Consider the following 60,948-nt stretch of genomic DNA (forward strand, 5'->3'; position numbering starts at 1 on the left):
TTGGAAAATAGGTTTTGATAGCGTGCTCTCATACAGTATTCATCACCGTTTGGCATGCTGTGATGCCCACAGAGATACAGCGGCCTGTTGCCATTTAAATTTGATTTGGGGAACATCAGGTGATTTTTGCGATGGAGATGGGGTGTTGTCACTTTGTTTGCACCAGAAGTCGTTTCCTAGCAACCCAGAATGTGACATTTCCAGTTTATAAAGTGTCATAAAAGTTGAATGAGACTGAGCCAAGCCTTTTCTGTCAACTCTGTTGTGAGATTTTTCTGATAGGAATCCACTCACTAAATCTCACAAAGCGAAAGCTTGTCACAGTTTTCAATCTGACAATTTTGTTTCGTCTCGCTCGTCTTTTTTCTAAAGGTTTTTCCTGATGTACCTTATCAACAAAGATGAGACAGAGCACACCGGCCAGGTGCAGTATCCATAACTCTTCACTAGTATTCTTCCTCTTAGGAATCAAAAACAACCAAAACGATTACAATCACATCCTTGTATGTCTCTGCTGGGACAGAATGATTAAAAGGGAAGTATGTAATTTTACTGAGAATAAGAGTTTGACTCTCCCAGCATTACGACCCGTCTGTAGAGCAACTGACTGATTTGACTTGTATCTATCTCCAGGAGTCATATGTGTGGAAGATGTACCAGGAGCGCTGCTGGGATTTCTTCCCAGCTGGTGACTGCTTCCGCAAACAATATGAAGACCAGCTTGGATAGAGCAGATGCTTCACCTTGATCCATATTAAGGAGAAGGTTTAAAAATAACATTTAGTCCTACAGAAAGCTGCTGGACTACAACACTAACAGAGTCATCTGTTCAAATGGTTTGGACTGGCCTGAGGAAGGACAAAACTACTTTTTTATTAAAGAGAAAGTTCTTTTTCATGTGGATACAGTGCCAGTCTATGAAAAAAAAAAAAAAAACGACCAATACCTGGACATTTTGTTTCTTTTAGTTTTGGGAGTCGTTTTTGACAGCGCGTTGCCTTTTACTCCACATAACCCCAAATCATTGCACAACTTTTTTTTTTTTTTGGTCTTTTTTGAAACACTGGGTTGTGTGGGGTTATGGGACAATGTGTCCGTCTTATTATGCACAAGAACCCGACTTCAATATTTTGAGAATGTTTCACTTGAGACTTAATGCCAAAAGAACGAGGAGTGCAGCAGATTTACATAGTGCGCAAAAATATGATGAGATGTTGGGTTTTTCTTTTCAGATGTTGTAACCTCAAAATACTAAGATGATTTAGAGTGAAGTGACAGAAAGATTTATTATGTAGGATTTTAAAAAAATGCCTAAATTGGTCCATGAAGTGCCTTAAAGAACTGTATCTACATTACAATGGAGCTATGCAAAACTTTTGTTTTTTCTTTATTGTAAGTAAGTACAGTCAATTTCCTGGAGCAGTAACAAGTAGCTGTCCAGATATGTAGTTTGTGGCAGAACTTTTTCATTTGAATATGGAAGAACAGCATCGGTTTGATTTGATTGATATTTCAGCTGAATGCAGCATAATTGCAACTGTTCAAGGTACCAAGTGTAAAAATGATACCACAGAATTTACTGAAAATCTTCAAACAAAAAGACAAAATTAAATTGCTATTGTATGGCCATTTGTATGTAGTAGCTTTGCTGATCTGTGCATTTCTTTTGATGGGAAAAAATAAAGAAAACAATGCAAGAATAATTGGATTTGTGATGTCCCATTTTCTACAGAAGCTCCAAAAAAGTGTAATTTTACTTTAAACTTTTCCTCCAAAAGCTCAGAGACTTTGCATCATTTCTGTCCAAAATCAGCAACACCTGTCTTGTTGGCTACTCTTAATCTTTTCAAATTAAGATACCTACTGTGTGCAAACAGCCCTTGGCTTTAGCTCTAAGTTAATTTGACTCAACTAAACCTCAGAGCAGTATCATAACTGTGACCATCCAGCAGCTTTTGATTACAGATAGGAAAGAGGTGGCGGCTGAAAAGAGGAGCACTTGTTTTTGGTCAGAGAGGTAAGACCGGACCTCAGCAGGCTGCCTGATGGGGAGTTTTAGCCCTGTTACCCATGGTGCCACCTGTCAGCTCACATCATGTCCCCACACATCAGGCGCCACACTGTGCTGCAGCACCAGCACGATGCCAGTATTTCATACTACGACCACAAAAAAGAAAATTTTAGTTTTTAAATTAAAAAGTGTTGACATATAATAGCGATTGACTGCACAATGAAGATGTGGCATACTCCCCTAGTTGCTTTATAAAGCTGCGGCTGTCACAGTTTAGTACACTAAATATTTAGTAGATCTTTTTTTGAGTGCACTGAAGCAAAAGGAACATCAGAAGAAACTCACCTCAAGTTTCACACATTATATTCAAAGCTCTCATAAGCAGGTCCTGCATGTTTTATACAGTTTATGTGGCTATTATTGCAATAAGAGAACAGGTGTGAAATTACTGATACAATTATTCTCAATAATCTGATATAATGAAAGCTGTGGGAAGCCGTTCTCGACATAAAATATCAACAACTAAGCAATTAAATAACTGGAGACAAATGATACCTATTAAATTCCAGTTTTCATATTCCATTGTTACGCCTGGCGGAGGCATAATTAGGTTGAGTCTTTTATTTTCTTCTTAAATGACCTGTTGAGGGCATTTAAGCACATCCTTTATAAAAAATATAAAAGCTGGCCTTTCCTTGATTTCATTTGTAATTTTTAAATTTAACTGGATTTTTAAAAACACAAACTTGCCTAAAATGCGTAATTTGAAAGCACAAAAAACTGTTACATGATCTTGTTTTGAGTTGTGAATTCATAGAGAACTGTCTAATAATTTGTTTTGGCTTCCTCGTCATACAATTTACATAAAGCTTGTATAACAAAATTAAAATCTTTATCTATCTACTTTTATTGAAGCAGTTTATAATGCTATGGAAAAGGCCTATTATCTTTCTATTGTCTCTAATTGAATGAAATAAATCATACCACTTTCATATCTGCTCACTAAATCTGATGCTAGGATGTAGTAGGATCCTTTATCAGGGTTATTCGACTCCAAAAATTCCCTTTTAATTGCGAACAATTGATATCAACTGTTGAAGCTCTCTTTATGTTTCCTTTTGTATTTGTATATGTATGTGTACATGTATATGTGTGTGTGTGTGTGTGTGTGTGTGTGTGTACTGTATATATACCGTATGTATACACACACATGGTCGGGATTAAAAAGTGCATCCTCTAAAGGTTGTGGTCTCACATGAACCTCCACTTCTTCTTAATAGCCAGCCAACTCATGTTCAGTCTCCACCCAGCTGTTCTCTTGTCTTTCCTGGTGCCTGTGAGATAACGTCATACTGAAAAAATGCAAGGCCAGACTCTTTACATTTTTGGCTGGCTCATCCTCCAGGCCTCTGACTAAAGTTTAGCTGCACTGAACGTTAACTGAATGGACTCACTCACTAAATGAACAAATTAACAAACAAATCTGCAAACTTGAAGTGATAATTGTTTGCTGACTGCTCGGCCGCCGTCCGCTTAAACAGTAAAGTAAGAAGCATCTTAAGATGATGAGCATAAAGGTGTGAGCAGGACATCAGGTCATGATTGATTCAGGTGGAGCCTGGCAGCAGAGCTGAGGGAATGTCCGTCAGGTGCTCAATGGTGCTGATGTAATGGCCAACTCAGACATTTGGATTCGATTGGTTGCTCTAAACCACAAACAACGTTTTGTTGAAAAATTCTGCGGACATGCGTTCAGCTTTCACTGCAATTATTGAACGCAGAGAACGCAAAATTATAGTTATCGTACACTTGGCAGCACTGATAGTTTCAAACCAACTCACACAATCTTTCCTCAAAAATGTCATCAATTTTCCAAAATAAGCTTCTTCGCTGTGTTTGGCTGTAATGGCTTGAACTACCAGTTACACTGTTTGAGATTGACCCTGCAATTTCCAGTATTGCATTGCGTTACTTGTTCAATATCTGTAAGCTTCCAGAACATCTAAGCTCTTTACCATATCCGTATGTGTAACAGATGCAACAGGTAGGTTGAGGGGGCATTTACTTGGCAGCTTTATTCTCACTTTGTCTCCAAAAGGCTTGATCTCCAAAACACAGGAATGATAAGAGTACGCAAACAGTAGCCAGAGGGTTAAGGTGAAATGACACAAAGGGGAAGTCAGGTGGATGAGAGTTTGTAATTGAGTATATCAATCTAAAACCTCAACATTAGAGTGTTTAGTTTACTTTCAGTAAACAGCTGTGCTTTGAAATGATTATTACGTTGAACTTGAGTTGCTGATTTGGAGATATTAGCCCCTATCTGTGCTGCATTTAGGTGCAAATGAAGGCTAATCTTGCTAATGCTAAAAGATTAGGCTTGGTTAATTGCCGAACACCTGTTCTCCTCTTTCTTTGATTCACACAAATAGACTGTTGCTGATGTAATGTAGTTGGAGTATCTGGCCTGTCAACCTGGACCCCATATGGCGCACGGTGCTGTGGAGTGACAGATATGGTGAAAGGGGGAGAAAAAAAAGAGAGCAGCTTGAGTCACAATTTCTGCTGTCACCTGCTGCTGGCAACCTGCAGAGAAACCTCCAACTGCTGACAAGACTCTGCATATGGTTGTTTTGATGTATTCTGCCAGTGTTTGAGCCTATTATGCAACATCACACAACAAACAAAACCTCTGCTGTTAAATCACATAAAAAACTTTAAATTGATAACTTGTCTCTGTGTGGTGTAAAATAACAACAGTGTCATCTACATAAAAGATAATGTTCAAATGAATAACTGACTCATAATAAAAGGTCATTTAAACACGTTAAGTTAAGCAAATATTGCAAGAAACTTGACAAAACAAGTTAATCTTTCCGGAGTTTTGGACCATACAACTTAGTGGAGCAGTTAAGGGACATAATGGTTTATTTAGTGAAACAAGTATGAAAATTGGCATGTGCAGTCTCTGTGTGTCACTTGGCAAGAAACTGGCCCAATTAAATTTTAAGATGGCGGCCATTTTTTCAGATTGCCACCACCTAAATGAAGCAGTTAAGCATAGTTGGTGACAAGCATGCAAATTGGTATGAGCAGTCTCAGAGGCTTTGTTCAGACTGACCCCCAAATCCGATTTTTTTCCACAAATCTGATCACAATCGGATCTTACTTGACTGACTGTCCACATTAGAAATTGCAAGTGACCCGATCAGATCTGCCTGTCCATATTGACGTGGTCTGATCCACATTGGTTTTATGGTAACAGGTAACGCCCAGCAAAAACAACAGCAAAATGGATGACAGAGAAGTGTGTTTATTTCTGATGCAAACAATTTTTACGGAGCAGTCTGTCCGCGGGCTTGTTTAACGTTTGTTTTGATTCTTGCTGTTTTCTTTCAATGACCGAAGTTAACTTCCAGCCCGCTGTTGTTATTGTCAATGGTGTCGCAGAAGACACATTGAAGCGACCGAGGCGTTCAGATTGAGTCGGATCTGTAGGAATACATACATGATGTCTGTCTGCCATACATACAGGCAGACAGACATCATGTTCGATGTTTTCTGGAAGTCCAGTCTGAAGTCTGAGGTAATGTCAAAATGGGGGAAAAGCAATCAAAAGGAGAGTAACATACGGTGAAACACAGGCAAAACTTGATGTGATTAAAACAACAAGAAGGAATTGTTCCAGTTCATTGCTGATAAAGTTGCGGAAATGATAAAGGCCAATATAGTCATTGTGACGAAGGGGGAAGAAGCTGTTAGCAACCAAGCTGCTAAATTGGATGCACTTTATAGGATCTAGAAGGCGACCATTTTGAAAATATACATTTCAAGTGACTGGGTTTTCTTGTCAAGCAACTCTTAGAGGCTGCTCATACCAATTTGCATGCTTGTGTCAACAACTAAACAATTGTATCACTTAACTGTTCCAGTTAGGTGGTGTCAATCTTGAAAAATGGCTTCCATCTTGAAATTTCAAATGTCTCAGACAATTCTCTTGTCAAGTGACCCATGGAGACTAATCCAATGTTCACACTTGAATCACAAGCTGAAAGATTGTAGCACTCATCTGCTCAACTAGTAGGAGGAGCTCCTAACCTTTCGACTTTACTTTGAGTAGGCTGTATTTAAGTTCATCTTTGCATCTATTGGTAGAACGCAGGCTACATTTTACAAGACATTTTTGCTGCTAACCATTTCAAGCTGTAATTGCACTGAGGAACTGTAAGTAGTGTTGACTATTTTGATTCATTTCACTTTTATTGAGCATACACATTGAGCGGAGTTGTTGAAAAAGTTATTCATGTTGAGCTAATCTAACAAACACATGGCATGTAAATGCTATCTTATTTGCTTAATTCTGATTATATTCATTAGTTGAGTGATTATAGCCTCCAAACCTACTGTCAGTAGTTTCATGGTACTTTTTTTTTTTTTTACAGATTCAGCTATGTTTCTGTCCTTCAGCAAAAGAGGCTTAATCTGTGCTGGAAAAAAACATGAGCAGATGGAAACACAGAGGTGAGATTAACTCAAAAAATGGAAGAGTACTTTTACTTAAAAGTGTGCAAAACTAGTAGCTTTATGCTTGTGGTGGTGAGTGCGTGTTTTGTGTCTGTTAGAACTACGGTAAAATACAACCCTCTGTCCTCAGTTCACACGCCGCACTGCTGGCATCGAATTCTCCAACAGATGTGTTCCTCCCTGAAGCCCATTCTACAGTACATCAATGGGGTTTATGTGCAGTTTAAAAAGTGTGTGTGTCTGTGTAAGTGTGTGTGTGTGTGTGTGTGTGTGTGTGTGTGTGTGTGTGTGTGTCTGTGTAAGTGTGTGTGTGTGTGTGTGTGTGTGTGTGTGTGTGTGAGAGAGAGAGAGAGAGAGAGTTAAAGCAAGACAGTATAAACTGAAAATTATGGCAAAAAGCAAACTATTAGTGTGATTTTAGAAAGCCTGCAGCTGCTGTCAAAGAGATAAAAGATTAAAACCTTTAAGCTAGTGTTCCCTGACCCCCCCCCCCTTTTTTTTTTAAACCTGTAAATTGTGTCATCTGTTTTTAAACCCATAACAGTTGACTGAACTAGATCGCTGCCTAAAGGGAAATTGGAGAAGATATCAGTTAAACTGAGAGTAAATCGTTGTATCTTGTCACTTACCTTTATTACAGCTAGATCTTATTTCCTTCATTATGTGTACGCCACAGTCCCCTTTAAGGCCCGTTTAAATGACATGTCAACCATAATATTTTGTGTCTTCAGTGTCTTAGATTTCCTCCAGCAATGAGATGACTGAATTGATAGATTTAGGTTTTGTGATTTGACAAAGTCTTCAGGCGTAAAGAAAAAAAAACAAAAACCTACAGTTGGTGAAGTTTCTTTTGTTGTTTTTCTAGGACACAATGCTGGATTGGGGCGCTTTTATTGTGCTGTCGAACGGATGAGTGGGAAACTCTTCACTCATTTTTGTCTCAAAGAGGAAAGTCTGTCAAAACCTTTTTAATTCATCTTCAAAAAATAGATGCAGATGACCCTAAAAGATCAAACTCTTTTTGACATGCTTGAACATTCCTTTGAATGTTGTTACTGCCAAAACAATGTTCTACAAGGAAATGAAACCACACACTTTCTTGTCATACAGAAAACGTAATCCATACAATCCAATCCGTATCTATTAACAGCATTTGTGAACATCATCTTTTGTTTAATGGGCTGTCTTTTTCTTAGATTTCTTCATTGAACTAGGTCTTAAGTTCATGTGCAGGGGATCTATTACATGTCCAAGGTCACACGAAGCCACCTTAGCCCGAGGTTGTTGAGTAACTGAATGCTGCAGGGCCAGAAGTGCAGACAGACGGTGATGTGAGGTGAGCGGTGCTGAGCGAGGGCTAAAGAGACAGGCTGCTTCCTACTCTGTGGGTGTTCTATTGCGCTGATACGGCAAGGGACAAGTCAAGTGCATTTCCCACTCTGACACCGGGCCAAACATACCTGGAAGAAAGAGGGGGGAAAAAAGAAGTGTGCTGGTCTGACTTTTGTGGCAGACTGTGAATCCTGTATCCATGGGCCTTTCATTTAAAGGTTTTTATTTTTAGTAAATAGCTTTTTTTGACTGTTAAATTTCTTTAAGGGTGAAATGAGGTCTAGTGAGAAACTTGTCAGTGGCAAGAGCATTACCCACAGAATATGTCTGACAGCTCAGCTCAGTCAATTAAATCAGACAGAGGTTCAGCACACGGGAAGGCCCACAGGCAACAAATCCAGAGGAGCAGGTAAAAGGCAGAGTCAAGCAGAAGTCATTCACAGGTCTGAAGCTGGGAAACATGAGGAAGGACACACTGGGATTAAATACACAGACAATCAGGGAGCAACAAGACACACAACATAATCAAGAATTAATAAATCAATAAAACACACAATATAACCTTATTTAAGTTGACCCTTTTCATGCGCACAGCAAAACCATTTTTTTAACAAATGAATGGAAAGTCAAATGTAAGTTGTCTTCAAAGATAGTTTTTTATCTGGCACTGTTTTTTATGGCAACATGATACAACCTATGTTGCTGGATGTGTTCACCTCTCCAACATACACTAAGGCCTTGTTTACATTGCAAATCCGAATCTGATTTTTAGCACATCCAGATTGTACTGTATAACTCTGTTTCCACCGAGCGGTGTAGTTCGGTTCGTCTCGGTACGGCACACATTTTGTGGCATTTCCATAGACTAATCCCAGAATAGATTCCCAAATAACCCATACCGTCCCACTTGTTGGAAGGTGGAGCTAAACACCGCAGTCCATTGATTGGTCAAAAGAATTGTCACTTCCCGTTTGACAACGGTGAACACAACCCCAACGTGTTTAGATACCCAGCCGATTGTTTACGTCTGTTTGTTTCTCCTCGCGGCACACAGCCTTCACTGACATTTTTCTCCTTCATTAGTTAGCGGTTAGCTGTTAGCTGCTATCATGTGACGCTATTACATAGCTGATGCGACTCGGTATCTGGCTTAATTGCCGCCTACCAAATAGGGCACTGGTGGAAACACAAAGGGGATCAGGCTTTACCGAACCAAATCGTACCAAACTGTACCGATCCATACCGGACTGCTGTGTGGAAATGGGGCTTATGTAATAACGTAAATCTGACAAGCTGGAAGTTCCAATTATGTTTTATGTAATTATTATTTTTAAAATTTAAAAAAAGGGAAATGAAAACTGCTCAAAACAATCTTTGTTTTTTTTTTTTTACGAATGTACGGGCCATCAGTTTCAGGGCACTCATCCTTTCTGCTCAGTGAGCGTGGTGAGAGAATCAACTTATCACAGTCAGGTGTGTGTTGTACTGATTGGCTTTGATTAAGCCCAGGTGTGGGGAGCTTTTATACACCCTGCTTTCCAGAGCTCTGTGCTGACACACTGGGTCTTTTTCAAACCAGCCACTACACTCTCTCCCTACCCACTACCCCTCTGTTCGCACTTCCACGTGGAGGGTCCAACACATTAAGTCCGTCGCAAACCAATTACTGGGGAGTGGTAGTGTTTTAAAAAAAAACCTCCACAAGCAAATGCCAACTTCCAGATCACATGTAACGCCTATTGAGTCTGGTCGTCAGATGTATCATTCTGTCTTCCTTCAGTTGAAGAGTTTATTTATGAAGTGTTTTATATTTAGGCCCACAAAGATTGTTGCAGAAACTGAAGAATATTAAATCATGTTGCAGACAACTGCTCACTGTTGATATTTAGTTTGAAAAAAGGCCCCATTATCTCACCTTCAGAGGTTTTCTGTGCGTTTTTGGAAGTTCTCTGTGTATTTAAACACCAAGAACTGTGTGTGTCTTAGATTTCCATTGCCTGTCTCAGAGAGTATAGCTTGGGGTGCTCAATAGTTTTGTTGCAACTCCAGCCTTTCATGTTAACAAAGGTCTCCCTTCCAGCCTTTGCTTTTTGTTCAGTGTTTTCTGGGTCTCCCAGACAATTTTGGTTTTGAGTCAGCTGCTTGGCAGCAGTGGATTAGATAATTGTTTCCTGCCATTTCTATGTCTAAATGAACAACACACAAACATACTATATGTTTCTTTTCATTGCCTCTTGATTCTTGACTCCAAAAACCATCTGTGAGATTTAAACCTGCATGGCCATCCTGGACTGTAACCAAGTTGGACAGGCATACTGTATGCATGCTTTCTCAACATTTTTAATGCACATATGGTGGCAGAATCATTTTCACTCAGAGAGAAAGTAAATCAGTGTTTCCAAAATGTCAACCTAAAATATGCATCCTCTCTATAAACCTGATACTTAACACAAATTCAGATAAGATCCAGGCAGCTTAAACCTTCGAACGCTTCTGTCTGGCATACAAATACATGGGTGGCTTTAACCAAGTCAAGATTTTCACTGACAAATTCATGTCTGTGAGTATAGTAATTAGCCTTTCGCTGATCACCATGTTGTCATTCAAAGTGCTGTAAGATTTCTGGATAATTCCTCAAAGCAGGACACAAACACAGAGGATCACACTTAGATCTAGTGGACTTAAAAAGACAAAAAAACAAAAACAAACTGTGCTTTGCATAAACAAAGGAATACAAAGACAATCTGGCTTGCTCTTCCCATCTTTGAATAATAAATGCTGTGATCACTGAAGAGTAAAAATGATGTTGACACTGATGCTGACTAATGCAAGTCACAAAAGGACAGGTAAGACTTTCAACAGCTTTTCTAGCAACTCCCTTCATTCTTCTGAGTAGTTTTGAATTTCCTCTTCATGGCCCATTTACTCCTCCTTGGATGTTAGCCAGAGTCAGCCTGTGTCATTTGAAGCATCTTAACAGTGAGTGTCTTGAATGACTGAAATAGTCCCTGTGGACCTTCTGTCACACGCTGTAACACTGTGCATTGCAGAAGATTAAAAAAAATGTCTGCCCTCTGGCTACTACTTCTTATTTTTGTGGAACAGGTTATGGAAAGAGCAGAACAAGTTGTTTTAGAGTATGCCCTTTTTCTTTTCCGAGTGCACATTTTAAAGAAGTCCTAGAATACCAGGAAAGCAGTTCTTTAACATCTCACGTTTACAGGCACAATTACAGCACTAAAATGCTATCTTAGTTTTAACTGCATCTTCCTAAACAAAGTCGTTTCAGCAGCCTGACAAGGATAAGTTGAAAGAAAGATCATGGTGTTGGGCTGAATAATAAGTCCACATTGTATTTTGGTTTAACAGGCGACAAAGCAGCCTGCTGAAGAAAAGAGAAACATCTTTGATGCAACATTTTCCGAGCTTGCTGAAAGGGTGCAGGTGTGAGAAACTGTGTTAGCTATATTTAAGTCTAGCGTTTCAGCGTCCTAACGTTTGCCTTTGAGCGTAAAGATGATAAGTTCAGATAAGATAAAAGCTTTGTTTATCCCACAATGGAGACATTTACAGTGTTACAGCAGCACAGAGCAAGGAAAGCCAAAAAGGGCACAGAGTTCACACAGTGCACTATGAAATACTAATTGAGGAGCCAAAATCAGAGCTGCAGTTGTTACATATGTAGTCTGAACATTTACGATTTTATGGAAAAACACAATCATGTATACAGTGAACATAAAAGTTAAACATGTAATTGCACCAAGTATGTTTGTGTAAGCATCAGAGGATATAATGTATATATAATACAGATATTATGATGTAAAAATGTTGCAGGAGTGGGTGGAGTAAACTGTGCCTAGCTTGTATGTTTTGTGATCTAACAGTATGTCAGCAGCAGGAAGGAAGGAACTGTGGTATCTCTCCTTCACACACAGCCTGTGGCTGAAGGATCTGCCCAGTGCTTACAGAACCATGGGGTACACTCTCTGTCAGAGACAATAGCTTCGCCATCATCCTCCTGTCACCGGTTAGCTGCAGATGTGTCTATAAAGTGCTCGTGCTTAATGTGGGGTAAGGGGCTCACTAAAGTCTCACATCATCTTTTGGCTTAATGGAGGAATAGTAAAGTCTTTCTCAGTCAAATTAATGATTGCTGAGAAAGTTTATCCTGGCACTAAAGTTATGAACTCACCGCCCTGCAACTCTTTTTCTGGCTGACAGCGCAAACAATGATAATTAGTGAAACTGTCACTATTAACTACAGTGTTTATGAAAGTCAGCAAAACTTGCTAAATGTATCTGGTCTGATATGGAGCTCAGTGTACGTTCAGAGTTCATTCATTCACCTCCTCATTCATTCTCAAACAACTCCTTCTCCTACTTCTTCTATCTCTCGTTCGTGGTGATCAGCTGACCTTGGGCGTGCATCACCTCGGGGTTAACCTACCTGACTTTACCACGACCTTTCTCAATCAATCATCCTGATGCCGTCAATTGCTAAAAACAGTCTCTCTCTCTCTCTCTCTCTCAGCCTTTCTGTCGTTTCAGTGCAAACGCTGCAACCCTCCTTTCGCCCCAGTCACCTCCATCCAGCTCAGCAGCTTTCAGATTTTGGCTGTAACCCACTGGTCATCACAGCCTCCATTCCGTATCACCACCACGAATGCCTAGACTCCAAGGGGTATCCTATCCTTTGTCTGCTTCATTACTCCTCCAAGTACATGAAGTTGTCTCGATGGAGCCTAGCCCCACAAATTACTTTGCACATTTCATTCTAAAATTATCGCACATTTCATTGTGACTAAATAATTGTTCATTCTCAATTAAGTCTCTCCTGATGGAAATGCAATTAAAAGCCAAAACCTGCTCTTTCAACGCTGCATCATAAGGCATTACTAGGTGTATGGTCCTTTGCAAGGGGCTCTTATTTAAACGGGTAGTATCTACAGCAGCCAGGAGCTGGGAGTGGGGGAGTTGTGCCCTGCTGCAAAAAAATTCTAAATGCACAAATTTTGCCAGATGGTTGCTGCTGCTTACTGTCTGAAAGCATGTTTCCTAACCAACAGGAAATAGGTAAAAATGATTTCAGAGAGTTGTTGTAGCTCTCGAAATCCTGAGGCACTTTCATTGAGTGATTGCTGAATAGAGACGGCTGTATATGGCACCATGAACATGGAGTTGAACAGCTACAGCACTTGACACAAGTAGCCCTGTATATCTTTGTGGCCCTGAGGTTAATAGAGATGTGTGTGATTGTATAATGTGGCTCTAGACAGCACTGAAAAAGGAAAACAGATACAATGATTTCATTTGATCCTGAGTGGACGCCTCTAGTGTGTTCCATGGGTAATTTCGATGTGACACCAGCTTATAAAAGCAATTTACTGTTGTTTTTCACTCCGCTTTATTAAATTCTGTGCCGCAGGACTTGACTGTAAGCTTCGACAGCTTTAGGTTATTGTGCAATAAAAACAAAGCAGGCAGTTGTCAGCCCAGTCCAAAGCCATATTTTAGTGTTTGTTTTGGCCAGAAATGGGTTTTAAGTTGCAACGATTAACTCTAGAAAGAGATACTGTAGGTGGAACTGAACGTTTTTTGATTAAAGATACCCTCACAATTGTTACCTACATTGTAAAAGGTTTCATGTGGGTTTCTGATCTGCATCGTTATAAAAAGACAAACAGGAATCATTATTTGAGATAGAACCATTGCTGCAGCTGATAAAAAGCTACAGTGTTGCGAAGAAGGAGTGCTTTTTTTGGTCTTCTGCAGCTCCTGATTTTGACATCCTGTCTCCTCGACTTGTCCATGGAGTGAGACGAGGGGGCTCAGGAGTGCCCGTTCATCCAGATTCCTGAATACAATCAGCTGGCCATTTGTGACCCCATCAAATATTCATTTGTCCAACTGTTAGTATAGAAAACTAAACATAACTTTGACGCACTGTTTGAGCGTCCTATTCTGCTGATTCCCCCCATGAACCAGATTATACATGTGCAGACACAGACAGAAATATCAACTAAACGAGACTTTCACGTCAGGAACACACTCATTAGGTTCACAGAGTTCACAACTCATTCCTCAGCCAAGTTTTCTCAGGCTCAGTGTTCCCAACAGCTCCACAAGAGATGTATTAAGCTTACTAAAATAAGTAAAATTGCTTACTATAAGATGTTCTTTTAACTTACATTTAATAAATATACACAATTTTAGTATTTAAATTGAATGTATTAGACTTCATTGAGATTATAGGAACCATACCCTAACCCTCCACTCAGACCTCCCTTTTAGCCCAAAAGCCTCTCATCTTCATGAGGTACTGGAAGGGACCAACACAGGTGGTTCTACCTTGGGTTTTTATCCTGAGAGTTTCACTTGTTAACTTTTCATCTCCATACAGTAGCTCATCAAACAATCTGATTGTATTTAACAGATATCAAGGCCTCTGAGTGAAATTGTCCATTTGTGTCTTAGCAGGCTTTGGTGTATGCAGGAAAAGATTCAGATTTCATGTAGAAAGTAAAAGCATGTGGAACTCAATCTGCAGTGATGACATCTATAATAACCTGAGGACATTGTGTTAATGTCTATAAACAGAGAACTTTATGCAATTTCAGGTAACACTCCATTGATTTGACTGATTTGATCGTTGCTGTATTGCAAAAGCCAATCAACATTTTACATTCCCAGTTAAACTGAGACCTATATACCACATACAGATGAAGGGGGCTCCTTTGGAATTAATGAACGACAGAAATTACAGGGTTTATTTTGCAGATATATCTGGAGAGCTGAATTTTACTTAGCTTTTTTTTTCTATAAGAAAAGAAAAGCAAGTCTTTGATCACAAAATGTTGACTACACAGAAATGCCAGAAAATGTCACTGTCACTCCCAGAGGCTTTATCAATGTCAGACGATGGGTTCTGAGATTGTGCATATCGTGTTCATCAATTGTATTTTAAGCAATCTATTGACCATGTTAAAATTGAATTGAGCTCAAAGAAACAATGTTCATTTAAAACTCTTGGAACATTAATTGGACAAGGAAGGGAGGCTCTTTGAGAATAAGCCAACAGATTGGAGCTGTAAACGAGTCAAAATAAACACTGGTCGAGTGGACGGGAATAAGCAACATCAGGAATAGGACAGAAGCCAACATCAGGCTGACTTCAGCAGGTGAGGGTTTTCTCAGCTTTGTGGCATCAAGCCAAAGTCTTCTTACCAGATGAGTCATAAGTCACCTGCAAACAACGAAATACTGCAAGGTCAAATGAAAGTAACTGTACCTGAGAAGTTAATTTCTATCAAGCTCTGCAAATAGATACAGACTTTGAAATTCTCAGACGTCAACAGCAGGACTCAAGTGTCGTGAAATAAGATATTAAACTCAGCTAGACCATTTCATTGGAAATTTTCATTTCCTTCTTGCTTTTGTTGGGGCTTTTTTTCCAACATGTAATTCTGGTCTTCTGGTGCAATACAAGTCTACCAAGAGTCGTTTTGCTTCTAATGCCCAAGATGTGTTAAATGCAGTGATTGAATGTTAGGAAGATTTGGTGTGTAAAACTGCGCATGCCAAGCAGACAATGTAACATAGCTCAATGAAAAATGCTGGAAGTCCTTGTTGTGCATTCTGTAGGACAGAGAGCCAGTTATAAAGTAGCCATTTGTAACTGTAGTTGTGAAACGATAACTACTTCTGACAAGTCTGACCAAGCTTGTTAGACTTATAAGTAACCACGCAACACCATGCAAGAGCTTCACAAGCTCAAGACTGTGAAGGTGATCTAAAGTAGCTACCTTGTCTTTAATTTCTCGTCCCTCTCCTTATGAGCTCAGTGCAACTTGGACCAATTAGCATGCAGCTCCACGGGAAAGTGAAGCTCATCAATAAACCATGGCACATTATTTAGGATGCGAATGAAAGATTGATGCGTGAGTCTCCTAAAAAGACAAGTGCAGCACTTCGAAACCATCAAAGTGCACTTCATGAATTAGCCTTGAATCCTCCTCAAACTCTGAAAGAGTTGTCACTTTTAATATTTCCTCAATGGTCCCTCATGAGGCCGCACTTGAGACAGCAGATACATCAGGAGATTGCAGCAGTCGGGGAGGCCATCTGTGTTTATTTTCCATTAAGACTGATTCTCTCATCTCTCTTCAAGGATACACTTTATCTTATATGTGTCAATTAATTATTCAAGGACCCCTCTCACTGATGAGCAACAAGTAACCTTTCATACTGTACTTAACAGTTTATATATGCTAGGATTAATGACAAAGTGAAGCAACAGCGCTCCTGACTCTGTGCCGAACTCATTAGCATGTGATACAAAATGTTTGAGCTAAATCACTATGAAAAGACATCCTTCAAGCCAAACACAGCGTGTTTTACTCAAATGAGGAATTCACCAGAGCTTTTAATGCCAAAGTTATGCGGCTGTGTGTGTATGTTCAAGTAAATTGCCTGCCTGATAAATTCCCTGCATGGAAGATGAGGGACCTCATGATGGGCTGTGGCTGCTCGCCCTAAACAAACACCTTCTCAGATAGTTGGGGGTGTTTCTGGGTAATCAGCCCATAGCTATAAGAACTCCTGACAGACATCTCGCCAAATTAGCATTCGGCACCTTGCCTACAGCTCTGGGCAACAAATGCTATTTTTCATCAACAACAAGCAGGGTGAGGCTAAGTATAGATCAAAAGTCCCAAGTCCAGACGTGGCCTCAAAAAAAATAAATAAAACCAGTCAAACAGACACAATCAACACAGAGCACAATCAAATACATTTTTGGTGGCATTTTAATAGATATCAAGAAGCTATCTTAAAAAAGATTGTTTGTGTCAAAGGACTTTCCTTAACTTTTCCTTATGTCAAGGACATGCATCAGAGCATAGTCTTTAGGCACAACAACATGAAATGTGGTGGCAAAATATTTTTGGATATAATTCATGAACAAATCAGTACTTTTATTTAACATTATTATTTTTTTAATATTGCTATCACTAATGTTTGTGCTGTTATTTACTGGTACAGCTGTTAGGCAAGAGTTTTAGTTGTGAGATGATTATCAACAACTGGCCAGACAGCGAGTATAGTGTCTGACAATAATTTTTATTGGGACGATGAGTTCACTGTCTAGTCCAGAACTGCCAATTCATTGTAAGGGAGAAGGGAATAAGTATGTGATTTCATACACAACCATTGTCTTCCATTGTTTCTTCCTCAGTCCATTTTTTAAACCCCGTTGCTTGTGTTTTGTTTCCTTGTAGCTCTATTTGTTTTTACTGGACATTTTTCCTTTGAATATTTTTTACCACGCCACCCATGGACTTGGTAAGCATTTTGTTTTTGCCTTTTTGTTGAATCAAATTCTGCATCTGGGTCCTCTCTCTTTGTGAAATTACTCACTTTGATTTTTCTACCGTTGACCCTCAGCTGATCTGCAACCGGATGACAGATAGTCTGTAAAAGCATTTGTTCGCAAGTTAGTTCCTGGCTGCATTACCATAAGATGAAAACAGAACTCGGTGTATGACTCTCTGTGAAAAACGAACAGTCAAAACATTTAAGTCAATATATAGTAACTTGTGTTTTCGAAAATGCTCCGCTGTAAGGTACTAAATGCAATTTGTTATAAATGGATGAAGCAGGCCACTCATATGATCTGAGTGGACGATCGCAGGAGAAGAGTAAGTTTCCCCACTGTGCAAACTCACATGTGCCTCAATATAACCTCTATCCAGCCTTGTGTTTATTAGTCTTTTCCTTGACTTGACATCCCCACACATTATCATTTCTTCCTTTTCTGCACTCATTAGGCTTCTCCTTTTATTAAATAAAGAAACAGGCAGGGAGAAGAAAAAAAGACCACAAAAGAGGCAAACAGGATTGCACAAACAGGCATAATTCTTTGATAATAAGCTTTTGTATGAAACATAATTTTGAGCTGAATAATTTGTTGCTAATTAAATAATTGGGCTGTTAATTAGGGTGTCTGAATAAAGAGCTTGGGAGAACAAATCTGTCAAAAAACACGCTGATATTTACATTTCACAATTTATTCACAATTAAAACAGCCAATTCAAGGAAACATGCAGAACAGGGGATTAAATACTGTGACTCTAATTAAACTATATAATAAGCCTATGAAGTGTACGAATTTGACTCTGCTGATGATATTTCCTTCCCTTCTGTGCTGTTTTTAAACTGTCCCCAGGTGAATTTCAAGTGAGGCCACATTCTTGGCATGACACCTTTCTTTCCAGCTTACAGTGCAGGCGAAATATTGCCAAACACAATAAGTTTTAAGTCACAACAGTGGCTGTGCTGAAAGTCAAAAAACAGCCGCCTTTTGTTCCACAATTTACCAAATATTTCCACTCAGTCAATGAGGACAACAAACCAAATTCTCAGCTCTCATCTTAAACTTTCAGTCTTAATGGAACGAAAAAGAATCGCCTACAACGCTGGTTTTGGCCAAACGTATGTGTGCGTACAATTGTGTCCCTCGGGTGCCATTAGAGAGGGCGACTAGGTTGGCCTCCTGTCCCAGTGAGGGGCTAATCTGCTGTAATTTGTGGCTTCAGAAGAGTGAGTAGAGTTAGTCCCACCATGTGGCTGTGTCAGGGCCTCGCACAGCTCTGATAATGAGGCAGGTTTGCCTCATTAAAAGCCATGAGGCTGGCTCACAAAAGAACCCAACATCAAAAGCCTCCACACGGTCTATAGTTCGCCTCTGCACACATACTTTGGAACACAGCAGTAATGCCACAATATTAAAGTCATACAAAAGAGCCTTCTTCCTCTGCTGCTGCACAAGCTCCTTCTTGCTGTCATTTGGTTCCTCAAGGGAGCTGAATGTCCGCTTCTGGAAATAATCCATCATCCTTTCATATATATTTATATTTTTAAAGGAAAAATAAAAGAACAGACATGAGTTTTTAGTTCTATGTGTTGAGGTGGCAGAGACCACTGAAAGGACTGCCTCTGCAGTTTATAAGAAAGGTGTGTAGATTCAGAGAAAGAAATGCTGGTCTGCCAATTTGGTCTAGACTGAAATATTTCAGCAACTATTGGTGGAATTGCCACACAGTTTTTCACCCATATTTACACAATATTTTAAAACTGAGGACAGTTTTGTGAACTCACGAATTTTCATCCATTTCCTTAAGACTTTAGTATGACAACAATACAGTTAAGGAAAACAATTATTCTTGATGTCGCAAAAAAGTAATGATTTAAGGTCGAGGTGATCTACAAAATGTATCACCTCAAGACTAAAGATCAAGACTAAACTATTAATTATTCCTAGTGGTTCGGATGTTTTCTCCTGTGTGTGGGTGTGTGTGTGTGTGTGTGTGTGTTTGTTTGTTTTGGGTGTGGCACTTAATTCAACTTCTGCTGCCAACCTGATTGCACACCTGGGACAATCCACTTACAACCACAGTGTTACGGTTTAAACCAATCAGTCCACATTGTTCTGTGCTGCAGCCACATTTTCTCATGCTGTGGGTTTCATTTCATGTTTCTGTCCACGACAAATTCTCGACGTTCCTTTGTCTCGGATTCATTATTCATTCAAGCCAGCCTGCCTCACTCAGCCGAGCTCTCGGCTCCTGCTGCTGCACAACTCCACCATATATGAGGCAAAAACTCCAACAGCAATGGTTTAAAACTTGCCACTCGTCATTATCCACAATCAACTGTTAACACTTCCTTTCAATTGGAGGTCTAGATACAAGATATCTGGTCTCTCCCCCTGCTCTTTTATTGCCAGCTCTGACCTGCACCTTTACAGCCCCACCTTCACACTTTTTTTTAAAGGAAAGGAGGAGGATCAGCCTGCTGCAGGGGCAATAAGTGAAGCGCCAGGAAAACTCTGCTGCGGCTGCTGTTTCGTCGTAGTCTGTATAATTTAAAAGTGTTTGATACTAAAAGAACAGAGCGATGAAACACCAGTGTCTGAAAGATAGACCAAAGATTACCTCCGCGTCATATATCAAAGAAGTAGGTAATTGAAGCAAACAAAAACACTGTGCTGCGAATCAAACAATTATTTCCCTTAATACGCGTGGCAACGGGAGACTGTTACTGTATGTCCAAAAAGGCATAAGATTGTTAGAACTGGGTCAGACTGAGGTCCATTTGCTTTCACACCTCAAACCGTACCAGTGTCGTTTGGAATCTAGCCTAATAGTCTGCACCAGAGTTTCAAGTTTGTTTCAATTGAATTAAATAAGTTAGGTTTGAATACACCCTGACTAAATTGCAGCTTAAATCTTCCTTCAATGTCAGCATCTTAGCTGTTACCTTCTTTTGTTCTGCTTTTGGGTCCTAGAACTACACAATCTGCACATCATGAACAACAAACATTAACCAAACACAAAGGCTATGTTGTTTCCTACTGTTTCAAATGTGGACACAAGTTTTGTGTCCTTCTCTTCTGTTGCTTAGTAGGCTACTGTGCTCATGATAGATTAAAGGGATACTTCACCCATTTGCATGAAGCTTCATGTAAATGGGTGAAGTATCCCTTTAACGTTGGGTCTTTGCAGAAACTTTAGCGATGAGTAAGGTCTTTAACTTGTTAGCATGCTAGCATTGACATGTAGCTCAAAAAACAGCCATCCCTGTTCAGCATGGTGGTGTACCATTAAAGTAATGAATTAATATTTCTGATTTCCATATCTAGTCATTAACATAAATTATGAAGTGCTCAACCAATATCAAACAGCACAGTGCAATAACATCATCAAGTAAACATGAACCATTATCAGTATTTTTAATGAATGTCTTGTGAGAGATTGGGCAGATTTTACAAAGTGATTCTTCTTTCTACTCTTTTTCATTTTAAGTTTGTATTATATTGTATTGTTTAGGCAATTAATTAGATAAACATGAATAACAAAATAAGCAAACTAAAATGATTACACCAGAGGTGACAAACACAAGTATTTGTTTACTGGGCGACATAAACTCGAGATGCAAAAACACAGATTCAAACAAAACAGCCTCATCCTCCATGATTATAGAGTCTTGTTTACTGTCCTTCTGCTGTGTGTCACGGCATCTAAAAAAATCCTGCTTCTCTCACACGGATAAATGATCAACTAATTATTAATACAACAAGAGCCATGCCTTCAGGGTCTACTGAGGGCTCAAAATGTAGACCAAAGATTGAACCACAAACCTTCTGATTGTAGTGTAAAGCATATTAGAGTCACAGTATATGTGTTTATAATCCATCCTAAAAAAAAACCTGCTATAGAAAATAAATAATCTAATAAGTCATTAGCAACAATCAAGAAACACAGTCGAAAAATGTATTACAATGCCAGATGGCATAACTTAAACCCCCCATTTAAAAATCATCTTTGTTAACTAGACCTACATACAAATGCAGTTACATTTCTAAATATCATAGTTATGCTCTGTGAATACCTTGGACAAAGTCATGTTTAAGAGGTATTATTACATCCATGGACATGGATATGCAAGAACGCAAATAATACATAATGACAAATGTAACATTAATTAAAAGAACTAACAACATAATTTGGTTTCTTAAAAATAACCTTTATCAGATAATATGTTGGTTTATTTTTAAACAAATTGACTTGAAGCAAAGATTTATGTCGGCTTTAAGCCATTAAATATTTAATCTTCTTGTCCCTCCTCCACAGGCATTTTGTCATTGAGCTGTATGGAGTCACAGGGGATTGATGGTGCGTGAGTGCGGCAGTAGCTTGATGAGATGTGCTCTGACAGCTCTGCTCTAACACTGCTGGACAACAAATATGTGCAGCCAGAGAGCATATGTACAGAAAAGAGGAAGAGACAGACATTTGGGCTGTGTTTTATGGGCTCGAGTGTGTGTCTGTCATCTTTCATATTTGTGTATGGCTGTGACAGATTTCTACGTTTAAGGTGAATATGTTGGACCATCTAGCAGCTTCATCAAGGCTTGGGGGGAGTTGGGCATGTTAGAAATGTGACTGTATTCTTCAGCACTGTCTGCACTCTTAAACATGTAGCAATCAACACATTGCTCCCTACATGCTCCAGCATGGACAGAGGTTAAGCCTTAGTGGGTCCATCACCGGAAAATTCAAAGCTTATGGACCTCAGGCCATCAGGGGGGAAATGGGCTCTTGGTGCAGATAAGCAGATGCACTTTGCTCAGGCATGAAATGCTTTCCAGGGAAGGTGGACAGAGATATGAAGAGAGGCAGAGAGATGCAGAACTAAAGCGACAGAACCAAGGAAAGGAGGCGGGAAAAGTGAATGAGTCACCATGCAGGGCACAAACATATTCTTTTGTTCTCGTGGCCATGAGTCACAGGCATTAATGCACAATGTAATTTCACAATGAGTTTTTCTATTTTCATTCTGTGTGATGTGATTTTTCCCCTCAAACTGATCACCTTTTTGTCCATTGAAGCTGTTTTTTGAGAGATGTCACTGAATTTATCCAGATTAATCTTGATTTAAAAAATGTCAAAGAGCCAAAGAGCATGACGAGACCAGTTAGCACAGCCGTGCTACGATAAGCCTTCTGTGAATTGTGCATTCAGCACAGGCATTGCACAGTTTTCCCATGACTGCTGCTGTGACTTAATATCCACCTAAAAATCAGAGCTTGGCATCGGCATCGGGTTTTCTATATCCACGGTTATGTGTACCGCAGAAAAATTATAATTCTAATTGGTTAACTTAAATTGAGGTTTGCAACAGCTGATATGGAATAATACGAATCATGTCACAGGGAGAAAGTCATGAGAGCACAAAGGAACAAGGTGGATAACAAGAACAATTAGAGCCGACAAGACCCTATTCTAAAGTAACTGTATGGATGAAGCATAAAACATCAAACAAGCCATGTTTAAAGTAAGTTCACAAAAAGGTGTGCGGCAACGACACAGTAAATAAAGTAAATTGACAGTCTTCTCTGTTTAATACACAGAGTGATGAATATTTTACAGTGAAAGAGCCTCTTATTACAATGATCTGACTGTCAATTTGAACAAATTAAAAGTGCCGCAAAAAGCAATCCTAGAATAAATTCCACTGCAGCAATTTTAAATAGAAATTGGAATAAGGTCGCATTTTTTTCATTTTAACTGTCTTTGAACATCTGAAGCTATTGACTGTCTTGTGTGGTTGTTGGTATGGGATGTTTGCTAATAGCTGAAACACTAATGGATGGGAAATAAATTTGTCAGTAAGCAAAACTCCATTAAAGAGTGATGTCCAGGGATAAAGGTAAGGAGAAATGAGTTGATCTCTTGGCACCCTGAGGCAGCATATATATTCATTCCCATTGATTACAAATGACAATGACAAATGGAGAATTCCCATTAGTTCTTGCAGTGCAGTTAAGTATTAGCTGACTCTGTGATTACCCATCACATTGAACACTTGTGAATCACATTAAATCATGATAATGAGATAGTTCTTTGCAATCTGAGGAGCTTTCTCAGTCACTCTGGTCATTTTATTTCTCTGTTTGTTGCTTTATGTGTTATACTCTGGTGGGACTGGTGTTTCTACTCCATTTTATTACCATACCTTGTCAGGACATTTATCATTTCATTTGTATGTATTAGCTGTAGCTCTATTATATATGTCCTTTGGGTTTTGTTCTTCATATTACCTTTATAGGGTTTTGACAATGCAATTTATTATGCCTGCTTAGTATATAATAGAAGAAACAATAGTCATCAACGAAATGGGTCTCACCATCATTTTGTTCTCACTATTTCATTTTAATCAGAGAATATTCAAAAAAATATAAATATATCTTACATTTAACTGTGTTCTGCTTTTTTACTGAATAATTTATCCCCTTTTTAAAGACATTTGTGTACACTTGTTTTTATTTTAGTTTTAGTGTCTGAGCCAGATGCAACTGAATATTGCTGTACTACCTACAGTACAGAGCTTAAATGACAATAACAAGTTATGGATGTTTTTTTTTTGTGTGCTTTTTGACAGATATAAAGGTATCCATTGGCATCTATCTATTGACAACAAATTCAAATCCAATGAGCATTATTTCGAAAGTGCCAAAATGTTCTTATTAACAGTTAAGTCAGTCTTTGGTTAGCTAAAGTCAGTAACAATCAGATTTTGATAAAATTATCTATTCAGTGGACTGAAAACATCTTTAAATAAAGATGAACTGTCAACATGACTTCACAACAGTTAAGTGCAAGGTAAAGATACCTCTTAAAGCAGTAAATGTTGCCTGTTTCAAAATCTAAACCCCCTCTTCCTAAATGAAGTTATGAAGCGGACCCCAAGAGAGCTAATGTTAGTGAGGAGGCTAGTACTAATACGACTGATCGAATGTGCTTAAGTTGATTTAAGTCATATCCTGGCAGGGCCCAAGACAGTTATAGTATCTGACTAAACTACTGGGCCAATCAAACATTCAAATATTCGTAGTGTTTGACTTTTTTTTTGCAGTCTGTGGTTTACATTAGACCCTGACCAAATAATCTGCTAGCCGAGAATGAGCCTATAAAGTGAGTATGAGTTTGTGCTAATTTTATTGCAGATATGCACCAATACCTACCAATACTTGTAGATTTTACCACTAAAGAGCATTTCTTTTGAATATCGTTGTACTACACTACAAGTTCGTTTTCTGACAGTCAACAGAAAAGTGCGCTGTGAGCATTATCACTCTCCAGATTGTCAAGCGGTGGTACGTGCTCAATTACTTTCCAATTGTGTTTGTGCATTTGAGAGATTAATGCTATAAATGTGTACATGTATCTCTATGGATCGAAGTTACATTTATAAAAGAGATCGGTCAATATATCGTATCGGATGTTTTCCTCCCTAATATAGATATTGTCCCCAAAAATCCCATTCACTTTTAGATCTGTCATCATGCCTTTACTCTGTTGTGCTCTGGCAACACATGTCAAATTAATTTTCCTCTGGATTAATTATATATATATATATATATATATATATATATATATATATATATATATATAAATATTATGACAATAAAGACATTTAAAATGAATCAAATTGAGTGATGTGCAGCACTGTCTCTGAGGGTTTACTTTTGCATGAAAGACAAAGGCTGGTGGGTGTTTTCACGAGTGGGAACTCAATATACCGAACAAACGAGCCTTCATTCAAACATGACAGTGTGAGGCTTCAGCGATGGTTCAAAAATACTGAAAAAGTGTTGGTAGTTTATCTGACAAAAAAGGCCTCTAAAAATGTAACATTAATCTTTGTAGACAAAACCTAAAGCACAAACATATAACCTCTGCTGAATAAACAGTCATGGCATTTCACAATTCCTATATAGTCTTTAAAGTATATAGTTTATGGGACCTCCTGCTCAGGTATCTTTTGGTGACTTTTAAAGGTCTTTCTCCAAGGTCAGTGAGACATCAGTTTGTTATTGCACGGGTGTCAGATCGTGTGAACATCTGATAAACAAACATCTGATAAACATCTATAAACTATCACTCTGATCCTCCAAGTGTGGTGTCAAAGCTAGAATGATTACAGGTAACTGAAGCAACACCTCTGTTTTGTTTCTCTTCACTCTCATACAAATGAAACACAAGTTAAACAAAGTAAAAGAGTTATTATACTTACAGATTTTTTCTTATGAATGATTGGTGAAGCAAAGAGTGATCTTCTAGTACAAAATAGGCCCATGGGTCAACATCCTAGTTAGTGGCATACAACTCTAAAAGTTGTTCAATCCCACATTTCTTAACTGGGTCATGCTGTTTTGGTTGAGGTGCTAATAATGTCTTTTGAACCCTGAACACATTTTGGAGTGTGAATGTTCAAATGAAAGCATTTTATCTCTGAGAAAGCAGAGACTGCTGCGTGCAAACTTCTCTCTGTTCAACATTAGCTGAACAAAAGTCTTTGATTTCAACAAGTTTCAAAAGTAGTGCTTTGATGGAAAGTGTATGCTGCACTTCAGAGCCAGGATGGGCTCAATCTTTGAAACAATAATTTATATAACCAGGGACATTTGTTGGACAATTTGTCATTGCTTTGAGTGCAACTACTTTGAAGTCCACATATGGCTTTTGATTCAGTATAAAGACTGGAGCACAGATACAAGCAAAACTCTCCAGAATAATAGGAACAGAGTTGCTAATTTATTAACCTGGTAAAATAAAATAAAAAAGGATTGCTTAATTGGCAGATATTGTATGAAAATTTCTGACCAGCACATCAAAGCCTATGAAACAATTAGCTGAAATAAGACTGGTACCACTCATATGTGCCTTTCAAAATAAGGCTGAAGCCAGAGAACTGTTAGCTTAGCGTAAGGACTACCATCAGGCAAACAACAAATTTTGTTTAAATTCCTGAAAGAACACTGATAACATTCTTGTGTGTCCATTCAGGATGAAATTGGAGCAAGAAGACAAAGGTTTAAGTAAGAAATAACTGTAAAGAGATTGATCTGCTGATTTAATTCTACCGTCAGGGTGAAACAAGAGCCAGAAAACAATTCATCTTAGCAAGTGGCAAACTCTGGTGTTTGACAAATTAAGCCAATGGACAAATCTGCAGTTCCCAGGTTGTCCAATTAAGTAAAAAAATAATCACATTTACAGCCTGGTACAAAATAGTTTGGCTCTGCATAGCTTATTTTTTTTGCATCAGCTGCTGCAACCTTGTGTAAGTATTTTATGTTGTTAACATGATAATTCTCAGTGATTTAGTTTCCCTTTAGTAAATCACAAAACACATTTTTTCCTTTGTTTCCATATCTCACACTTTATTCCATTCATGATAGTTTCTACGTTGCTCTTTGCGCAACAGTGCAGAAGATTTTTATATTGTTTTTAATTGAAGATGATAGTTTACATGATGGTGCTATTTCATTGCTGTTTGGAAGGTCGGACATTACAACACTGACTTCTCTTTCTCTCTGTGGCCTTTTCAATCTCTCACCTCAGAGAGCGGCAGATGGAGGCATCCAGCAGGTGGGCCTGAATTACAGTAATTAAAAAGACACAGACAGGCCCGCAGTGCTGCCCGAAATAAAAGCAGGCTGGTGTCTGAACAGAATATCAGGCAGAGAGAGCACGGGATCAGATTTTGAAAGCAATTCATCATTTATCTTTTTGTCTGGGGTCCTACTGGGGCAAGCTTTGTGAAAAATTGGTTTAATTTGTGTCCCTCTTCAAGACTTTCAGTGACAATGGCTGATCTCATTGAGGCCTTGATGCTCTTTTTGTCAACCAATGACTCAGAAAGACTGTAACTTGGGGGGTGAATGCATTCCCATATCACACACCTGCATAAGCAAAGGAAAAAAGAGACACAGTGACGCCGAGACATCCTCTTACTTATTATTTTCTCTTTGGATAAAAACAGAGTTTGTAGGTGCAGCATGTTCATTTTCATAGTTCCTTCTCTTTGCTCTTCTATTTACTTGTATGCTTTGTATCAGTCGTCACAATGCCACCAATACCTCTACTCTACTTATATATGGTTTTTGGTCAGGGATTCTCCTATGGATGCATTCTGGATGTGAGTGTGTAATTGATCCAGCAGTTTCAGGACTAATACAGTATGAACAGTATAAGCTATGTTTACATATAGTTGAAATTGGACTAAATAAATGCATGTAAACATGTTGTTCCTACTGAAAGCCCAAATTAAAGAATCAGACGAACAGACCTTGATAGTGCAGTTGGGGATTGTTTTCCTCTTACTGAGAGCTGTTAAGTTTTTGAGCAATACAGCAGCTCTTTATTATTATTTTTGTTGAAGTTGTCTGTCGGCCCTGACACAAATTAATAATTCATTTGCTCTGAAAAACAAATGAAGAGAATCTGTCATCCGTAGCAGTTGTAAACTCGTAAAAACCAAACCAGACCAATGTGTGTGCTCGGTACGAGTTTTATGAACCGATCATGACTCCCTGTCTCCCTGCTCATTCTCTACCCCATGTATGCACGAGCCTACTCTTAAGAGTATGAGCTGAAATCCGCTTCTGGACCAATGGCTCGAGTGCATGTAAGTGAGGGGTGTGGTTTTTTGAGGGAGCACAGAGGGTAGAGGGTGAGTGAAGACAGCACAGAGGAAATGCTCCTTTCAAAATCATGCAAGTTTTAGAAAATTACCAACCCTTCCTTTAACAACTCGTGCTCGTAAACAAACTGAGCATGCATTGTGCTCACTTCTTTTTCTTTTCAGTGTTGTCAGACATTGTTATTGTATTGAGTTTTTTAATGCTTTGTTCAAAGATTCCGAATCAGCATATCAAAAATAGAATACTATAGTATTCATGAAGACAACACAGATCCACAGCTTCACAATGGTGGGTCGCTTCCATCAGTGTATAGTTTTGTTTGGATTTACACAGCAGTTTGTTTCCATAAGCTTTTAACGGTTTTTGCTATGAAAACAAACAGACGGTTTCATAATGCTACAGGTTAACACGGTTAAAAAACAGCATTTTTGTGGTTGTTTTGTTCATGGCGTAAAAGCTACACTACGTACCTCACTGGAGCCCTTTAGAAAGCAGGCATTTTAACAGCTCTGAAATGCATAGCAGTGTCATTATGAACCTCAGAGGGCCATAAAAGCAGAGTTTTTGATAAATACAGGAGCATGAGAGTAGCTCATGGATTTAAATCCTGTGAAAATAGAGGCAAATCCCGGTACAGTTGGCCACCCAGAACTGGTCATGTAAGTGTTCAGTCATTGTCAAAGCTGGCATTTGTCCCCTGCAGTGATGTAATCATTACATTTATGAGCTACTATCTGCAGTTGCACCAATATAGCACAAACCTGTTTATACACAAGCTTACACAGGTGACTATGCAGGTCATCCCAGCTCACGTTCAGACAAGGTCACGGTTGTTGACGCAGGCGTGTGTGACGAGTCGGTGTTGGATGTCCTGAAAGGAGTGCAAACCACAGGTCCACAATAACAGCTCAATCAGAGCACCCTGGCACCTAATCTCCTCTGTCAGGATGACATTAAAGTTGCATTTACAGAGGGAGAGCTCATGTGCCATTCTGCCTCAGCTCATTGGTATATAACAAAGCTGGGAGTTCGCTCATTTACTCTCCGTCATTAACCGGAATGCTGCACCTGGATTCTTATTTCAGTAAGCACTTATGTATTAATCACTCTAAAAATAGCTCCCATTCAGATGTTTTCACCAAATATTCGATACCTTTCTTAAACACCAAAGAATCACCAAAAGGTTTTTAATAAGATATCCACGCAACAATGTGCTTATCAATGAAGATGCTGTGTTTCTCTTTATCGAGAGCTCAGAAGAAAAACAAACAAAAAGCCTTCTGTTTTTACACGGGGATAAAAGCGAGCTCCACAGCAGGGGGGGGCTTGTAAATTGTAGCAGTTCAAGGTATTGGAAAATCATTATGTCAAAAAGGAGTTGTTGTTCAGGTCTGAAAGGAGAGCGATAGAAAAAAAATAGCAGACGAACATTTGTTGCACATCAAAGAACATAAGAGGAGTCGATTCTTTCAGCCAGCGTGGAGAGACACGCACACCAGGGATCAACAAGATTAAAGGGGCTCTAAAGTGAGCCATTGATCGTGTCAGCCAGGATATACTGCATGACTTTTATCGTTAATAATGATCAGGGCTTATCTATAATTTGGCGACTTAGAAATCAAGAATCAGTCGTCTAAATAAAGTTAACTTAACAGACACAGCCCAAGCAAAAACACTTTCATATTAAAATAAATAAAGAATGATCAAGAAAGAAACCCTATCAGAACTGTGACATTTTATCCCGAGCATATGGTGCACAATTGGGTCAGAAGATAAGCAAGCTCCCTGGTAACTGTGGACAGATGCAATCCATATCTGGCTGTGTCGATGTCCTACCCCATCTTGTCTCTCACACAGGCGTGCAGTGATCAGACAGTGACCTGTGGAAAAAACTGTCACGCCTTTAGGATGCAGATGAGTAGAGACGAGGATGCCTTGTTGCTCTCCTGACATCTGCTCTCATTTGCTTTTATTAGAAGCATTGTAGGTTGTTATTTTTTCCGAAGAGGATGAGTTAAAATTAAAGAGATGTGAAGGTTCTAGGTCCAGTAGGTTCGTTTAAGTTTATTGGTTAAGCGTTAGCTTTTGGCTTCAGAGTAAAAGGTCATATGCTTATTTCTGCAACTGATTATCTGTTTCCAACTGCACATCTAATTACTAAGGTTAATAATGCATACACTTGTTACTAAGACTTTTGTAATTTAATCAATAAGACACATCTTGCAAATAGAATCAATAGGAACAAGTGTGTAAAGCAGACACTGGTGCTGCACAACTGCTCCATGTGCATGTTAGTGTGCAGTATTGCATAAAAAAATATGGCCATGCTCTAAACTTTGTGTCGGTCAGCGAATCAGAGGTAATGATGAGCCAGGTGTCTGTCCTCTGGCCCTCTGCCTGGAAATGAGCATTAGATTAGACTGTCAGGCTGTGAGGGGATATACAGTGCTCTGTGGAACAGACGTAGCAGGATTTTCATGAAACACATCAATCATGTCATTGGCATATACAGGTCTGACCTAGTAGCAAAATCATTTCAGCGTGAGAGCTGCATCATGACAAATGTCAGAGAGTATTATTGGTAGTGGAGGGTGTGTCACTAAGAAGCTTCAACTGCTGCACAGAGTGGTAGTAGTCTGTCTTATTTTTGCAATATTTGTATTGCAAATCCAGATTATTATATTATCTGTGGGGTTCTTTTATCTAGAGGACTAACTTCAGCTCACCCAAAATGCTCCTGTAAATTCACATAAAGGAAAAAGAAAAGATAATTCTGTAATAGAATTTTTTTTTACTGAAAATCTGGTCGCATCACATATTGGAGAAAAAAAAACCATCCCATAACTGTTGTTGTAAAGTCCACACAAACGTTTTGACAAATCAGAATTTTTCAGATCACTAATCTCAAGTTAACTGGAAAAATTAAAAAAAAGACACATAACAAAAGTAGTATTGTAGATAAATTGAAATACTGTATGAAACAAACTATTTTGGGGTGTCTTATTTTCCCTGGAAATTACTGATATCAAAAGTGGCTTACAGTTACTTTAGAGTAGTGTTACTCAACTGGTGGGTTGGGACCCAAAAGTTGGTCGCGGAGCCACTTTCAGCGGGTCACTTATGAGTGCCTTGAAAAAATGTTGAGTCAAAAAGTCTATGAAGTGCTTTTTCAGTTGTTGTTTTTTTTTTTTTTGTTCTGTCACGTTTTGTTCTGTCTGAGGTCCAAACTGCACAATTTCTCAGACAAATGTGATTGGTTTAAAAACATGCAAAATGATTTCTTATTAAGGAGTTGGCGAGGCACAAAGCCCCTAAAGTTTCGAGCTTTTGACCTTGAGGTTTAAAACCACTTGATAAGACAGACGAATACAATACAACAGAACATAACAGGAAAACACTTGACTGACAACGTTTTGCATCCAAAGAGCAGACATGTCTTTGACTTGCGTTTATTAAAATATGTGTGTCATTGAAAACACAAGGTGACTTATTTAACTTAATTTACTTCAAAAGACATCAAACTTGCTTAAAATGGAATGGAAAAGTGTTATACTACGTGTACCATACATGTCTCATATAATATGTCATATAAATGTGTTAAAAATGTCTGATCTACTTCTGAAAAGGATGTTTTGTCTTCTTTTCTTTCTCATGGATTCCACAGATGTGAGTGGGCATGTGAGTTGTTAGTTCCCATGAACCAAGGGACAGATATTACCCTGCCAAGTAAACAGTTATCCTCTTGTGCATGACTTTATAGGGAAGTGATCTTAAGATTCATATTTGCCTTTTCTCTGGGCCTTTTTCTCTCCACACCCTATGACAGAAGGGTCTTTAAACGCTGATTCTACCTTTGAATAAATACTCATTGAGACCAGATCCATCTTGGAGGTTTTCATTGAAAATTCCACAACATGCACAACAATAATAAAAACAAAGAAGTAGATTAAAGGAGGGCATCTGGTTCTATGGTGAATATGGGAGATGTGTTCAATAGGTATACATACAAAGTTTCCGTATTGATTTTACACCTACTGGGACAAACGATTTGCACAAATGTTTTTCTTTACACAAGAGATTCTGGACATTCTGCTTTGAATATTCCCACTAAAACGTTTCCATGATGTTCGGACATAACCCCTGCAATGAATGAGTACCACGTCAGCAGAGGTTTTTCTAGTGACCTTGTGAATATGAGCCAGTTGAATACATTAAATGAGGAAAAATAGCCACATCATATTCTACAGTATGAGTAATATGTTTGGACAGCGACTGTATTTGTTCGTAGTTCTCTGTGGTGATTTGTCGGGAACTCATGGGACAGATCAGAAACCCATCATCTGGATTAAAACATATAAGGTCTTTACGGGCATCCAGGACGGTCACATAATGCCAAGGGAATAATTCCCCAATCAGCACAATGACGCACACACACACACACACACACACACACACACACACACACACACACACACACACACACACACAAAGGTCTGAATGAAAAACATCTGTCACTTCAGTAGTCTGCTTATCTTCTCCAGCCATGTCAGTGCTCTGCCATGTGAGCACAAAGGCAGCTGTGGTGTTTTATGTTTCTTCAGATGAGTTTCCTGATAACCACACAGTTTCAGCCTCAATGCTGATCAAACACGGAGAAAGCCTGGACAGCAGATAACCCTGCTGTCAATGTCTCTTCTTGCTTTCTGAGGGACAAAAGATTACAATTAATTGTTTATCGGAATCATAAAAAAAAAGCAGGATGTGTTGTAAATACTGCCTCCAGCCTCCCCACCTTCCAAAAATGAAACCCCTGAAGCCACCCAGGACACCTCCTCTCCTCACGCCCCTCCCTCCTCCTTGCTCCTACCTCCCTCACACACTCTGAGGTCTGAACTGCATGCTCACTGTCCCGAAACATGATGAACCATTCAGCCCTATGGGAATTTCTCCTCCCAGCAAGCTCGCGTCAGCTACATCTGTGTCTGCCAGCCAGAGTGGATGCAGCAGCAGCAGTGTGGAGGTGGCAGTGACTTCACTTTGGCTCATTCCGCTTCAACTTGACTGAGAGGCAGCAGTTCATTCAGCCCTCGCTCAGACCGGGAGGAAAAGTTCTCTCTTCTCCTCTCCCTTTTCCCTTTGGTTCTACTTATTTATGAATGACTGAGGAAAGGATGCTCTTGGAACTTAAGGATACTTTTTTTTCATCTGGAGACACGAAGGCTACGTTGAATGGATGAGGGGTACATGATGTTGCCTTTGGGGATGATCGCAGCCTTTTTCTTCTTTTTCTTCTTCCCTTCCTCTTGTTTTTACTCTGGCATGCGCGGGTCAAGTCAACAATATTTCTCATCCACCTCAATCTTCCCTCTGACTGGGCTGCAATCCTGTTACCCAGCATCGCACTTGACCTGAAGGCAAAACAAAGGGATTAACAATGAACTTCGTTCCCACCAGGAGACGCAGTTTATCTTTACACAGAAGAAAATGAGATCTGATAAAAGTCGAGCGTGAGTAATTTGTAATTATTATATCAATAAATTGTTCTACATTCCTCAAAAATGACAAGAGATTAAGTGTGCACTTTTTATTGATGCTAAAAGGCGTGACCTGGATTGAAGGGGAAATAGCATCATGTGTGCACAAGTGCATGTCTGAGAGGTCCCTGCATGTATTTTTAATGTAGCCTTTTACCTTAATGAATGCAACGGAGGAGGTTCACCTTCTAAGATTTATGTGCATCTGTTCTGGAAGACTAGGTGTATGGCAAAGTGCCCTATTACTCTGGATAAGCATTTATTTAATCACACGTGTTGTAGAATATATATATTATTTTAATATATCAATTAATATAATTTGTTATTGTGGAATGAATCGGGAGAAGCTGTTATGTGCCTTTTAACTTATTACTATCTATTCTGTCTCTGATTCTTCTTTTCAAGATTAATGTCTGCTGCTAAACTTTCATCCATATTACACACATCTCTATGACCACTCTTAGCTCTTTCAGAAGCAGACCTTATTCTATACCGCGGTCCAATTTTCCATTCCATTCTTTGAGTCTTGTCCATGAATTATCTGATAACACTAATCAAAAAGCAAAGGTCTATCCTGATGTCAATTACATCTTACTAAATGAATTTATTCCCCCACACCATAAATTTCTTCCAAAAGTAACAATCAATACATATTTTTTTTGCAGAAGCTGAGGCACCAGGGCTCTTATTCTCCTTTTTTCCTGTCCTCTCAGTGATTAAGTAGAAATGACAAAACATGGAAGGATCAAGCAGTGAACCGTGATTTTAACGAGTCCACCAAGTCCTCACAGATCCTGTGAGGTGTTGCAAGAATTGTGAGAAGGTGCTGGCGCTCATAAACCCCAGAATCAGAGTTCCCATAAGACATTAACGGTTGGCTTTGGAAAAAATCCTGACCACATTGTAGAGGAGTCTTGACTGTTTTAATGCTGCAACTTTTACATTAAGCAACATTTTTGTGACTTTGTTATAATGCAGGTTCGAGAGTTGTCCAGCAGTAATGTACTCTGCTCTCATTTTGCTCTCCAACAAGGCTTATACATATTATACATATACAAACTAAAATCAAGACTTCATGTGTTTTGTGAAAACTTGGCCATGTTCATTTAGTTTTTCCCATTATCGGACAAGAGAAAAAGAAAAAAAAGCATGGAGTAAAATTGGGAAGTATGACAACAAACATCAGTCAAGCTATAAGCAAAAACTATGAAAAGTCTTCGTGCAAGAACACACATGAGTTTGAAGCAGTATCATTATACAAATGATAATGTTTTAATGAAATGTTTACTGGAGACCGCATGCTTTATCGTTTTGTTCTTTCGAGCGGCTGCCAAAACCACGGGGGTGTTAGATCATAAGCAGATCATAATATTAATGTAATGATCATATTCACCAATTTAAAAAGAGATTTTAGTCAATTCATGGAGAAAGAACAAAAATAGAAGAAACAAAGAATTGGAGATAACCTCATATACATTCTAATTTGTCTAACTTGATGGATTTGGTTATTCCAATTTTGGCCACCAACAGATGACACTTAACTATTTCAGATGCATGTTTTTGATTCACGTAAAATAATGTATGTTATACACAGAATGATTCAAGTGTCTTTTAAGACTTCCTTAAAATCCTCACATAAATGCAGGAATCTGGTCCCCATGGGTCAGTGGTCTGATAGGACTCTCGAACCATTGTGCCAAAAGCTCAGGGCTGATTTGCATATCATACATACTCACCAAGCACCCACCCACACACTCCCTAACACACACACACACACACACACACGCACACATACACACACATACACACACACAGTGTCCTTTGCATCCTTTGATTTGATCGCTTCTCTTATGCTCTCTCTGCTTCTTCTTCTTCTTCTTCTTCTTCTTCTTCTTCTTCTTCTTCTTCTTCTTCTTCTTCTTCTTCTTCTTCTTCTTCTTCTTCTTCTTCTTCTTCTTCTTCTTCTTCTTCTTCTTCTTCTTCTTCTTCTTCTTCTTCTTCTTCTTCTTCTTCTTCTTCTTCTTCTTCTTCTTCTTCTTCTTCTTCTTCTTCTTCTTCTTCTTCTTCTTCTTCTTCTTCTTCTTCTTCTTCTTCTTCTTCTTCTTCTTCTTCTTCTTCTTCTTCTTCTTCTTCTTCTTCTTCTTCTTCTTCTTCTTCTCCTCCTCCTCCTCCTCCTCCTCCTCCTCCTCCTGTTGGTCTCTCTCATCTTCTATCTGTTTTTCACCCACAAATGCCACACTCACACACACATTTGTGCTATTGGCTTTCACGTTTCTGCTGTGCAAAGCAGATGCTCAGCAACCAAAGGAGAGTGCAGAAAAAGGTTACATATGACTGGGAGGCCTTGTGGGGGCCAGTGTATCAGTGTATGGAGAAGCTGCACAGAAGCTCTGATGGCAAGAGGACCTGCAGGAAGCCGCTCTACAACATGTCCGCCTCTACACTCAGTGTGGACAGATTTGAGCTCCCTTGTCTTTCCTCCCACAGTCAGGGTGCTGTTAATCCCTGAATCAATGGACATTACTTACACATGCACAACTAACCCAATAATTCAGGGGGCAGTTGGATGCTTATGTAGTGGTTGATTTTAGTTGTTTTGTGGTAGGAGTGAAAGCAAGATCTCTTAGCCCCAACACTGAAAGTACTGCTTGGTGTTATATTTAAATTTTTGCACACTGTTTAACAGGTTATAAATACAGACCAAAAATCCTGCAGCCTCCTATTTTTGTCTTGTCTTTCTTACCAGACAACACCATGTAGCTCTTTTTTCCACCATGCGTCATATTTTATACCAACCTGCAAGTCCAGAAACAGGCCACAGCGGACCATATTCACTATTTATAGAGATGCAGGCTCGTGTTTACCCCACTCTCTAAGTTCTGAGTGTACCAGTAAAACACTTCCTGCTTCGATTTAGAAGCTATTAGCAGGCTTGACGTGCTCCACCGGTTGAGGTCAGAGGTAGAACGAGTCCATACTGTGTGTGTATTTGTGTGTGTCCAGCAGCACAACAGTCAGTGGTGAGTCAGGAATAATTCTTTTCTCAAACATCGTTTTTGTCATCATTATTTAATGTCGGGGGTTGGAGTGTCATCTAAGATTATCATTGATAGTTCAGCAATCTACTTTTTATTCTGAAAAAACCAAACCAAAAATGAAAAATGAAAATTGTATTGAGCCTGGGGCAGAGGGGTTCTTTTTTAAGCTATTTTTCTCCTTATTAGATCGGACAGATAAAAAAGAGACAAGAAAATGTTGGTAGGAGAGAGGGGAGATGGTATACAGAAAAGAGCCAAGGCTAGATTCAAACCTTTGGTCACTGGAATGAGCGCTATACTGGGCGGCAGTAGCTCAGTCAGTAGGGACTTGGATTGGTTTGAGTCCCAAACAAATCTTGAAATTGGTCTGGTAGCTGTAGAGATATCAGACACCTTCCTGGGCACTGCTGAGGTTCCCTTGAGCAAGGTGCCAAAACACCGCCTGTTACTGCTAAACTGACAGTATTTGCACTGTGTGTTTGGTTAATTTCAATTTCGCTGGCTCTAAAGAGAGTCTACAGTTACTTTCAACGAACATGACAAAATAGTAATTCTGAAATATTACACTGCTTTAAGCTACATCTACTTTGACATACAGTTATACTGTGAAATGTTTGCCATGTTGTTAGCCTAAAGCCTTTGCTGACACTTACTAATAATAAACAGAAATGTTTCTGGTTAAATTAGGTTTACTTGGTTGTTTTAAGGCACATTCAACATGCAGACATGCTCGCAATCACAGCTAATATGTTGCATCAATGTGGAAATGAAGCCAATGCAGAAGTATAAAAAAATGACCGCAGCTCCTCTAATGTTCACCTGAGGTGAACATCAACAACTTTTAAAATGGAGAACATTATAAGGGTGTACAATACATGTCATACCAGCCTCTGTTTCAACATAGACTCTGGGGAGGAAGCAACCCATCTGCTACCTTCTAAATAATCTCCTATCTTCCTTTGTCTGAAAAATAAACACGTACAGCTCCAGTAAGCAACGACCACTAACAGAATATCAATATCAATATCTGCTGATTTGTATTATTCAACAGCTAATGAATTATTAAGACGCAGGCTGTTTACCATTTACTGTGAGCTTTACTAAATATTTTTACCTCTGGCCAAAACCAAGGCCGATTTCCAAATCTTATACAGTCTGTGATTTAAAAAATGCAAGTTAACCTTGTAAGCAAGCTAAGAGCCACTAAGGCCCTACCAGTAGCTACAATACATAACATTTTCTAGAGCTAATGGGAATACTAAAAATGAATACACATGATTGCTTATAAAGCAATGTTCTCAGTGATGATGGTGTTATAAAATGAGTCAGGGGACACATAAAGATCTTTACCACTTTTGGTGACAATCTATCCATGAGTAGCTGAAATTATATACACACCAGTACCATCATTTCTAAGAAATGTTGCACAAGGAGAAACACATACACATAACAAGCAACGTGATATTTTTTTACTTATTATGAGGGTTCATTGCAGGTTAAGAATAATATAAAAGAGACAAACTGACAGGTTTATTTGCACCTGAAACGTGTGCAATAATCTGTGGACAGATTAGCTTCTCTTAAACTCAATGGTGGAGTGATGTGAGGATTTGAGTGAAGTGATATGAAATATCACTATATAACAAGGTAAGGGGCAATCCAAGTCCTGCAGGGGGACCCCCTCAGTGACAAGAATGTTATTTGTGTGGGCCTCAGGCTGCCGCTGGCACTCCTGCTTACCTTCCTCTCTGAAAGGAATGCCAATGAGAGGGGAAGTCATTTCTCAAGTAAGAGTAGACACCGACCAAAGTATTTAATTGCTGGCAGAAGTTACATTGATACAGATTAGGAGGAGAAGTAGAAATAGAGAAGGGGGCAGATTTCAATACATCACACTTCAGTAGGTAAGGCAGTTTCGGATTGTATGCATGTATCAATTAATACAGCACTTTAAGAAATTCTGCTTTAGCTTTTTAAGCAAACTTTATTCACGTCTACTTATAGAATAAGCAGAAAGAATGTGTCATTAGGATTTAACCGAGCCAGATTGCGTTTTGTAACCTGCAGTTTTCTTTTTGATATTCCGCTATCTAAAACTGTTTCCCTGCCCATTTGAGTGCCAGCCTCTCGACACCCATTTTCCAGCAGTGGCTTAGAGCCTGAAGGTTCAAAAGCTTTGAGTCTACATGGGGCATTTTCTCTGTGGAGGTGATTTGCCTAAAAGATAATAGTTTAACAGTTTCCCCTTGATCATGGATTTTTATGCCAGTTCTGAACAAGTTGTTTATCACGGTTAAGAATTATTCTGAAAAATGTTAGCATTTGGAGCTCGGGGAGTTCATACAGATCAGTTGTGACTTGGCACTGAAAGTCTCTTATGTTAAACTGAGAGTGTGGCTCAGCTGAAAATACCAATGGCGTTATGCCTAGTTGGCTTGGTTGATTCCTGAGAGAAAATTGTTGTCTCTGAAAAGAGATACAGTTATTTCAACTGTCAGGATAGTAATAGACTGTGAGGGTCAGATAGTTACATACATAGATACCGAATAGTACTTCGTTTCCCTGTGTAAATATTCATCCATCCAGCTACTTTGCAATACCTTGGGGGAAATTGAAGGATGCTTCAATCAATTTCAATAAAAACCTTCAAGGCAAGAAAAAGACAACATGGCACTGTCATGGAATTGTAATTCATGAAAGGCAAAGCAGTAATTTCCTGAAGGCTTGTTTTCGAGAAAACTATTGATAGGTGCAGCATTTAGAGATGAAAATGTGCATGCACACCACTGCTCTAACCTGAGAGTGAGGGCACCATGTGTGAAGGAGGGCGTGTGTTTTCCTCTGTTGGTAAAGGGTATGTAGTTCCGTAAGGTATTGAAAATATTTGATTACATGTTAAACCGGTTATTACGGACTTATTATCCATAACAACAGTGCTGAAATATTGTACGTTAAATAGAAAAAGAAGAGCAGAATTATGAAGCACCAGGGAATTCAAGAGGTCTTTGTCCTCCTGAAAGGATATTTTAATAAATCTTAAAGATTACAGCTGTAAAATGAACCATAAAGCATGACTGACATCTGTCTGCAAATTTACAAAGGAAGGCACACTGTTTAGCTCCCCTCAGTGCACTGATTTGCAATCTATTGAATATTCTGTAGAAACTCTAGACTGTAACTTCATATATATCCTCAATTAATCACAATTTCACTCGCTGAAAATAATAAACTCTTGAAGTCATACAAACTATATATATATATGATTCCTTAAAAACATTAAATCACCATTATTGTCATCATAATCGTCAACACCATAATTCTTTGTTTGTGAGAGGATTTTTTTTCACCTCCTCTGTAGTTTTAAGCCAGGTATAAATGTCTGCTGCTCAACATGCTAGATTAGTGCCATCTAGTGGCGATGAATTGAATTTTTATGAAGCAATACAATTATAACATTCACTTTCTTTTGCCTTCCAGGACGTCTTCCGAAAAAATGACAATTCCTGACACTTTAATTGTGGTTGGATGCTGATAAAAACAAGAAGACCATGGATGTAAAGGGCATACTGAACTCCTCTGTGAATACAAGTACGGCGGATACCCACCTGGTCACTCACAGTCTCTGGGAGGTGATCACCATAGCAACTGTTTCTGCTATTGTCAGCCTCATCACCATAGTGGGCAATGTTTTAGTGATGCTCTCCTTTAAGGTGAACAGTCAGCTGAAGACAGTTAATAATTACTACCTGCTGAGTCTGGCAGCTGCTGACCTCATCATAGGTGTGTTCTCCATGAACCTGTACACCTCTTATATCCTCATGGGTTACTGGGCCTTAGGAAACCTTGCCTGTGACTTGTGGTTGGCACTAGACTATGTTGCCAGTAACGCTTCTGTCATGAACTTATTGGTCATCAGTTTTGACAGATATTTCTCGATCACTAGACCGCTGACCTACAGGGTCAAACGGACTCCCAAACGAGCCGGGATCATGATCGGTTTGGCATGGCTGGTATCACTTGTTCTGTGGGCCCCGCCTATCCTCTGCTGGCAGTACTTTGTAGGAAAAAGGACTGTTCCCGAGAGGCAATGCCAGATCCAGTTTTTCTCTGAGCCTGTTATAACTTTTGGGACTGCCATTGCTGCCTTTTATATCCCTGTCTCAATCATGACAATCCTCTACTGTCGGATCTACAAGGAGACGGAGAAAAGGACCAAAGATCTGGCAGAGCTGCAGGGGATTACCTTTCCAACGGACCCAGAGGTCACCCAGCCTCAGAAGACCGCTATCAGATCCTGTTTCAGCTGCAAATTAAGGTCAGCTTCAAATGAAAGGACTCAAGCCTCTTGGTCATCTTCGAGCCGAAGCAATGCAGCAAAATCAGTAGCTACCACGAACGATGAGTGGTCCAAAGCTGGTCAGCTAACAACCTTCAACAGTTATGCCTCCTCGGAGGATGATGAAAGGCCCGTCTCTCCAGGTGGATTCCAGACCTCCTTCAGGAACCAGGCCTGTGAGACCATCAAGGGTGGGGTGGGCAGTGAGAACGAGCAGCTCAGCAGCTACGAGGAGGATAGCTTCTTTCAAACACCGCCAAAAAGCAACTCTCAGAAAAGCAGCAAGGGTGTGTCTTACAAGTTCAAGCCTGTGTCCAAAAATGCTCATGTGGAGAACCATAGCAAGAACGGAGACACCAAAATTGCATCTTCGACATTTTCCTCTGCTGAATCCATGAGCGCTCCATCCACATCTTCCACATCTAAGCCCATAGATGGCTCTTTGAAGAACCAGATCACCAAGAGAAAGAGGATGGTGCTGATAAAGGAGAGGAAGGCGGCTCAGACTCTAAGCGCCATCTTGCTGGCCTTCATTCTGACATGGACGCCGTACAATATCATGGTGCTTATTTCCACCTTCTGCTCGGACTGCATACCCCTCTCGCTCTGGCACCTGGGCTACTGGCTGTGCTACGTCAACAGCACCGTCAACCCCATGTGCTACGCTCTCTGTAACAAGACTTTCCAGAAGACCTTCCGCATGCTCTTACTCTGCCAGTGGAAGAAGAAAAGGATCGAGGAGAAGCTATACTGGTACGGACAAAACCCTGTCGTCGGCGCTAAACTTACATGAACTCTTGTTTTGAGATAATGTATGACTGTGGCTGTTTGTATTAATTACTTGATAAAAACATATTATATACAGCAAAGGGGTTCGTACAGTTTCAAGTGTTGTTCATTGATCAGTAGGTCTGCTAGTGTCGGCTAAATACAGCTAAACTTTGGTAATGCGAGAACTTCATGAAACCGTCCCATTAAAATATTAAAAATAATAAAAATGTTCCTGAAATTGATAATATCACAGTAAATGCTACTGATTGACACTCAGATCATATTTCACTACACTACAGTTTATTCTTACATGTCATTAGACTTTATTCAACTTAAACAGTCTGTTATTCAAAGAACAAAAAAATAATAATTTACACTGCATTTCAGTTCCAAAACATAAGAAAATACCAGTGTCCCTGAAGTTATTGCTCTTCCATCCAAACTGTCATAAAAACACATTTCATTTTGTAGGTACCGTATTGTGTTTGTATTGGAAGCATACTTTTTGGAATCGCTGTTTTATTTGGAAGGGCTAATAAGTGTTGTCCTGATGTCAGAATCTGCTTGCTAAGTCAAGATTGTAACTTGATGATAATCAAAGCCTTTTCATATTATGTGCCAGTGCCATGTGTCAGAGGAATGAATATAGACTCAGCTTTATTGTTCTCACATTACTTGTTTGGAATTATATATTTGGTATCCTGCAAAATCTCAGTTGCATGACGTAAAACCATTTCACAAAATGAATAAATAACCCCCACAATGAAATCAATTCAGTTTCATTGTGTGCAGTCAAAACCTACAAAGGCTTTTTAGCCCTTTGATGTTACATTACAGACTTGCAAAACAATGTCAGTGTTTACAATGGGAATGGCACACACTTTTGATTATAATCTGTTCATTATTCTTCATGCTCAGGATATTTTCTTTTTTTGTTGGCTTTGATTTACAGTATTTGTTTTCCTCTCATTTACTGTAGCTAAATCATCTGATCTTTATGGCACTTATGGACAAATTGTTGTGTACTGTGGCAAAAAAAAAAGTTGTTTGTGAAATGTTCTGTAAGTATACGATGAGCGATAACATAAATATGTTTTACATGTGTCATAAGCTACAGTGACATAAAGCACATTTTTGTAACTGTGATAAACCACAAATCTGCACTTGTAATTTGGGTAATGAAAAGATGCTTTGCTTAATATATTGTGAAGATGGAAACAAAGCTTGAGCTAAACTATTGTGCATTTTTATACTGTTTTCAGAGCTTGTGACTTATGTTTTGGTTGTTTCAGTACTTTGTGATCATGCCCATGCATTTCTGAATAAAACGTGGTGAATTGAATGTTTATATGCAAAGAAAACCTTTCAAAAATATCAAAACATTCACACTTGATACGCGGTGTGATACAGCATCATATACCCTGTGAATGTCTTCCTCACAGTTCATCCTTCTTACAGACTTCACTGTGAATCAGTTTCACTGTGTCTGAAGGTCTCACCATCATCCAAGCATACTTGCACAGTCGCTCCTTGTTGCAGTCTTTTTGCCAGTAGATGACATTTCTGCGATTGAGGTTGGCACCAGCACAGGCGTCGTACCACCAACCTCCTCCTGGAACTCCCTGAAACTCCAGCTTTGCACAATTTTGGAAATAGTTGTCATTGTCTTTGTCTTTTGTGGTGAATCTTTGGTTGTCATGCAGGTAGTTCTCTGTGTCCAGGGTCAGAGCATCTACAGCTGTGCCCTGAAACAACCCGAGCCTTAATCTGTACCCTGATGATTCATCCTCGACCAGAACAGGGTCATACTCCCCCAGTTTGGTAATGGCGTCTTGGTCGACTAGTTTTACGCCCAGTTTATAGCGTCCGGGGCCATGGGTGAGCTGATGGAGGTGTTCATTTCCAAGCCAGTGATCACCAGTTACATCCCCAAAACCATGCTTGTACTCAACCCAGGTTCGATCGAAATTCACACTGCTGTTGACGGTGATGTGCTGCACCACAGTCCAGCCGCCCTCCTGCATAGCACAGTATGCCACAATGGAGGAGTCGCCTGGTTGGATCAGATACACGCCATCTCTGGCCTTGCCTGAAGAAGTCATCAGCATTTCATAACAGTCTCTGGGCAGCACTGTAGGGCAAATACAAAAACACCCCATAAGCATGCATTAAAAGCTAACACATGCAATGTATTTGATGCTAGGTTAGCTTAAAGGCCACCAAAACAAGAAGACAGACAGTGAGATCCAGGGAAAATGTCCAACTCTACGGTTCAAGCACTACAATGACAATTGTATAAGCTACTGTATATGTTCTCTGACATGTATTTACATTTCATTATACACATTCATGAGATAAACAGCAAAAGTCAAACTGAAAGTGAAAGTCTACATTACCTCTCATTCCGGGGTTCAGGACCAAGTTATGCTGATCTGGGCGCATGAGATTTAGATTCTCAGCTTGGAGATGCTTCATGTCAACTCCAGCCACGCTAAGAAGCAGCATGGCCCCCAATAGAAGCCAGTATCTTGAACTCTTCATCCTTTTCTTTAATCAGCTTTCAAACCAATACTTTCTAGTTATTGATACAGTACTGCAAATGTCTTACTGAATTAGGAGAGCTTACTTAAAAATGAAGACAAATGGAAGATAAAGTTAGATCAATGTGCTTACCTTCAGTACATAAATCTTTTCCCACACTCCTGTTGTAATAATCTTCACTAACTGAATACAAACAGTGCTTTCGACAGCAGAGTTCACAATAAGTGCTTACTGAAATCCTTGTACACCGCCTGCCAACAAGCCCAGTCACAACTGGACTTCAGCCTTGGGATCACATCACAATGACATCAACCCTACTTATCTGTGTCAAGTGAGATAAAGTCACATGTAAGTGGAGAGATATGAGTGTTTTTCACTCATATCTCTGCTTTACTTAAATCCCTTCAGGACTGAATGAGGCTGAAGTCCAGATGAGATTGCATTGTGCCTGAATGTGTTGATGATGAGCTTGTAGCTTATTTTCCTTCCTGATATTTTAACCAACAGAGGTTGAGTACAGTCTTTTGTTATAGGACAGAACATACGGTTCTAGTCCAGTGCGTATTTAGCAAAAACAACATCTTTCACCAGAGAAGGGGGTGACACACCATAAAACTTAATGCATATGATTTTAAAATTATACATTTATTATACATTTCCATTTTTACAATTCACTGGAACAAAAACACAACATATCAAAAGAACAAAAGTTTTAAATTCATAAAAGCTGTGGCAGAACTGAAACACACAATGTGGTATGTGTGGTGGTATTTACAAGAACCTATACTGGTCAAATGCAATTACATTTACCTCACATTAGAACTTAAATTGCACTTTTTCAAAACTACTTTTCAAGTTGCCATGACAGACAAATACATCCAATTTTGTAGTCATCACATCAGGGTAGGTACAGAAAGCACGTTTTAAAGGCATTTCTCATGTAGAAAAGAAACTTTAATTTGTGCTGTCGCTCTACCAGACAACAATCTAGCCTCTTCTTTCATCAGGTGAGCTGGGAGAGGAAGGAATCAATCACCTAAGGGGTAAAAATGACATTTACAAGATAAGTATATTTTGTATGAAAATTCAAAGCCAACAGTGACAGTGGAAATTATGTATTTATACATGTAACACTGACCTTTGCAGTGTCCCCAGCAGTTCCCGGGATAGATTTCAGAAAAGGTTGCCGATGCCATAATTCCAATAATTGCTGATTAAAAAGCTGGAAATTTCTTTAATAAAGTAAGACATAATGAGGAATTATCACTGATGTGCTGCATGGGAACCCTTTGTGTTCAAAAATGTATCGAGACTCAAAAGAGGATTACATTATTTTGTTTTCAGTGTGCTGAGTATTTTGCTACCAAACTAGTATTACATGTGTCAAATCAAATCAAATCTGTGCCTAGAAATGTTGCTCAGTGCATTGTGATAAACAATACAACACTCACTTATCTGAAGTCGACCCGCTGTAGCCAGTTGCTCTAAGTTCCTCCCACCAGTTTATCAAAACTGAATGGATCCACTTTAAACCAACCGTAAGATACCTGTGAGAGGTCAAGACAGCCGCTAGACCTTTACATTTCTGTACATGAATCATATTGAACTGTCACATATCCTTCATTTAACTGTCAGTTAAAGTTCTGGACAGCAGGAATACTCACTCTTCATATGGATTGGTGAGGACTTTCTTTACTAATGGAAAGAGGTCAACACAACAGCCTATAGTGATCCTTGGAGAATCCTCCTCAATGCTGCGGACGCATTCAAATGTTAAGTCATGTTTACTCTCCCTGTAATCACATGGACCTTTGAAACATTTTTAGACACTCACCTTTTGCTTATCATTGGGAGAAAATCCACCAACACGCAGATGTCTTGGATTCTGTACAAAGGAAGTAAATTTACAACATTTTTGAATTTGTGCGATCATGCTGTACGTCTTATTGGCAAGAGCAACAACATACAGTGTACCTACCTCAGAATATATGTAAGCAGCTCTCCAACATTTCTCTGCCAGAGTGTTAAAGACACTTTAAGCCTCAGGTTTCTCCCGAACAGCACATCAATCATTGTGCTGTGATCCCTTGTAAGCTGAAAAACATGGTCAGGATCAGATATGATCTGCATATCAGTAACGCATTTATTGTTAAAAACCTCAACCGCACACGAAACAGAAGTGAAGCCAGAGCCGTGCAGTATTTTCTGACCTCAGTGAGCGTACAGTAGTCTGCTTGTTCAGAACCAGTTCTACCAGTCTTGTAGTTGTTGTTGACACTTAGAGGAAACTCCCAAGGGTCCATGTCAAATATCTCCTGATGCATGTCCTGCATGTTCATCTGATTCTCCTTGTTTGCAGCATCATAAGTCCTTCCACTCCCCAGCTGCTTCCTCCGAGCCACCGACAGATGATAAGTTTTCCTCTTACATGACACCACCCGCTTCAGTCTGCCACTGCCAGAACGACTCACTGGATTCCTGGGCAGGCAGAAAACAGTCTGCTGAAAACGAAATCACAAGATACACTGAAATATAACCACAAAACATGCATGACCTACCTCTTTTTAGGGAGCTCTTCATTTTTATTGTAATCCTCCTGAATATAAAAATTTTGCATGGGGATAAATATCACAACTCGAAATAGAAAAAGAGGTCCAGAAATACATCAGTGTAAAATGATTTTTTTTGTCATGCAGCTTACATGTTTTGTATTTCTTCCATTAGTATATGTCACTCTGTACGGGGTTTCATCATCTGGTGAGGCATGGTCAAGGTTTTGGTACTCTCCATCTTCACTGTTCGAGTCCATTATACCTAAGGAAACACACAAAGCCTGCTTACTCAGTTATTAGGAATTGTGAGACACAATTGTGAGGAATTGTGTTGATAGAAGTCACTCATCTTCGTGATAGGAAAACATGCTCAGCCAACCAAAAACAAATAAAAGACAGACTTTAAGGGGGGGGAAAAAACGCCCAGGCAAAACAAACTAAAAACACAATTTCCCACAATCCACGTGGGCAGTTGTTGTTCTTTTACGTCACCAGGAAGTGTTTCCGAGCCGAACAGCTGAAAAGTGAGTCTTTTTCAGGAGCTAATTTGACATTCAACTAGTTTATTTTGTAATATAATGTGACACTTATTAGAAAGTCAGCCTTGTTTAAACTCGGACTATAAGTGTTATCAGTAAATAAATCGTTCTACTTGGTGCAACGGTATCTCTACGCTTTGCAATTGTTTAATAACAGAAGTAAGAATAGACAAAATATCCGGTCAACCCAGCTCAACGTTGCGAACAGTGATGTGGAAAATAAAGACTTATTTAAAGGCATTTTAAAATATGTTACAAGAAAGTGAGACAGATCATTTAAAACTCTCATGCGGTGTCGGCCACTCACCTTGTTTTCCTTTCCTAATCGAGCTCCTTCTTTTCTTTAGCTCGTCTACCAATAAAGTGACATGCAATTTTAAATGCAAGACCCGCCCAGTATTAGAGAATAAAGCCTCCTTTATATAACGAAGTTTGTGTTATGTGCACCCTCTAGTGACTAATCAAATATAAATGAAGCGCATTTTAAACCCAGTCCCCACCACCCCATATTCACACCAGGCCCCGTCTGTCTGAACCATCACAGCTGATAAATGATGAATCTGCTTGTGTTGCTTTTAGAAGTAGGCTACAATTAATCTTGAGCCGTGACCCTTATCCTGATCAGGGAGGCATATCAGCTGTTGATGTTAGCACTTCGTTGATCTGGAGGTAGCGGGGCCTTGTGGGGCTTAATCCCTGTGCTGCACTTGAGCTCACTTAGACAGCAAACACTTCCCTGAATGCACAAAGACAAACAACATCAGCTGCTTTTATTGACACATCATCTCTTTCCATGCTGTTCTAGCTGACTCTGATGTTTTACTTCTGCAGTTTCATCATTGGGGGAAGTCACTGATGTAGACGTTCTCATAAGAAAACAAAACATGACTTGTGTGTGTGTTGCTTCCACTGAGGTCTATGTTAACAGGCGCTAAATTCAGGTAAGATATTTTAAAGCAGAATTGTATGTTAATGCCAAAGACACACATTGATTGCTTTGTTTCTATATGAGGACACTGTGTCATATGATGTTTGAATGACAACTATAAGCATCATGTGATTACAGTGATATAAAAGTAATGGTTGAGTTATTGCTTTAACAACACATTTGCTTCTGCTTCAGTGTTAAAATGGGACCTGCTCATTCCGCCTGGGCTCTGCTAATCCTTGCACCCCTGTTCGTTCTTGGTGTTCCTCCAATATGGACCGAACCAGAGCAGGTCCATCTCTCTTATCCAGGTATGTGTTTTAAGTCTTTCTGTTTGCCTAAGGATACCATTTTCCACTGAAATCTCCACTAAAAAAACACTGCACTGCACAACAAACCAGTTTCTTGGACGAATAGTTTGTACATTTATGGATGTTTTGTTAAGGGGACAAAAAACAGATACAACATTGGATACAAACCCTGATAGAAAGCTGCACCTTTTTTCAGTTCTGTAACAGGTCTGGCTAAAGCCTGATCCACTTCTAGATTTGTTGATATTTAAAAAAAAAAAAAAAAACATCAGCTGCCATGTTATACTTGTGCTATATGGCCTTTAAACATGAGTGAGAGTGATTCAGGTTAAAGAAACATAGTCATTCTGGTTGTTTCAATTCAGTTCATATCACCCTTGTTTCTCACATGCTTTGCAGAATTTATGTTTGTTTTCTTTATGGTAAAGTTTGTCATTTAATGAGTCGATTTCTTGATGAAATGACTACTGAAAAGCAAGCTTTACTCAGCTTCCTGTCTTACTAGCTGAACGATTAAAAGCCCCTCTGCTGAGCAGAGTCAGCCTCATCCTTTGCATAGCTTCTAAAAATGCACGAGTAAGTAAATGCAATAGTTCAGATCAATTTGCACCACAGTTCCAGTGATCAGCAGCTTTATTCACAGGAGAGCCAGGTTCCATGGTGGTGACCTGGACCACCTTTAACAAAACAGAGAGCAACGTGGAGTATGGCCTTCTGGGCAGTCGGCTCTTTGAGATGACGGCCAAAGGTGATGCTACTCTGTTTGTCGACTCTGGAGAGGAGAAGAGGAAGATGTTCATCCACAGAGTCACTCTCACAGGCCTCAAACCTGCTTCTACATATGGTGGGTGGAGATTTCACCATCACTGACTTTAACCTTTTGGCTTGTCTGAGTGTTTCCCCGCACAACCACACAACATTTTCTCCTTTGTTTCACAACAGTCTACCACTGTGGAAGCAGTGAGGGCTGGAGCGACATCTTCTTCTTCAATGCTCTGAATGACAGCACACGGTTCAGTCCCAGGTTTGCTCTATATGGTGATCTTGGTAATGAGAACCCTCAGTCTCTGGCTCGACTGCAGAAGGAAACGCAGATGAGCATGTACGATGCAATCCTGCACATAGGTAACCCCCACGCGACACTAGTATTTAATTCATAAAAACATAACGGCATTATGTAAAGCAGAGGATGGGTGTTCAGTTTTATCTGTTGTCTGAGGCCAAAGTCAACACTCGAATTAGAACAAAATGTTAGCATTAATTTGATTTGGCTCTGGAGCGTTATGGGTGAGGTGGCGGTCACTCACTTCCACATTTAAGAGGTTGATATTCAAACCAGTATCGTTCTGTGTTGTACCAAAATGTTCCCCTGATAAATTTCAATAGTCTGTGTTTCATGCCAGCGATTGAAGAAACAGACTTGTGTTTCTTTTTCTTTCCTGGCTTCTCAAATGAATCGCTAAGTAAATCTATTAACAAGTTCACAGAGCTTAAATATAATAGTGTGTTCCTCATGAATCCAGATCAAACTTCTCTGTGAGGCTAACAATGGGCCACTGGTTAATATCCTAGTTTACACATATTCAGAAATAAGCTTCATTGTTTTCTTAATCAGAGTCGAAGTTTAATACTGTAAAGAGTCAGCGGCAGATCAGCTTAGCTTAGCTTAGCTTAGCATAAATACAGGAAGTCGAAGGAATCCGCCAGCCAAGTACAATACTCAAAAGTCATTTTGTTTGTGCTGACATTAAAAAACCCCAAAATAAAAAAAAATTGTATCAGAGAAGTTCACCTTTAGAGGGAGCAGAACTAGCTCAGTCCAGTTGTTACAGGTTTTTATGTTAAGCTTATTATCAGCCCCAGGATTTTAGTTTCACCTTTAACATTTGACTTGAGAACAAAATTAATTGTCTCCTTTGATGTTTAAATATCCCCTTTAGTGCATCCTCCCTGTACTGAAGGTAAACCTGTTTATGGTGACGATGATGAAGTATTGAATACCTTTGGAGCTATTCTAATTTGTGAATTCTTTACGTTTGTTTCCCAGGGGACTTTGCCTACGACATGCACGAGGTATTTATTTCTCTTCTGTCTCTTCCATATCATGAACTCTGATCATACCCAGTTTCAGTTCTCTCACTGACAACAATTCTTCTTCATCAATAACCTATTGTCAGAAAGCCACTCCACGATATTCCACTTATTCCTTAACAACAGTGAGTAGTCCTTCAGATGTCGTTGAGACAAACATCTCATGTTTACTCCCTTTTAACCTGCTGCTAAAGATACGGGCTGATGTCACCACAGTGTTTCTTGGAAAAAATAGCACCATTCATAACCCGAAATATAAAGTCCTGACATTCATGCTGCTCATCTTACAAGCCTAACTGTCATTGTTCATTTTCAGTAAAAGTAACCCTGTCCTGGATGTTAATATTATTCTTTCTAAAAAGAGTCCATGAATACTTCATATTCTTTCAAATGTGGAAAAATGCAAAATGCAATCAGCAGACTACAAAAAAAAATTAAATAACCATAATTCAACCAAGCTGGAATGTGTGAGCACATCCTGTGGCTTCACTGATAATCTAACTACAAAAACAGACGCTGTGGCAGGTAGAATCCATCAGTGCAGCAGGGAACTCAAGAGAGCTTTTAAAGGGACAAAGCGTTTTGTTTTGAAGGCTCATCTTTCTTATTCCTTCCTGACGCTGTGAAAAGAATAGACACACATGCTCTCGTCCTTCAAATGAATGTGGCGCAATTTTGAATCGATAATCTCTGGCCTCATATTTAATGGCCGAATGTCACTTTTTAACAGGACAATGCCAGGATTGGAGATGAGTTCATGAGGCAGGTCCAGTCCATAGCTGCCTACGTGCCCTACATGACCTGTCCAGGCAACCACGAATCAACATAGTAGGTGTCATTCATTTATGCCCCTTCCTTTTGTGTGTTTTGTCTTTCCAAAAAAGGTCTTTATTGTGACAGGGAGATTTAAAATAGAGCCAGTAAGGTTGATAAAATGATACAATGTCTTTAGTTTTTTAAAGCTCGATAATATCTGAACTTAAAAAACAAAGACACTTTCTAACGGGCAACAGTCCAGTCCACACACAGTGCCAATGTTCTGTTCCATTAAGACGGGGCCATTTTTGGTCTTTTAAAAACAAGACATTTTTTTCTGTTGGGTGCTTAGGACTTCTAGTTTTGTCACGTTGTTATAGAAATGGGTATTGATTAAGTTTGATTTTTAATAGAACCGCCGCTAAGTTTCTGTTATTCCGACAACCCTGACTAACCTTTGAGTGAACATGGAAGCGTTCTGCTCTGAACAGAGGGGCACATGGTTGACGTGGTTTGGGGTAATAACATTGATACGAGCTGTATTAGAAAGTGTGAGAGAGGCATGCAAAACGCCACATGACAAATTACTGTCAGAACTGGCTGCTGTCAACGCAAAGTTTGCGTGCACAAGGAGAATAACCAACCACCCCCCCCCTCCCACACACACACACACACACACACACACACACAGACACACACACCTCGTCTGCTGCCGTTCTTCCCTCGTAAAGTACAAACTGTGGCCTGCAGAAAAACTCTTCAGTGTACCATTTGAACAGATGGGAGCTATTTTGGTCGCCAAATGCTGGAGCAGTGTCAGAAACCACCAACATCTAAACAAGGCAGTGCTCTCCAAAACAAACGTTTATCTGACTGGGAATGATCAGCTTTCACTATCTGTTTCTCAGCTCACAGAGAGTCAGACAGTCCAGTGGTGAAAGGGAACTATGTCTGAATATTGACTCATCTCTACTGAATGTGTTGATCACATTTGAGACTGAGAAACGTTCTGGACTGATCAACCTTTTGAATAGTGGCTGTTATTCAGGCGAAATGTCGAAACATGTCTTGCTTCCACCTTCTCAGTTGTGGAGATTGTTTATCTTTTCTTCCAGGAACGTTAGTTTATTACCTTTTAGCTATAGACTGTTATTTAGATTTATTTCAATTTTAAGTTGGAGTCTGTGAATCTGTGGACAACTTTTCTCTATTTTGCAACAGTTAAAATAGACACAAAAATCAGCAGAAAAGCACAACAAAGCAGCCTTGCTACTTAGAGCTGCTATGACTAAGTTGGTTGAGTCAGTTTCTCGGGCAAGACACTTTACCCCAAGCTGCTCCTGCTGCCTCGTCTGCGGCGTATAAATGTGGATGAATGTGATTAGTTAGCACTGATTCCACAATCATACGCTTCATTTATCCAAAGCGACGTTCAAAAGGGAGGAAGTACAAACACCAGCAAGGATCGAGAGCAGAGGAAAAGACGTCATTAAGTGCAAATGAACAGCTCTCCGTCCTGTCAGATACACAGATACTGACAGGCAAAGCACCACATGGACAGCTGCATTAAATTGTCGTTATCCAACAAAACCATCGTCATTGTTATCATCATCATTAACATCATCGATAAGGTTGTTAGTATTTATGAAAGAGCTGGGTCTTTAGCTTTTTCTTAAAGGCTGGATTTGATGCACTGATGGACACTTCACATAGCAACCTCTGCACCTATCAGTGTGTGAGTGTTGCTGTCTGTTTCAGGCGCAGCGGTGGCACAGTGGTGGGTGCGTGCGCCCCATGTGTGGAAGCTGTGGGTTTCGGATCCGACCTGTGACTCCTTTCCTGTGCGTCGTTCCTCTCTTTCCCTGGTTTCCAGCTCTATCCACTGCCCTATCACTACGATGGGGGCACATAAGGCCCTAAAATACATCTTTAAAGAAACCTTATTTTGAGTCTGTTTGCAGCTTTTTTCAAAATCATGAAGGAGAGGATTATACAATATGAAACTGTAGTATTGTAGCCTAAAATCTGTGTAACTAAGGGTACATTTTCCAGCTCAGCTTAATGAAATTGAGTGGAAGATGATTAAGGAGTCTTTTAATGTTGAGACAGCGAAACGTGAGTGTCCTCAGACGCTTTCAGCACCACACATCAGCGACTGATGCGCCCCTTTAATTCCAAGCACATTTGCTGGGTTCGGTTGTGTATGTGTGCTCTTCCAAACCTTTGGAGGTGCCTGATCCTGCAACATAATATTGACTTACTGCTCCAATAGGGAGACAGTTCTCGTCTGGCCTTGCCATGTGTGATGTGACGACTGTCTGGTTCTTATTAAGGAGCCGCTAACAGTAGTCTCTTTTTCTTGGCGCTGCGTCCCGACATGGGAACTTGATATGAAGAAGAAACTTGCTCGCTCGCCGTGTTACATCACCAGACATCCAGCTCCTATACCTTAATTTGTGTTTTGCTCTGCCGAGTTGTGAAGAATCAAAATATTCCCAGCCACTCGCTCCTGCTTTTCTCCCTCGCCCCCTCTCTCTCTCTCTCTCTCTCTGTCTCTGTCTCTGTACTCTTCTGTTCCTCTTTCCGACCTCAAGAGCTCATGGGTAGAGAGAAAATTGAAACAGGGCAGACCACAAACATTTTCAGTCAGCATTCCAGCAGGATGAGAACAGAGGATCCACAGAAGATGCTAAGGCCCCAATCAAGACCGTCTTTGTTCCCAAAAGCACAATAAAGTTCATCAGTCCCTCAGAGGAGCCGGGATAGAACCGTCGCTGCCTAAAACAATGTCCTTTGATGGCAGTCAGCGATATGCCTCCTGAAGACTACAACTGCTCCCTTTCATCCCTCTAACGGCTCGGGATTAAGCTCATCAGATGATGAAAGGGGAGGCTTGATGAGTCTTGTTGGGTCAGTTTAAGAATCCGGGTGTCCACATTGGATTAGACAGCCACCAGATTTTTATCTCTATAACATTTTAACAAGAAACGACAACACACATGGGAACAAGCACGCTTTGGGCTACAGAGGGTGACTCACACTTTAAGTCGGTCTCCCATAGTGAAGATTAATATGGCAAATAGAGGCTTATCGTATTTGTAGCCAATCAGATTTTCCTCGCCCTGAACCAGAAAACAAAAGACTTAAAACTAAGTCTGAGGTTTTGTTTTGTTTCTGCAGCTATAAGCCTCCCCTTCAGGGCATGCCAGGTTCCATCACACTGTTTGTATTACGAGAGAGAATGTGTATTATTTCACTGAATGAAAATATAATTGTTTATTTCACATAACGACACGGGGCCTTCCCGGATCTCCCTGCATGTTTGCTAATACTCGTCCTGGCCACAAGATGGGAGCATGAACACATGTCAAGGACTGTTCCTGCTTCAGTTTCTCCACAGAGACAGCTGTCATCATTGTTTTCTGTTACAGACACATCTGTCCATTTGAGCATTTTTTTTGGTGACTTTTTTCAAAGTAATTAGGAATTGTGAGCTTCTTACCAAAGAGGCAGATTGTTGATTTGGGATGTAAAAAGGATGTAAAGAGATGCTGAGTCAGATGGTTTTCTTCTTTGAGCTGAAGGACCACAGCTCACGCTGAAGCCTCGGCCATTAAACGGTGACCTTAGTGTCCACTTAAACTTCTGCTCTCATTATTTAAGACTTACTCAGCATGGCTGGGGGTCTCTTGGTTCCTCCATTCATATCTCTGCTCCTGGATCTTGACCTCTGCTCCTGCTCTTCTCCAGTTACCCCCCCCCCCCCCCCCCTCTGACCAGGCTGCTGTCCAGCCAGAAAACTGCAATTTCCCGCCTCCTCACTTACGTAAGATAAGAAAACAATCTGCCCCATAAGCTAGCTCAGTTAATGGCCCGTTGCAAAGATTCAAGATTGGCTCCTGCTGAAATATTCAAAAACGTGAAAAGAGACTGGCGGTTTGGCATCAGGAAGAGATGAAGGAGTTCTTCTCATGCGGCCATTGTAATGTATTGAGAGAATGTAAATAATGGTAAAGTCTTGGATGTTGATTTGTGTAATGTTTCTTGTCAATCAGAAAGGAGTGGCATCACCTCCTGGCATCAGTGGGAGAAAGGTTTCAGTTGTGGACTGAACATTTCGAGTATCCTACTTAGCCAGGATCAAATACAAAGCACCACAACTCAGCGGTTAAATTATTGTGGAAGTCACATAAGATTTGATTCCTATAATGGATGCTGCATGTCAAATTATGGTGCTCTTTAGGGAAGATGTCATGGTTTTTAGAGGGGTATATTTACCGGCTTGTTTTTTTCCTGATTGACGGATGCATTGCTGCTCGTTCTCTCCATCTCAGCTCCACCCAAGCTTCCACACTGTGCCTGAAATGTGATCATCTGACTAAAAAAAAAAAGACCATGATCTTAAACTCCATGGCATGCTATCATAAACTAGTAGAGGGATGTCACAGAGGCTGTGATCACATTTTTCCTAAGCCTTTAATTTTGAAGAAGTAGCCACTGATAGTCCGGCTACAGCAAAACGTACGGTTTCTTTGAATACCTAAAAATAGACACATGTATTTAAAGTTTGACGCAAGATGTCAGCACAACAGTTTAATGGTCATGTTCAACCTCTAATATATATATTTGAGAGTTTTCTGTCGGCGAAGCACAAAACAAAAAAACATTTTTTCCACAGGTCCTGATTCTGCGTGTGTGTGTGTGTGTGTGTGTGTGTGTGTGTGTGTGTGTGTGTGTGTGTGTGTGTGTGTGTGTGTGTGTGTGTGTGTGTGTGTGTGTGTGTGTGTGTGTGTGTGTGTGTGTGTGTGTGTGTGTGTGTGTGTGTGTGTGTGTGTGTGTGTGTGTGTGTGTGTGTGTGTGTGTGTGTGTGTGTGTGTGTGTGTGTGTGTGTGTGTGTGGAGCATGTCTCTAAAATAACAGAGTGCAAACCAGAATGTCCCCCTCTGGGATTAATGATGATTAAAGAATATAAAAAATAAAATTAAAAAAAGTGCAGATTCCATGTTTGCTTTTGGGTCAAATCTGACATAGACTCCAAAAAGTAAGATGGAGTAAACCCTTAACAATCTAAACTGCACACTGCACAACAACAACCTGTTCTTATCAGTTGCTGTTTTTCACAATCCTGCTTTTTTAATGCCTGTACTTTGTGTTTTAATTTTAAGCTATGGGTTCAGAGTTCGAGCCCTGTTTATCCATCTCACAGTCTGTGCTCTTCAAATAACTTAAATGGCATGATCAGTCCATTGAACCAACTTTTATCTTTTGTTGTTTGCAGTAACTTCTCCAACTACAGGAATCGGTTCAGCATGCCAGGCAAGACCGAGAGCCTGTGGTACAGGTGAGGAAAAGGAATTCCAAATATGTGGACTTGCAGATCCTGGAAGAAATAATTCAGCCAGTTGTTGCATTAGTGAAGGTGATCGTCGACTTGCTAAATCATGCCTAAAGCACTTTTGGTCCAAGAAAAGGATGCTAGAATCTCACAGAGTTTGAGAAATAAATGACTTTCCAACAGGCCCCATGTGAAGTATCATATTTAGCTTTAGCAAGCCTGCTACTGTATTTCAGTCAGCATTAATGAGCTGTAAGAGGCCGCCCACAGGAGTTGGCAGCAGAGTGCCTTTTCTCTTAGTTTAGTTTGCTTCTTCTATCTCAGGGACCAGGGGAACACACAAAAGAGCTATACATCCTACGTGGTGACTCATAGCCCACTACAGACTTCCTTCTCTCAGACAGAAAGATAAAACCAGACTAGATCATAGAGCAGCTGCCCACTTCTCAGTCCCAGGGTCTAGACGTAGCCAGGCCTGCTGGCTGAGAGCCATGGCTCCATGCGCATGCTTATGAAAACTTGAGAAACAATCAAACCGCAGGACTGCTTCTGGAAACTTCTCAGTTTATAACATGCGCTACACATGTATAGAACGTATGCTTTTCCATGAAGCCTGCGTCAGAACATGGAAGCACACAAAGCATCGCACTGAACAGCAACAATATCAGAGACAGACTTTCTGAGTACTTTTCACACTATCTCAAGTGTACAGTGAGGTCTGTTCTCGCTTAACTGCTCACTTTCAGCATGCTTCCTCTACTGGGTCAGGCTGTGTATCAATTTAACGATCTGTGTCCGCAGCTGGAACCTGGGGTCAGCACACATCATCTCCCTCTCCACTGAGGTTTATTTCTATCTCCACTTCGGCCTGGAGCTCCTCTTCAAGCAGTACGAGTGGTTGAAGCAAGACCTCGAGGTCAATGCACACTATGTTTGATGTGTTGATGATGGCAAAGTGCTCTGGTTTTGTTCATTTTCCTTTCCTCCATTATAAATCCAATAATTTCTCTTACTTTTCAAAACACAATTGTCTAAACTCAGGAGGCCAACAAGCCTGAGAACCGTGCAGTACGTCCCTGGATCATCACGATGGGACACAGACCCATGTACTGCTCTGACGACGACCAGGACGACTGCACCAAGTTTGACTCCTACGTATGTAAACCTCTGAATCCTGCCTGTAAAGTAAGGCTTATCTTACTTCTGCAAAGGGTTATGGACGCTGTTATTGTTCAAATGTGTATTAGATGTGTTTTTTGGTTTTATATTTTGTTCCATGTTCCAGGTGTTGACATGAAGGCGGCAGAGCTCATGACTTATACTGTCAGCAGCCAGCAGGGGGAGCTCTAAATGTTTTGGAAGTTAATTTTTGAGGAGCTTCATGTCGTCCATCTTTTCAGAGAGTCTCTTGTATGGAACTAGAGAAAACGAAAGACAAGCTTAAAATCGAACTCAGTAAAACTGACTAACATCAGCGATTGCTTCAGAAAAGTCCTCCTGCCGTGGCTTAGCTGCACTCCTCGTATACAGAAAGTAAAATGTTTATTGTTTTGTTTATGCATGTATGTGTTCATTAAATTGGTTTATTTGATTCTGCTGAGCAGAATACATTAAGCCATAAGTAAGGTCTTTTACCTGCTTTTTGTACGATGAGCATGGTCTCGTTACCTGCTCTTTTGTTAATGTTAACAGACAAATAGTAAGGTCCTTTACCTGCTTTTTGTAAAGTGTCTCGAGATAACATCTGTTATGAATTGACGCTATACAAATAAAGATTGATTGATTGATTGATTGATTAAACAATGACTGTACAAACATCCATAGAGATCATGCAAAGACTATCACATGTCTATGGTAAAAGGTTTTGGTTTCACCACATAAAGTTTTTTTTTTTTTTTTTTTAAACTTGTGTTGCCAGAAATTTCAATCACACCTGGTAGTACACGTGTCACATTTACTGCAAGCTGCCCAGTCCTCATCATAGCCTGTAAGCACATTCAGCATAGCCTGCTGTCATAATCACTTTCATTTGGATGAAATAGTTTCCACTTAGACTTTTCTTGTCTCAGCACTTGGCACAATTTGGACTGAGGTTAGCATGAGTGTAATGGAGCCTTAGCAGGTTTGTATTTCAGGTAGCAGGTACAGTTTCAAACACTGATGCCAGTGCTCTTATTGTTCCTCTCTGTTATATCTCAGGTCAGACTGGGAAGGAACGACACCAAACCAGCAGCTCCAGGTCTAGAGGATCTATTTTACCGCTATGGTATGCTTTCTTTTTGACATCTGTGTGCACACTTATAAACATGTCCTAAAAGTTACTGAGAGCAGAGCACTTCAATGACCTTCATAAAAAAACAAGCCTTTGGTCCCAAAACCCCCATTGCTTAATATTTGTCTTCTATTCCATGTCTCACACGTTTGTTTGTTGCATTTAATTACTGAACTTGTTGTGGATCTTGGGAGGTTTCGGTTGCTCTGATGTGAAGATTTTGGTCATTGCAGAGAAAAGCTCAAAATTAAATGGGCAATGGATCTGAGAAACATGAGATTTCACAGCTAAATGTCTTAAATTGAGATGCTCAGTTGGTTATTTTTTTATGAAAGATGCTGATTATCATCAAATCTCTTTCACAGGGGTGGATGTGGAGCTTTGGGCGCATGAGCACACATATGAGAGGCTGTGGCCTGTCTACGGTGACAAGGTCAGCTCCTCACCGTATTCTTATAACTTGAGTCTTTGTTTTGGATCAGTGAGCCAAACTTGTGTTTTTCTCTTCAAGGTGTTCAATGGGAGCAAAGAGCAGCCTTATGTGAACCCAAAAGCTCCCGTTCACATCATCACAGGCTCTGCTGTAAGTAATCTGACATCACTGCATCAGCATTTTTCCACAAATGTCAGTGCATAAACTGACAGCAGCATCAACAAAAACAAAGTTGCATTGTTCTAAGTCCCTTCTGTGCAGCAGTTGGTATGCCACATGTTTCAGAGCCAGCTGTTTCTATGGTTAAGTCTTTTCTGATGTGGTCAAGAGCAGCACAGGACATGCCTCGTCATCCAACCACAAGGGGATTAGTCATCAGCATATCCAACTGTAGCCAGACTCACGCCGAGGCGCAGCCACAGTTGTAAATGTCACTGGGTTTGTGGTTAGAACTGGAGTGGGGTAGGCAGCTCACCAGCAGCAGATCGATTGAAACCCTGCTGATTTCTCTGCAGGGCTGCAGAGAGAAGACCGACAAGTTCAACCCAAACCCCAAAGAGTGGAGCGCTTTCCGCAGCACAGACTACGGCTACACCCGCATGCAAGTGGTCAACAGCACTCACCTGTACCTGGAGCAGGTCTCTGATGACCAGGTGAGCACACACGTTACACGGTTACAGCAAAGTTCAGAGGGTTTTTTTTTTTTTTTAAAGGCCCAAAAAGTTGACAATGACTTCTTTGTGTGTTCCAGTATGGGAAAGTGATTGACAGCATTTGGGTGGTGAAGGAAAAGCACGGCTTCTCTTCCTGGTTCTGAAGACCGCAATCATTTCAAAAAAATCTACTAAGAAAATGCGATTTAAACCTCAAACAAGCACACACATAATGCTTTAATGAATATAATTACACAACTTATTCCTCATTCAGTTTATGAAATTAGGACTGCTTTATGATGATCATCTGCTGTAAACATATATTACTTGAATTTGCTGTCATGGCTCTATTTAATAATGTTTTTTAAACAGAGTACCAGAAATGTATATAGTTTCAATAAAGTCAGATTTTATATGGATCTCTGGCTGGTCCGTCCTTCAAAAATTCCTGATGTTCATCACTGTAGTCCAGCTACTTTTTTTTTGGTTTCACTTCTCATAGCGAAAATCTGGCAGACACCAGGCCCTGTTCCCTTCAAAGCCCATTTTTCATTTCAAAATCCTGGATATACACTTGCACACATCAGATCCCCCCTTCTATCACTCTCTCTAGATGACAGATTGTCCCTTGGCTAATCGCATCAGCATACCGAAACCTCATTTCACCGTCCATCTGTGTGGCCTTCAGGGCTTCAAAACAAAAAAGACACATGGATTTCAACGTCTGCATGAAAGGCCAGTTATGTAACTCAGGGATGCTTGTGGCTTGGGCACATGCAGAGTGAGAGGAGGCTCATTCCCCAGAAGGATGTTTATGCCATGACTCTCACCACTATGTTGGCGTTAATTCCTAATAACAGCATGCTGCCGCAGATGATTATTGGCAGGCGAACAGCACGTATTAGCATGCGCCTGTGTTTTGAGTTTTCAATTGGTTCCAGAGT

At 39.9% G+C, this 60,948-nt stretch overlaps 5 protein-coding genes across 16 annotated transcripts in view; 3 read left to right on the forward strand and 2 right to left on the reverse strand.

The window, feature by feature from the left end:
* The window catches only part of LOC306840613 (ryanodine receptor 3), a 104,195-nt gene extending 102,500 nt beyond the window's left edge, over positions 1-1,695 (forward strand). For all 9 annotated transcript variants that reach the window (XM_079370014.1, XM_079370015.1, XM_079370017.1 and 6 more), the window contains 2 exons: positions 373-424; positions 634-1,695. In XM_079370014.1, the coding sequence (XP_079226140.1) occupies positions 373-424; positions 634-729 (148 nt within the window). In that variant the 3' untranslated portion in view covers positions 730-1,695. The remainder of the gene's footprint in view (positions 1-372; positions 425-633) is intronic.
* Positions 1,696-32,844: 31,149 nt separating this feature from the next.
* On the forward strand, positions 32,845-41,733 carry chrm5a (cholinergic receptor, muscarinic 5a). The gene is made up of 2 exons (XM_079370659.1): positions 32,845-33,421; positions 39,964-41,733. Exon 2 carries the CDS (start codon positions 40,035-40,037, stop codon positions 41,613-41,615), a length of 1,581 nt encoding a protein of 526 aa, XP_079226785.1. The 5' UTR covers positions 32,845-33,421; positions 39,964-40,034; the 3' UTR covers positions 41,616-41,733.
* A 138-nt stretch (positions 41,734-41,871) lies between these two features.
* Positions 41,872-44,362, reverse strand: LOC306841033 (fibrinogen-like protein 1-like protein). Its single transcript, XM_079370660.1, has 3 exons — positions 44,267-44,362; positions 43,990-44,150; positions 41,872-43,724 (listed from the first exon to the last, which is right to left on the reverse strand). The coding sequence occupies exons 2-3, from the start codon at positions 44,132-44,134 to the stop codon at positions 43,030-43,032; spliced, it is 840 nt and encodes a 279-aa protein (XP_079226786.1). The 5' UTR covers positions 44,135-44,150; positions 44,267-44,362; the 3' UTR covers positions 41,872-43,029.
* Positions 44,363-44,760: 398 nt separating this feature from the next.
* LOC306840046 (KATNB1-like protein 1) lies at positions 44,761-48,022 on the reverse strand. Of its 3 annotated transcripts, none has more exons than XM_079369067.1 (10): positions 47,533-48,022; positions 46,836-46,948; positions 46,693-46,730; positions 46,345-46,612; positions 46,113-46,228; positions 45,969-46,019; positions 45,799-45,888; positions 45,586-45,681; positions 45,273-45,366; positions 44,761-45,170 (listed from the first exon to the last, which is right to left on the reverse strand). In XM_079369067.1, the coding sequence occupies exons 2-10, from the start codon at positions 46,941-46,943 to the stop codon at positions 45,138-45,140; spliced, it is 894 nt and encodes a 297-aa protein (XP_079225193.1). In that variant the 5' UTR covers positions 46,944-46,948; positions 47,533-48,022; the 3' UTR covers positions 44,761-45,137. The 3 variants fall into 3 exon arrangements, with proteins under 3 accessions (XP_079225193.1, XP_079225194.1, XP_079225195.1); XM_079369068.1 differs by having other exon boundaries at positions 46,836-46,967; XM_079369069.1 differs by lacking the exon at positions 46,693-46,730 and having other exon boundaries at positions 46,345-46,635.
* On the forward strand, positions 47,125-60,423 carry acp7 (acid phosphatase 7, tartrate resistant (putative)). Of its 2 annotated transcripts, none has more exons than XM_079369065.1 (15): positions 47,125-47,210; positions 48,057-48,166; positions 48,349-48,464; positions 49,108-49,308; positions 49,407-49,589; positions 50,512-50,537; positions 51,286-51,383; positions 56,590-56,652; positions 57,448-57,562; positions 57,688-57,801; positions 58,846-58,912; positions 59,284-59,351; positions 59,430-59,501; positions 59,867-60,004; positions 60,103-60,423. In XM_079369065.1, exons 2-15 carry the CDS (start codon positions 48,144-48,146, stop codon positions 60,166-60,168), a joined length of 1,350 nt encoding a protein of 449 aa, XP_079225191.1. In that variant the 5' UTR covers positions 47,125-47,210; positions 48,057-48,143; the 3' UTR covers positions 60,169-60,423. The 2 variants fall into 2 exon arrangements, with proteins under 2 accessions (XP_079225191.1, XP_079225192.1); XM_079369066.1 differs by having other exon boundaries at positions 47,170-47,210; positions 48,031-48,166.
* Positions 60,424-60,948: the final 525 nt, after the last annotated feature.

The sequence above is a fragment of the Symphodus melops genome, assembly GCF_947650265.1.
Source record: "Symphodus melops genome assembly, chromosome: 19".
In the NCBI taxonomy this organism is placed as follows: Eukaryota; Metazoa; Chordata; class Actinopteri; order Labriformes; family Labridae; genus Symphodus; species Symphodus melops.

What these genes read in the sequence shown, in the direction of transcription:
- chrm5a (XM_079370659.1), top strand. Translation starts at nt 40,035, where the DNA reads ATGGATGTAAAGGGCATACTGAACTCCTCTGTGAATACAAGTACGGCG.
- LOC306841033 (XM_079370660.1), bottom strand. Translation starts at nt 44,134, where the DNA reads ATGAAGAGTTCAAGATACTGGCTTCTATTGGGGGCCATGCTGCTTCTT. An exon ending in CCTGAACCCCGGAATGAGAG is followed by an intron (nt 43,725 to 43,989) that starts GTAATGTAGACT and finishes TTTGCCCTACAG; the next exon opens with TGCTGCCCAGAGACTGTTAT.
- LOC306840046 (XM_079369067.1), bottom strand. Translation starts at nt 46,943, where the DNA reads ATGGACTCGAACAGTGAAGATGGAGAGTACCAAAACCTTGACCATGCC. An exon ending in ACTACTGTACGCTCACTGAG is followed by an intron (nt 46,229 to 46,344) that starts GTCAGAAAATAC and finishes CATGTTTTTCAG; the next exon opens with CTTACAAGGGATCACAGCAC. An exon ending in CTCCCAATGATAAGCAAAAG is followed by an intron (nt 45,889 to 45,968) that starts GTGAGTGTCTAA and finishes ATGCGTCCGCAG; the next exon opens with CATTGAGGAGGATTCTCCAA.
- acp7 (XM_079369065.1), top strand. Translation starts at nt 48,144, where the DNA reads ATGTTAACAGGCGCTAAATTCAG. An exon ending in TTGCCTACGACATGCACGAG is followed by an intron (nt 50,538 to 51,285) that starts GTATTTATTTCT and finishes ACTTTTTAACAG; the next exon opens with GACAATGCCAGGATTGGAGA. An exon ending in ACCGAGAGCCTGTGGTACAG is followed by an intron (nt 56,653 to 57,447) that starts GTGAGGAAAAGG and finishes CTGTGTCCGCAG; the next exon opens with CTGGAACCTGGGGTCAGCAC.